Raw genomic sequence first — 72089 nt, 5'->3', positions numbered from 1 at the left:
CTCCAATACTTTGGCCACCAGATGCGAAGAACTGACTCATTTGAAAAGACCCTGATGCTGGGGAAGGTTGAAGAAGGGAGGAGAAGGGGACGACAGAGGATGAGATGATTGGATGCCATCACTGACTCAATGGACATGCGTTTGAATAAGCTCCGGGAACTGTTGATGGATAGGGAAGCCTGGTGTGCTGCAGTCCATTGGGTCGCAAAGAGTGGGACATGACTGAGCTACTGAACTGAACTGAACTGAACCCATTCGTGCTGTGCCCACCAAAGATCTCTAGGGGGCAGTGTTGTCCAATGCTGCAGCTCTCAGGGATGTTACACATTCAAAACCTCAGGATGATTTTTATGGATTGGTTTCTCTCAATTTGGCTAATGAACCGTTTCTAGGGAAAAGGTCACCAGAGGAGAAAGCAAGTTGTGTCATTTTATCATTCCCTCTTTGTCCCGCTTTTCTGGCAGATGATAAATGGAAAGAGAGACTTCGGGACACAGAGTTCTACTTACTTTGGGGAGTGGAGGGAGAGGAGCATTTAGGACTGATGGCAGAGTATTGAATTCAGAGATTTTTTTTTCTTTTTTCTTTTTTTTTGCTGTTGTTGTCAAGTCTCCTTGGGGATGCCAGAGGAGGAGGGTCAGCATTTCTGATGTTGGTTGAGAGAATGGCTGGCTTCTCTTTCCTAGTTTTTAGGGTGAGTTTAGAGCATTTCTTGACTTAGAAAGGTGCTTAGGTGTCTGTGTTTCCCATGAGGTATCCGTGAGTCCACTCTGAGGAAAAGGGACCAGTAAGAGGGAATGAGGGTCCTGAGCAGAACCATACCAGGTTCACTGCTGAGACCCTGCACAGAAAAACCTGACCCCTGTGGTGATCTCTGTGGCAATTCAAACACAATGGGGCATCATCAGACCATTATTATAATATGGATGTTGTAGATGACAAAACCTTGGTTGATACTGTATTATTTAAGAACTCCTAGAAGTTTTTGGAAACTTAAAGTATGGGCAACTTATGGACTCATAAGTCAAGAGTTTTCATTCAGTTTATTTAACTAAATAAATACTGGATTGTGTTGGCATTTGCGTGCTAAGTGGCTTCAGATGATTCCACTCTTTGCGATCCTGTGGACTCTTTGTGATCCAGCCTCCTTTGTCCATGGGATTCTCCAAGCAAGAATACTGGAGTGAGTTGCCATTTCCTAGTCCGGGGCATCTTCCTGGTCCAGGGATTGAACCTGGGTCTGCTTCATTGCAGGCAGATTCTTTACTGTCTGAGCCACCAGGGAAGCCCATGTTGGCTTAAAATAGCTGTGCAAGTATAAGGATAGATTGTGTATATGATGAAGTTATCTCAAAGAGAATGGCCATTTAGAACACACAGAAAACCTGCTGGTTAGCAAAGAAGGTGATTTCCAAAGTGAATGTGGAAGTTTCTAAAATAACTGTAATGCTTAATATGTAGAATTTTTTGAGGGTGAAATTAAATGAAATAATGTATGAAGATATCCTTTGCTAATTATAAAGCACTATTAGAAATACAAGGAGCTCATTGCTATTTTTAAGTACTATTCTAACTTTTTAAATTGGTGTATAGTTGATTTACACTATTGTTTTAGCTTCAGATGTACAGCACAGTGATTCAGCCATACATTTACATATATGTGCATATATATGTACATATATATATATTCTTTTCCAGATTCTTTTCCATTATAGTTTATTACAGGATATTTGAGCAGAGTTTCCTGTGCTATGCAGTAGATTTTTTTGTGCATCTATTTTATACATAGTAGTGTATACAGATATTCATTCCAAGCTCCTAATTTATTCCTCTCCCCTCCTAAAATTTTCTTTATGAACTCCTAACCTAAACAGCACATAGTGGCTGTTCAAAAATGTATTTATTTGAATACGTCTATGTAACTTGAGATTTTTGTTTGCAGCAATAGCCTCTAATAATTATAACCATCAATGGAAAATATGATTTGATATATATTTACTTTACATTTGACTTTACATAAAGGAGCAAGTACTTAATAGTAGAACAAATTCATGACTGAAAGCTATGTTTACTCTTGAGGTGTAAAGTACTTCATGTCTCTCAAGTCCTTTTTTCCCCTTTAAAACTTTTCATTAAAATCAGACAATCAAGGATTTCCCTGGTGGTCCAGTAGCTAAGTCTCCATGTTCCCAGTTCAAGGAACCTGGGTTCAATCCCTGTAGCCACTAAAGATCCTCCACATGGCAGCTAAGACCTGGTGCAGCCAAATAAACATTACAAAAAGAAAAAAATCAGAGAATCAGTTTTACAAATTATTCTGGTTATCATTTTCACTGGTGCAAATTTTCTACTAGATAAAAATAATCCTTAAATGTGTTTATTACTATAGTTTGGAAGAATGTTAAAAAAACATAAAAAATGGGCAACAACTTGAAATTTTAAATAATAAATCATCAGATATTCAAGGCAGCAGATACAAGAAGCAGCTTAATAAATTAAAAAATTGTACTAAGAATTATATATAAATAGAATCTAACAGTATGCTATATTATATATATATTATATATATATTATATATATAATATATATATATATATATTAAGAGGCTTTGGTTATATATGTCAATCACAAGTTATTTGTTGGTTAAGTTGCTAATATATGATCATTGTCATTTATGCTTGATTAATAACCCCTGAACCTCTTTCTTTTTAGCTGATTTTATCTGTAGCTTCAGATTCTCTTCTGCAAAATACAAATATTAACTCAAAAGCAGTGGTTGCTTTATTTTTGAGGGGAAGGGCTCAGGAAATTTATTAGGTAAATTACCACATGGATTTTTCAAGTGCTCAGATACGTTAGGAAGCTATGTGTGTTATTCTAATCTTATCTTGAAAATACCAGATCTGTTTTTTAAAATTTTAATTTATTACTTATTTTTGGCTGAGCTGGCGTTTTGTTGTTGCACACAGGCTTTTCTCTGGTTGTGGCAAGCCGGGGCTGTTCGTTGCGGTACATGGACTTGTCACTGTGGGGCTTCTCTTGTGGAGCATGGACTCTAGGGCTGGTGGGCTGCAGTAGTTGTGGTGCACCAGCTTAGTTGCCCCGTGGCATGTGGTATCTTCCTGGACTAGACATTGAAACCTCACCCCCTGCATTGAAGTATATTTACAGCATAGTTCAGAAACTACTGCATCATTTATATGAAAGTAAATAGGGGTTTAAGGAAGTATTTTTAAGAGATAAAAACTGACATGAAAGATTGCAAAAGCAAATTCTCTACGAGGTCAAGGAGGTGGTGGGAAAGTCATTAAATAACAAAAGTCGCTAGAAATAAGATATGTAATAAAGGACAAAATGATAAGTGCAAATAAAGCTGCTACACAAACAGCGAGAAACCAGTTTGGGATGTGGTGGCTGAGGGTGGGCTTGTGCTGGCTTTGACACACAAGTACAGAGAAGAGGGACACAAAGATTATGCATTAAGGCTCAAAAAAGGAAAAGAAATGCTAAAAAACAGGCACTCATTATTTTTAAGAGTAAGTGAAAGATTCCTCTTCTGTGAAGCAGTGAAAAGTGTGTGGTATGTAAACTGAATCAGGCTTGCATGCCTGACAGAACAAAAATTCCTATTCCTTAAAACATATGAAGCTGCACTTCTTCTAGAGGGATGAAGTAAACATGTTTTTCCTGATTTCTCCCATTAAGTAAAACTAAACCCTGTTCATTTATATGTAAGACAAACCTCAGAAGACTTTGAAAGGTGGAGAGAGGAAGGTAGCCCAGCTAAGAACCTCAGGATGCCGGAACAGCATGGCCATAAGTGGCTCGTGCTTGCTTTTTGCCTCATTAACCCAGACTGGTCATAGCAAACACCCTAGCAAACACTGTCTTCCAACAACACAAGAGAAGACGGTACACATGGACATCACCAGATGGTCAACAATGAAATCAAATTGATTATATTCTTTGCAGCCAAAGATGGAGAAGCTCTATACAGTCAGCAAAAACAAGACCAGGAGCTGACTGTGACTCAGATCATGAATTCCTTATTGCCAAATTCAGACTGAAATTGAAGAAAGTAGGGAAAACCACTAGACCACTCAGGTATGACCTAAATCAAATCCCTTATGATTATACAGTGGAAGTGAGAAATAGATTTAAGGGACTAGATCTGATAGAGTGCCTGATGAACTATGGAATGAGGTTTGTGACATTGTACAGGACACAGGGATCAAGACCATCCCCATGGAAAAGAAATGCCAAAAAGCAAAATGGCTGTCTGAGGAGGCCTTACAAATAGCTGTGGAAAGGAGAGAAATGAAAAGCAAAGGAGAAAAGGAAAGATATAAGCATCTGAATGCAGAGTTCCAAAGAAGAGCAAGGAGACATAAGAAAGCCTTCCTCAGTGATCAATGCAAAGAAATAGAGGAAAACAACAGAATGGGAAAGACTAGAGATCTCTTCAAGAAAATTAGAGATACCGAGGGAACATGCAAAGATGGGCTCGATAAAGGACAGAAATGGTATGGACCTAACAGAAGCAGAAGATATTAAGAAGAAGTGGCAAGAATACACAGAAGAACAGTACAAAAAAGAGCTTCACGACCCAGATAATCATGATGGTGTGATCACTCACCTAGAGCCAGACATCCTGGAATGTGAAGTCAAGTGGGCCTTAGAAAGCATCACTACGAACAAAGCTAGTGGACGTGATGGAATTCCAGTTGAGGTCTTTCAAATCCTGAAAGATGATGCTGTGAAAGTGCTGCACTCAATTGGCAGCAAATTTGGAAAACTCAGCAGTGGCCACAGGACTGGAAAAGGTCAGTTTTCATTTTAATCCCAAAGAAGGACAATGCCAGAGAATGTTCAAACTACACACAATTGCACTAATTTCACATGCTAGCAAGGTAATGCTCAAAATTCTCCAAGCCAGGCTTCAGCAATACGTGAACTGTGAACTTCCAGATGTTCAAGCTGGTTTTAGAAAAGGCAGAGGAACCAGAGATCAAATTGTCAACATCCACTGGATCATCAAAAAAGCAAGAGAGTTCCAGAAAAACCTCTATTTCTGCTTTATTGACTATGCCAAAACCTTGACTGTGTGGATCACAATAAACTGGAAAATTCTGAAAGAGATGGGAATACCAGACCACCTGACCTGCCTTTTGAGAAATTTGTATGCAGGTCAAGAAGCAGCAGTTAGAACTGGACCTGGAACAACAGACTGGTTCCAAATAGGAAAAGGAGTACGTCAAGGCTGTATATTGTCACCCTGCTTATTTAACTTCTATGCAGAGTACATCATGAGAAACGCTGGACTGGAAGAAGCTCAAGCTGGAATCAAGATTGCCAGGAGAAATTTCAATAACCTCAGATATGCAGATGACACCACCCTTATGGCAGAAAGTAAAGAGGAACTAAAAAGCCTTTGATGAAAGTGAAAGAGGAGAGTGAAAAAGTTGGCTTAAAGCTCAACATTCAGAAAACTAAGATCATGGCATCTGGTCTCATCACTTCATGGGAAATAGATGGGGAAACAGTGTCAGACTTTATTTTTTTGGGCTCCAAAATCACTGCAGATGGTGACTGCAGCCATGAAATTAAAAGACGCTTACTCCTTGGAAGGAAAGTTATGACCAACCTAGATAGCATATTGAAAAGCAGAGACATTACTTTGCCAAGAAAGGTCCATCTAGTCAAGGCTATGGTTTTTCCAGTGGTTATGTATGGATGTGAGAGTTGGACTGTGAAGAAAGCTGAGCGCCGAAGAATTGATGGTTTTGAACTGTGGTGTTGGAGAAGACTCTTGAGAGTCCCTTGGACTGCAAGGAGATCCAACCAGTCATTGGAAAAGAGCCTGATGCTGGGAGGGATTGGGGGCAGGAGGAAAAGGGGATGACAGAGGATGAGATGGCTGGATGGCATCACCGACTCGATGGATGTGAGTCTGAGCGAATTCCAGGAGTTGATGATGGACAAGGAGGCCTGGCGTGCTGCAATTCATGGGGTCCAAAGAATCTGACACGACTGAGCGACTGAACTGAACTGAACTGAACTGAACCCAGACTCAGAGCTGAGTAAACCAGCCCCAGAAACACCAAAAGACAAATGAATAAATAGATGAACCTCCAAAGAGAAGCTTGCTCTCTCCAGCCAAAAGACCAGGAAAGGAGAAATTTTGAAGACAGAATTCGTTGTCAGTCACACACAGGAAAGGTATGACTCCACCCTCATTCACACCCATAAAGGCCAAGTGGGAAGCCCAACTGTCCACCCCAGCCAGACCGTGAGGAAGCGCCCATCTACCTCCCAGGGTAACGTCAGAGAGCTTTCGAGGGACCTGGGGCTTTGATCTCACTGGGTGGTAAGGGGTCCACATGGTGCTGGCAGTGTTGATGTTAGTGCTGCTAGTGGAGTTGTTAGCAGAGGGCAAACAGGAGCCATAGTAGAGCCCTCTTATCAGTCCCATTTGAGTCGCACTGGAAACCCAGTGAGTGGGAAGCAGGCCCTCAACCCTGCCTTGCAGTCTAGGACCCTTCTCCAACTTGACAGCCAATGGGGCCTGCAGGAAAACCTGGATTCTGGACCATTTATCCCAGAGCAGTGAAGATACGTAGTCACCCCAAAACCTTTACACAAATATTTCTAGTGGCTTTATTTAAAGTAGCTAATAAACTGGAAACAATCCAGGTGAGTGGCTAAACAAAGTAGTACATCCATATGTTAGAATATTATCCTGCAGTAAAAACCAAAGAACTGTTGATACATGGAGCAGCCTGGATGAATCTCCAGAGGTTTACTCTGAGTGAAAAATAGCAAATCCCAAAAGGACTGGTTGTATTCTCATTTAAATCTCACACTTGTCACCTGTATTCTCATTTAAATCTCACTCTTGAAATGACAAAACTACATAAATGGAGAACAAATGAGTGGTTATCAGATGTTAGGGAGAGTGTATTTTGCTACTAAGGGCAACATGAGAGATCCCCCTGGTGAGTACCTTGACTGAATCAACAGCAATATGCTGTTAGTGATATGGCTTTGCTTTGTATTTTTGCATTACCATAGTTTTCCTGTTAGTGGACATTTGATGAAGGCCACATGGGATTTCTCTGAATTATTTCTTGCAATTCCATGTGAGTCTACAACTACTTCAAAATTAACATAGTTTTAAAAATGTGTGAGATTAACAGATACAAACTGTTATATATAGAATGGATAAACAAGAAAGTCCTATGTGTAGCACAGGAAACTATATTCAATATCCTGGGATAAACCATAATGGAAAAGAATATGAATATATATATATATATTTTTTTTCACCTTACTGTACAGCAGAAATTAACACAGCATTGTAAATAAACTATATTTCAATAAAATCTTTTAAAAAACAGGGACTTCCCTGACTGTCCAGTGGTTGAGACTTCCAATGCAGGGGGTGCAAGTATGATCCCTGGTTGGGGAACTTAAGATCCCACATGCCTCATGGCTGAAAAACAAAAACATGAAAAACAGAAGCAATATTGTAACAAATTCAACAAAGATTTTAAAATGGTCCATATTAAAAAAATCTTTAAAAAAAATGTGGAGCTAATTAGGTGATTTTTCTGTTTTTCAAAAAGTGAAATAAAGTTGCTCAGTCGTGTCTGACTCTTTGTGACCCCATGGACTTTACAGTCCATGGAATTCTCCAGGCCAGAATACTGGAGTGGATAGCCTTTCCCTTCTACAGGGGATCTTCCCAACCCAGGGATCGAACCCAGGTCTCCCGCATTGCAGGAGGATTATTTACCAGCTGAGCCACAAAAAGTAGCAACATAAAAATGGATTAGAAGCAAAAACCTGAAGGAAGAGGACCAAATAGGAGACCAAAATTAATTTATCAACAATTAGTCCCTTCTCCTGGAGGAAAACAACTCATTATACATATTTCAGTATTGATGGCATCACCATCATAGTGTTTCATAAGAAGAGTTGATGGTGTTAGTGACACAGGGTTGCAGCTACTACATCCCAAGCTACCTCTGTCCTTTACCAAAAACAGCTCAATCTCCTAAATAGTCTTGTGCTCTGTGATGCTCAAAGGCCAGAGGAATGGGAACACTGGTTAAAACACACAGACCATATTTAGCTGTAGGTGCTTTTATTTATTGTAGCAAGGGCAGATATGGAATAGTCATTAGATTTTACCATAAATATATCCTTTTTAACCAATAGGAAGTATATATGAAGTATCAGTATGTCCAGTGACACAAAAGTACTTTAAGCATTATAGTCTTCATCTAATCTTAAAATGTGCCAAGATGGTTGATGTTTGGCTAGTTATCTGTGAATTAAAGGAAGAGATAGGGAAGATGTGAGAAAGGTTTGTGATACTTCTGTTACATAGTATATTTCAGGTATACATGTATAATTTATATTTGAAAGACAAGTTGGTTTGCTGTTTGCCTGTGTTAGCAACATTCTTATAGTGTGTGACATGTGAGTCATTGACCCAAAGGATTGGCATACATGAAGGTTTAATAATACCAGGTTACATATATTTTATTTGGACATAATACCTGCACATGAGAATAATGTAGTTTTCAATTTTACTTAATGGTACTGAGTGGAACATGCAGCATCGAATGCAGGAGATGCGCCATTTCATCGCTGATGTTCAGAAGTTCTCAAGGAGACCAAGTAGAGAATAGAGAAACAAAAATAAAATAAAGTACTGTTAGCCCTGGTAACTTAAGAAAAACACTATCAAACTTCTGCATTCTTCCTTCTCCAATCCCTTTTCAAGTGCAAATATTTTTGGTTTATTTTAAAAATCTATTTTTATTTGCATTAAAAATTGATGACACATTTCGTACAGCATTGAATTTTTTTTTCATATGACATTTTGTGGCATATCCAATCCCATCTTCCTTATCCATGCTCATGTTATTTCTGTACAGAGAGCTGACTGTGGAGTCCAGTTGTGCTTGTTGAGATGTGAGGAGAGGTTACTGGAGACTGTGGGGAAGACATACTCTGATTCTGTGCTCAGAGTCAAGTACAAAGGAAGAAAATCTTTTGCCAAACTTACTGTCTTCCCTTCTGCATTGGCACTTGATTTTGATGCCTATAGCATATTCAAAAGCAGAGACATTACTTTGCCAACAAAGGTTCGTCTAGTCAAGGCTATGGTTTTTCCTGTGGTCATGTATGGATATGAGAGTTGGACTGTGAAGAAGGCTGAGCGCCGAAGAATTGATGCCTTTGAACTGTGGTGTTGGAGAAGACTCTTGAGAGTCCCTTGGACTGCAAGGAGATCCAATCAGTCCATTCTGAAGGAGATCAGCCCTGGGATTTCTTTGGAAGGAATGCTAAAGCTGAAACTCCAGTACTTTGGCCACATCATGCGAAGAGTTGACTCGTTGGAAAAGACTCTGATGCTGGGAGGGATTGAGGGCAGGAGGAGAAGGGGATGACAGAGGATGAGATGGCTGGATGGCATCACTGACTCGATGGACGTGAGTCTGGGTGAACTCCGGGAGTTGGTGATGGACAGGGAGACCTGGCGTGCTGCGATTCATGGGGTTGCAAAGAGTCTGACATGACTGAGCGACTGAACTGAACTGAACTGTAGAAGCCAAATTGGGATCATAAGGTGATAAGTCAGAAAACAAACAGTCAATGGGATGTATGTAACAGAGCATAAAAACGGAGAGCCTGGCTTCTGGATGTCTTTGCTGAGCAGCTGAACCAGAGCCAGCCAGCAGCCACCTACCTTGGACAACTCATTACATGGCAAAAGTAAATCACAATCTGTTGAAGTCACTAGTAATAAGGTATCCGTTATGTATTAGGTATCTACACACTTGAAGCAAGTGTGACCTGAGTATGATTATCCACATTACTGGATAATTTTCACATAGGTAAGCTTAAATGGTATGGAATATTTCAGAGCAGATTCACCACAGCTTTTTTGTTGTTGTTGTTTTTGGTTTATCTGCTTTTAGTTTACTGGAGGTCTTTATATTTTATAGAAAAGAGGGAACACCTCTGTGCATTACTGGTTTCCTGGCCTTAAATCTTTAGGTAACATCACTGACCGCACAATTGCACTCATCTCACACGCTAGTAAAGTAATGCTCAAAATTCTCCAAGCCAGGCTTCAGCAATATGTGAACCGTGAACTTCCTGATGTTCAAGCTGGTTTTAGAAAAGGCAGAGGAACCAGAGATCAAATTGCCAACATCCTCTGGATCATGGAAAAAGCAAGAGAGTTCCAGAAAAACATCTATTTCTGCTTTATTGACTATGCCAAAGCCTTTGACTATGTGGATCATAATAAACTGTGGAAAATTCTGAAAGAGATGGGAATACCAGACCATCTGACCTGCCTCTTGAGAAATTTGTATGCAAGTCAGGAAGCAACAGTTAGAACTGGACATGGAACAACAGACTGGTTGCAAACAGAAAAAGGAGTATGTCAAGGCTGTATATTGTCACCCTGCTTATTTAACTTCTATGCAGAGTATATCATGAGAAACGCTGGGCTGGAAGAAGCTCAAGCTGGAATCAAGATTGCCGGGAGAAATATCAATAACCTCAGATATGCAGATGACACCACCCTTATGGCAGAAACTGAAGAGGAACTAAAAAGCCTCTTGATGAAGTGAAAGAGGAGAGTGAAAAAGTTGGCTTAAAGCTCAACATTCAGAAAACGAAGATCATGGCATCTGGTCCCATCACTTCATGGGAAATAGATGGGGAAACAGTGGAAACAGTGTCAGACTTTATTTTTCTGGGCTCCAAAATCACTGCAGATGGTGACTGCAGCCATGGAAGTAAAAGACACTTACTCCTTGGAAGGAAAGTTATGACCGACCTAGATAGCATATTGAAAGAGACATTACTTTGCCAACAAAGGTTCGTCTAGTCAAGGCTATGGTTTTTCCTGTGGTCATGTATGGATGTGAGAGTTGGACTGTGAAGAAAGCTGAACTCTGAAGAACTGATGGTTTTGAATGGTGGTGTTGGAGAAGACTCTTGAGAGTCCCTTGGACTGCAAGGAGATCCAACCAGTCCATTCTGAAGGAGATCAGTCCTGGGATTTCTTTGGAAGGAATGATGCTAAAGCTGAAACTTCAGTACTTTGAACACCTCATGTGAAGAGTTGACTCATTGGAAAAGACTCTGATGCTGGGAGGGATTGGGGGCAGGAGGAGAAGGGGACGACAGAGGATGAGATGGCTGGATGGCATCACTGACTTGATGAACGTGAGTCTAAGTGAGCTTTGGGAGATGGTGATGGACAGGGAGGCCTGGCATGCTGTGATTCATGGGGTCACAAAGAGTCGGACATGACTGAACAACTGAACTGAACTGACTGAACATCACTGAATTTGCTAGTGTAAGAATTTGTAGTGTAATTTGCTAGTGTAGGGCTTTCCATACATTTAAGGTAGATAGTTTTATTCAGTATTACTGAAGAAAAAATAAACACTTTCAGGGTTATTAAATAATTTGCTTAAGTCCACAAAGAATATCCAGGACTTAAAGCCAAGCTTTCAGGTTCTGATTGTTTCATCTTTCCATAACATGTACCCCTCTACAGTAAGTCCTAGGGAGTAGCTCATGGAGACACTCAGCTACAGGAGATGTTGAACATGAAATGCTCTTAAAACTTTCCACTTTTCTGTAACTGTGTTTCTCTTTTGCTTATCTCTTAGCCTCCATCTGTCAAACATTTTCTGCTAAGGTCTCCAGGGGGTCCAGCCAAGACCTCACTGCTCAGGGTCATCTGATAGATTGCATCTCTCAGAGTATTCATCTTTGGCAGTAGTTAAACTCTGACCACAGAACTCTAGACCACAGGTCTCTGAAATCATTTGAAGGGATCCATGAGATCAAAACTATTTCTATAGCTTATTTGCCTTTTTCACTATGGTTTATCTACAGTGATGGTGTAAAAGCAGTGATAGGTAAGCTACTGACATCTTAGTACAAAGCAAAGCATTGACACCAACATATATTAGTATTCACTGTACATTTTAGTGCCACAAGTTAACTGTTTTTTTTAGAAAAGGTCGGCTTCATTTAAGAGTGTCCTTGATGAAGCAATAAACATTTGATTAAATTTCAATCCTCGAGGGCAAGTTTTTTTTTTTTTTTTTTCCCTAATATTCTGGATGACAAAATGGCAAGGTCCCATAAAAAACTGCCTGCATACCAAAGTAGAATGATTTTCTTTAGAAAAAGCCCTTGTGTGATTAAGTTGTAAGCTGAACTAGCTGCTTCTTTATTAGTAACACATTTTTACCTGGCAGAATACCTGTCAGAATAACTGACAAACTCTGGCTATTCACACTTGGGTGTTTGACAGATATTTTTGTGAAAATGAGTCAAGTGAACTAAACAGTATTGTTGTCAATGATAAAATTAAAGATTTTAAGCGAAAACTAGAGTTTTTGAAAACTCAGAACCTGAGAGCTTGGCATCCTCTTAATTGTTAAAGACTTTTCTGATGAGATTGATGATGATATTAGTGACCATGATGTTCTGATATTGTATATTGAATTTGGAAGATCCTTATAAGTTAGCAACCAGTGTTTTTCAAATGATCAGTATATATATTGAATTATGAAATAAAGCAAAAGAGAAGATCCATTCAAATTACAACGTAAAACAATGGATTTTAATGGATCAGAATACAAAAGTTACTAATATGACAAACTCCATATTGCAGTGGCCTTTAAAAAAATGCAGGTTGCTAAGTTTTGGCATAGTATCAAAAAGAATATCCACAATTATCTGAAAGGACTATTAAAATACTCTGTTTCTTTCCAACTAAACCTGAGAGAGGTCAGATTCTCTTCAAGTGCTTCAACTAAACAGCACATTAAAATAGATGGAGTACAGAAGTAAATATGAGAACACGGCTATAATCAGATCAGTCAGACACTGAAGACATTTATGAAATGTAAAGCAATTCCACACTTCTCAGCAATGTTTTGTTTGGAAAATGTATTTTTCATAAAATATGTTATTTGTCAATACTTATCATGTTTGTTATTATTTAAAACACATTAAGAAATATTTTTCATGGCTGGCTGCATGAAATTAAAAGATGCTTGCTCCTTGGAAGAAAAGTTATGATCAACCTAGACAGCATATTAAAAGGCAGAGACATTACTTTGCCAACAAAGGTCCGCCTAATCAACGCTATGTTTTTTCCAGTAGTCATGTATGGATGTGAGAGTTGGACTATAAAGAAAGCTGAGCACTGAAGAATTGATGTTTTTGAACTGTGGTGTTAGGGAAGACTCTTGAGAGTCCCTGGACTGCAAGGAGATCCAACCAGTCCATCCCAAAGGAAATCAGTCCTGAATATTCATTGGAAGGACTGATGCTGAAGTTGAAACTCCAGTACTTTGGCCACCTGATGCGAAGTACTGACTCATTTGAAAAGACCCTGATGCTGAAAAAGATTGATTGCAGGAGGAGAAGGGGATGACAGGATGAGATGGTTGGATGGCATCACTGACTCAATGGACATGAGTTTGAGTAAACTCTGGGAGTTGGCAATGGACAGGGAGGCCTGGCATGCTGCAGTCCATGGGATCTCAAAGAGTCAGACACGGCTGAGCGACTAAACTGAACTAAACTGAAGAAATATTTTTAAATAACCTCATTTTTAATTTCTAACATTGTCTCTGTGTATACCCTACATAAACAAAAGTCTTTGGGTTTCTCAAAATTTTTTAAGAGTATAAAAGATTTCTGAGATCAAAATCTTAAAAAACTTGGTCTAGTATATTTGTTCTCCAGGTAACTTGTGTTTTTACTGCCTCCTTTTACTTTTTTTAATCCAAAGTAGAGAATTTTAGCAGTCTTTCAAATATGACTATGAACACAAGGGAAGTAGTTTTTATTAAAGAATGTTTTAATGCCTCACTGAAGCATCTTTTTCTGCAGAAGCATAAAATCATCCTTTGGAACAGGGCCTTCCTCATCCTCCACTTTTGAACTAAACCTCAGATGAGTAAAGAATCTGACAGGATTGGCCTGTTTCTCTTATAACTTCCAAAAAAGAGATGATAGAAAAGCTAGAGCTGGACTTATATCTACAAATAGAAAGAGACTTAGAGAACTCAGTCCCATTCATTTGCTTTGTAAATACAGTATTCGAAGCCCAAAAGTGCTGTGTGACTCCTACAAAGATACACGACAGTTTGGCACATCGCAAACTAGAGCCCAGGTTCCTTGACACTGTGTCTCTTTCTATTGTAATTCATATTTGCAAAATGACTTTTAAAAAATTGTATTTTTGCTTTTCTACATTATGATGGGGTTGACCTTAATCTCATCTCAATTTGATGATTTCACCCTTCACATGATTTCTTGTGGGTAGGATACGACACAATTACTGGTAGTACAGCATACATTCCAGAGCTATTGTTAACTTGAAGTGATGAGTAAGTACAGGATGACCTTTGCTAATCAAATATAGAAACAGAAGACGCTCCTAGATTGTGGGAGTATTTACGCACATCTACATGCCTACAGGTCTGCACAAGCTTTGGGAGTCCCCATGAGTCCACATCAGTGCTTAACTCAAGGAACTTGTGGCTTGACTTAACTTTTCTGTGTCCTTCCTTATTTCTGCCCCATGACGTGGTTGAGACTAAAACGTATTTTCTCTACAGAAGCTATGTCACATGCAGAAAGCTATGTTCCATATTACATGTTTGGAAGTCATACAATCTTTATCACTGAGAATATTTCAGGTGCTGAAGAGCAAACTAATTTAATTAAAATAAGAATAATCACACCAACTGGATTTCTTCATAAATAGGTTTATTTTTGCTGTCTTGTGACCATATATTAAGCCCATAACTTGGAACAAATTCTCACAGAAGCATGTAATTGATCATAAAGTAAATAAACAAGAAAGTATGAACAGAAATAAAGTATATATAAAGCCACAAATGAGGAAAAACAACTCAGAAGTGTATGTTCCAGTATTTATGAGGCCCTAGCAGCAGCCACGGAGAAGGCGATGGCACCCCACTCCAGTACTCTTGCCTGGAAAATCCCACAGATGGAGGAGCCTAGTAGGCTGCAGTCCATGGGGTCACTAAGAGTCAGACATGACTGAGTGACTTCCCTTTCACTTTTCACTTTCATGCATTGGAGAAGGAAATGGCAACCCACTCCAGTGTTCTTGCCTGGAGAATCCCAGAGACAGGGGAGCCTGGTGGGCTTCCATCTATGGGGTCACACAGAGTTGGACACGACTGAAGCGATTTAGCAGCAGCAGCAGCCATGCACACATGCAGCTGAATATAACCACCAAGGAATGGAGTATGCAGCACTATGTGATGTGAAGTTTAGACAACCACCTTTTTAGTTTTATTGGTCTGGACTATCCAATAGTTTAATTCAGAGACAGATTTGCTTTGAAAATCAAAAATACCAGTATCTGGTGTGTGTGTGGGTGAGGTGGTAGTGGGGTGTGTGGTATGTACACTAGAAAATAGCCAGCATGTCACCATATGGTCTCACAACTCAGTTATTTTGAAGAGTTGGGAAAAAAAATCTTGGAACATTCAGGTAGTCAAATGATCTTCTTACACTGCATCTGATAAATTACTTGATGCTATTGTGGGCTTAACCATATAAAAATAACTGGTGCCCCTCCTGCCTTTACTTGCCAACACACAAATACCCATAGAAACTCAATATTATCCTAGGATGAAAACCAACACATTTTCTCTAAGATTATTTGTATTACTTATATGGCCAAATTTTTTTTTTTTGATAAATATCCTTGGTTATTTTTAGTGATCGGCAAGCTCATTCTGTTCTCTGAAAGAATATTTTCTTCAGAGCTCTGCTATCTCTGTTCGATGGATTCCTCATACATTGGAAAGAGGCAATAACATTTTTTCCCCAAAGTAGAGTTTAATAAAGTTAGTATGTCTGGACTCTATTGTAAAGGTATCAATTATCCAAAAGATGAATGAGATTTTTTTTATAAGGCAGTCTCCTCTACAGCTAAAGATAGAATTATAGAAAGGCTTTGAGTATAAGTTGTTAATGTTTCTTTTAAAAATAAAAATTTTAAAGCCATGAGAATCTTTTTTTTTAAATTCAATTTAATTTTTTTACTTTACAATATTGTATTGGTTTTGCCATACATCAACATGCATCCACCACGGGTGTACACGTGTTCCCAATCCTGAACCCCCCTCCCACCTCCCTCCGCATACCATCCCTCTGGGTCATCCCAGTGCACCAGCCCCAAGCTTCCTGTATCCTGCATCGAACCTGGACTGGCTATCTTAATGAACACATTTTTTAATTATTTAGGACAAAGATGATAAATAGAAAAGCCTACTCTGATGATATGTTCTTTCCATGCTCATTTATCCGAACACCTCAGCAGAACTGCCAATAATTATATATGTCTATATTTAATATTAATTAAGATGTCTGACCTTTGGGCCAGAAAATGAAAAGAGCTGCTCCATTAGGCTGCTGCTTCAAAGGCTATGTTCTTTCAACCTATGATAGCATTGTTTTGGGTCTTTAAAACTCTCCAACACTTCAATAAACTTGAAGGTAAAAACAATGTTAAAATGAACTATAAAATTTTTATCCTTTGTCACTCACTCATTTGAGCATTTATTGTCCACTTACAGTGTGATAATTACTCTTTTAAGCATTGACATTGATATTTATTTATTGGCTGAGCTGCTAAGCAGGTGGGATCTTGGTTCCACAACCAGGGATCAAACCCAGATCCTGGCAGTGAAAGCCCTGAGTCCTAACCACTGGACCACCAGGGAATTCCCTGATACCTATATATGTATTTTTAAAAAGGTATGGCCTCTGCCTTTGAGAGGCTTACAGTCCATTAAAATTCAGAAGCCTCAGTGGCTAGGGAATTAGCTCCTCAGATGGCTTTGTCAGTGTCTGTGTGTGTGGTATTGTGAATTCTGCCTGGAATGTGTCTAGGGTCAGTTGGGAAGAGCAGGTTGAAGGAAGGTAAAGAGGACTGAACGCAATGCATTTATTTCAGTTTTACAAGGTCTGGCCCTCACAATGGTCTCCCCACTGTCTTTGCCCTAAAGTTGGTTAGAAGAAACCAAAAAGCAGGGAATAAAAGTACATTAAAAAAATAGCTACAAGAAAGAAATGCATAGCATAATTGCAGGAAGAGGCATTGTCAGGGCACAATTTGAGAAAATATAATTTCAGTCCTGAAGTGATTGCCTTCAGAAGAGCAAGACAACCTACCCATTAAAGATCTTTGACATGAGAAAAACTGAAGTCCTCTGAGGAGAGTTGAATGGTATCTGATATTTTGATTTACTGTTTGAAAGCCATTTTAACCATAGGAAACAGGTCCCAGAGTAGGCCTACCAAGGACTGGAGTATGACGATTACTAAATGGGAGAGTTGTGTGAATACTGGTCACTGATGTCATCTTGCTCTGAGCCCCTGCTGCATGGTAGCTTCCAGAACCTGGTGTATGTTTCTTCCTCCCAGCCCCCACCCTGGCCACCCCTTCCTTTGTCTTGTCAGTCATCCTTTATGCAATTGTTTAGGTAAAATGAGCTGCTTGGACACTCTCTCAAAGGATTCTGGATGTGGTAAGAACTCTGCTTGGATGATCGATCCTTATATGCTAAAATCCATATATGATTCATATATGATCAATCACATATATGCTAAAATCTTCGTGCAGTGACATCATAGGGCAAGAAACAGATAAACATGAAGATCCCCACTAAACTTCCAGTCCTTGCCTAAAATTAAGAGGATAGTGATAGCAGTGGTGGTGGCCAAGAAGAGAAAATGGGAAACAATGTTTTAAAAAGAAGAAAACATTTCTTGGAGAACACATGTTTATTCAAGGGAAGCTCAGTTTTCAGTTTGGATTCCAAGCAAAAAATTTCTCATTCCCCTGATGATTATGGAATAATCCTCAACACTCTGCCCTCATACAGCATTGCAACACAGAAGCCGTGTTCTTAGGGGCCTGGGGAGTCTGTGATCTGGGATCCCCATCTGCTGGGCTTTGGGGAATACAGAACTCTTTGAAATGTGAATTTTGTGTGTGTAATGTATATTTTGTACTGAAAAGGTTTATAGCTTTTATTAACAGCTCAAGAGACTCTCTGACTCCAAAAAGTTTAAAGTCGCTGTTGCTTATGAAGCACTCTTCATCAAAAAATACAGATACAAAGCAAAGATTCATTACAGCTAAAGACTGTGGCAATACCCCCCAACTAGACATTTTCAGAATACAATTTCTACAGAAATGTCTGGATTAAGAGAAGCTGCTCACAAGGTGACTTTTAAACAATACATGAGCAACTCCTTAGATTCATGAGCTCCTAAGCAGGAATTATTCATAGTTACCCACCAGCAACACACATGAGGGGCTTCCCAGGTGGCGCAGTGGTAAAGAATCCACCTGCCAGTGCAGGAGGTGCAAGAGATGTGCGCTTGATCCCTGGGTTGGGAAGATCCCCTGGAGAAGGACATGGCAGCCCACTCCAGTATTCTTGCCTGGAAAATTCCATGGACAGGGAAGCCTGGCGGGCTACAGTCCATGTGGTCACAAAGAGTTGGACACAACTTCTATCTGGGTGCTATTTCTCATTTATGTAAGGGACAAGAAAACCAGGTAAAATTCTACAAAATTCTTGCCCTAAATAATTATACCTAGAAAATATTTCTGTCATTTTAACCGAAAATATCATCCTTTGTATGCATGGCTGTTTTGCGGGAAATTACTTTCAATGAACTGGTTTAAAAATTAAAATATTAATGTGATATATTAAGGGAAAATATGTCAATATTTTAGTTGTGGATAGTATTATAGAAGTATAGTTTGTCACAGAAACTATCCACTTCCATCAAAATAGTCTAAGGAAACAGGTGTAGAATAGATTATATTCCATTTAAAACATTGCTTGCTTTATTGTTTTTAAATAGGCTTATGTGAAACTGTGCCTGCTGGGAAAAAATGAAATCCGAATGATTCATACACCCAAAGGTCATTGATCTAAAAATATAGGTCCTGTGAAATGGATAAACATATTCTACTTAGTGGAAGTCATCGAGTGAGAGGATTTTAGAATCCTTCCAAACCATTTAAGTCTCTGAGGTTGTTAATTAATTTATTAGGAACGGAGAAGACAGCCACTGTCTAGGGCAGTGTGTCCATGGGGAGCAGAGCAGATGAAAAGTGATCCTACTGAGGGGGGACAGAGATCAAGGGGCTTCCCTTCTCACAGAAGGAAGGGAGAAGCATCTGTGCTAAGGCACGGGAGAGCCAAGCCTTGCTACCTGGGGTTCTCTGTGAAGGTGGACTTGGCAGGTGATCAGGAAATGCTGTGGATGATGTGCTGGGAGGATGCACTTTTGGAGCAGAAAACCAACTGGTGGAAGTAGGCCAGCATGTGTTGCCATCAGGACAGCAAACATGGTCTCTAATGGGAATGAGAGAGTTGAGTGTTCCTCCTGTAGATGCTTCTACAGTTATTATGGACAAGGATGCTGCTGCTGAAGGAATGGGGGCTTCTTGTGCGGAGGGAGGTAACAAGAATGTGCCAGTTTGTCTTTTAAAAATTTTTACTTTGTAACTGAGCCCTAAGCAGGAGATGTTCTCTGATAAATATCAGAGCAAATACTAGGTATGTATTTCAGAGTTTGGATGGCTGCCTTGCTGTGGACGCTAGCAGGGTAAATCTCTTTTACAGGGATGCTTCATTGTGAGAAAACTGTCTTTGGATAATACCGCTTATTGGTGAATAAGTACACATAATAACATGGAGTTACTTCCTCAGGATTGGTTCCAAAACTCCTGTGGATACCAGAATACAAGACCTTTATGTAAAATGACCCCTGATATCCGGGGTTCCATATATGCGGATTCAACCAACCAAGGACTGTGAAAATGGAGGGCCGATAGTATATGTGTGGGTTTGCACACACACACTCGCGTACAAAGACCCACATGGAGATCTCACTTCACTGAGAAGTTTATTCACATTAAAATTGGGAAAATGACCTTCTCAAGTTCAAGCATGACCTGGTCCAGGGCTCAACACTAGTCTGACAAAAAATCCTATCATGTCATTGAAAAGATAACTGTGAAATATATATTTAAAATGTTATTATTTCTTTTGTAATAGAGTCTTTCCACAGGGTTGATATCTTAAGTCTATGAGGTAAATCTCCAATTAGTAGATGAGAATGTTGTGTATTATAGTAACTAATTTTCCCAATGTCATACAGTTAGTAAACTGCAGGGTAGGAAATTTAATTCAAGTCTTCTGAATCTAATAGTTTACTATGAGTATAACAAAATATTGATTTAGTAAAGTTTTATTTTTATAAATTCAGCAATTTTTAAGTAAAATTTTATCATCTCAAGTTAATATAAGTAAACTTGTATTTAGGTATTTAAACTTATATATAGGTATTTAAAATTCACCTCATTTTCTTAGGCACATAGAACAAAGGAAAACAACTATTTTAAAATTGATTTTATTTAAATTCTAGCCAAAGTTTTCTTTGCAAGACATGTGAGGTCTATGAAATTGCAGATGCCCAAAATAGCTTTTCATTTATGAAGACATAAATATAAAATATTTACAGTCACAAGTGTATATGTTCTCGCAGGTGTAATTGTGTTTATGAGTGTATGTTTCTGCTCCCTATGATACACTTAATCAGTCAATAGCACATCATCTCTGAGTTGTTAATATTACAGAACTTGTAATGAGTAGAATTCAAGAAATGCATTCTAACTGAGACTACCAGAGGATAATATCTGAAATACCTAATTAACAAATACAAATCTCTAAAATGCTCAGTAATAGGAAATTTGTCTTCAATGTTGAATTCTTTTAGTCTAAAAATGAGTCTAATTTAATTAGTTTTAGAATAAGCATCAGATCAGATCAGATCAGTCGCTCAGTCGTGTCCGACTCTTTGCGACCCCATGAATCGCAGCACGCCAGGCCTCCCTGTCTATCACCAACTCCCGGAGTTCACTGAGACTCACGTCCATCGAGTCAGTGATGCCATCCAGCCATCTCATCCTCTGTCGTCCCCTTCTCCTCCTGCCCCCAATCCCCTCCAGCATCAGAGTCTTTTCCAATGAGTCAACTCTTCGCATGAGGTGGCCAAAGTACTGGAGTTTCAGCTTTAGCATCATTCCTTCCAAAGAAATCCCAGGGCTGATCTCCTTCACAATGGACTGGTTGGATCTCCTTGCAGTCCAAGGGACTCTCAAGAGTCTTCTCCAACACCACAGTTTAAAAGCATCAATTCTTCAGTGCTCAGCCTTCTTCACAGTCCAACTCTCACATCCATACATGACCACAGGAAAAACCATAGCCTTGACTAGACGAACCTTTGTTGGCAAAGTAATGTCTCTGTTTTTCAATATGCTATCTAGGTTGATCATAACTTTCCTTCCAAGGAGTAAGTGTATTTTAATTTCATGGCTGCAGTCACCATCTGTAGTGATTTTTGAGCCCAGAAAAATAAAGTCTGACACTGTTTCCACTGTTTCCCCATCTATTTCCCATGAAGTGATGGGACCGGATGCCATGATCTTCGTTTTCTGAACGTTGAGCTTTAAGCCAACATTTTCACTCTCCTCTTTCACTTTCATCAAGAGGCTTTTGAGTTCCTCTTCACTTTCTGCCATAAGGGTGGTGTCATCTGCATATCTGAGGTTATTGATATTTCTCCCGGCAATCTTGATTCCAGCTTGTGTTTCTTCCAGTCCAGCGTTTCTCATGATGTACTCTGCATATAAAAATAAGCATAGAGATAACTTTGAATGTATTAAAGGAAACATTGCTTACATAATCATTGCTGTGAGTGGACTCCTTCAAGGTATACAGTCAATGGGAAAAGTGGACAAGTAAACCTGAATCTACTTATCTTTTGGTTCAGTGCTCTGTAAAGAGCCTTGGCAGCATGGGGGAAAGACATTCACACCCAATCATCTGTCATGAAAAGTTGTCTGATCTGGGTTGTGAAGTTGAGGGTTTCCTTCCTAGAGGAAAGAAGAAGGAGGGAAAAAGCTGTGACTGAGGCAGAGGGAAATATCATAGCTATCATGAAGGCATCATGGAGCCTGGTGAGTCTGGGGAAAACAAGTTGGTTATGGTCATATCATCGGTTGATCAATGAGGAGGAGCAGATGCTAGGTGATGTGGAAAGTAGACAGATCTAGTGTGCTAGGAGAAGGAATTTGAATTTATTTTCTATTTATGGGGAAGTAGGACAAAAGCTGATAATTCTCATCCAAATCTCTTTCTTTTGGGGTCATTCCCTCTCTCAGAACAGAGTGAGGCCATGTGACTGAGTTCTAGTGAATGGAAAGAGCAGAGATGGATGTCTGTCCTCTGGATGTGTCCAATCTCTCTTCTCGTAGAAGTGTTGGACATTATGTGTTGAAGGTGTGAAGACCTCTGTCAGCCTAATTGCTATCATTAGCACTTGATCTAAGCTATTATGTTACCAGTGCTTGGTCACTACAACGAGTTCTAGATATTACAGAAGTTTGGACAACCCTAAATAAACTGAGTACACTGGAATATTTCAATTTTGGAACTATAACTTTGGCCGCAAGGGGAGGGAATCATTTAGGAGACTACTATAATAGACTTGAGAACCTGGACTCAAAAAGACAAAGTGTTTATCTGATGGACAAAAAGTTTCCCACCCCAGCTGCTATCTCTTCCACCTGTCCCTTCCTCCTTCACTTCTTTTTAAATCTGGGAGATATGATGATATATAAATGCCACACAAAAAGTCAATGGCAGTTAAGATAAATGGAAAACTTACAAACTCAAGATCTTTAGCAGGTAAATTTGTAAGAGCTTGTGATCGATTTGATATGGTAGATGAATTACACAAAGACAGCTAGAATGAGGGTTTCCCTGGTGGTCCAGTGGTTAAAAATCTGTCTGCCAATGCAGGGGACATGGGTTTGATCCCTGGTCTGGGAAGATCTCACATGCCTCAGGGCAACTAAATTCATGCTCTGCAACAAGAGAAGCTACTGCAATGAGAAGCCTGTGCACCACAATGAAGAGTAGCCCCTGTTCACTGTGGGTAGAGAAAGCCCAAGTGAAGCAATGAAGACCCAGAGTAGTCAAAAATAAATACATGAAAGAAATAAAGAAAGAAATCTATATGACCCACAAGTATGGCTCATGTAAGTGATTAGATACCATGTAGGAAATTTAGAAAAGGAACATGACTAAGGAACAGTAAATAAATATTAAGCACATTGACTTTGATTTGGCTGTAAACCACTGAATAACTGAGGAAGACATGTCTAAAAGGTAAGTCAGTTTGGAGTTTAGCCAAGAGGTCTGGGCTGTTGATAACTTTGCATGGTCACGTTTGTGTGAAGCAATGAAAACTGGGTGAGGGAATGGCACAAGCCCTCGAGCTGGTGATGGAAAAATTTTGATTTAAAGATGGACAGAAGGAAAACAGATGCCCTCAGGGAGTAAAAGGAGTGGCCAGAGGGATGGGATAAAAAACAAAATAGCAGGGGATGAATCACCAAATCTAAAGCAAAAGAGCATTTCAAGTTCCAAAATTCCAAAAGCAATTCGGATAAGGACAAAAAATAATTCATTAGATAATGCATCAAGAAGGTCATTGTTGACTTTACAAAGAGCAGTTGGCAAGAAATGCTGGTGACAGAAGTCTGATCCCAGTAGACTAGGCCATGGCTGGATGAAGGACAGCACAGGACAGACAGCGCTCCCCTCCCCCCGAAAAGCTGATGACTGGATGATAACCATAGAGGGAGGTCAAGTCAAGACAGAGATTAGTGTTTTTTCGCTTTGAATGGAGAAGCCTTTATCATATTTACACTGCAAAAGATAAGAACAGTTCTGCAGATCTGGAAGGAGAGATGACACATGATTGAAGTCTCTAAGGCCAGGCCGGAGAAAGTATGTAGCTTTGACTTGGGCGGAAGTGTTCCTTCTCCATCTACTGAGGGGAGGGAAAGTAAGAACTGAAGTTTATGCACATTATGTAGCAAGACTTTCAAGAGGAGCCTCCTTTGAAGGTATCTCTGGGATAAAATAAAATGAATAAAGTGAAAATTAAATGATACAGAAAAGGAAACTGTGAGAGAGAAGTGATGGGGTGGTAGGTCTGGACATTCTGGTCATAATTTGAGAGAACATTCTGGTCATAATTTGAAAGAAAGCACACTGGCAAGGGCATAATGGAGTTTGCTGGGTTGCCCTGAGGACTCTGATGCAGCTGGACACCATGGCTTTGTAAGGGCACCTACTCTTGTGTGATTTTCTCCAGGCAGCAGGATAGCTGGAGACATACTACTGAACACCCAAGGTAATAGTTTCAATCCAGAGTGAGGTTTCCAGGGCTTTTTAGATGAATAAACAAGGCAGCAGAAGAGGCAAGTAATGGTGAGTGGAATCTCTGCTAAAATGTTGTGTCCAACTCTTTGCCACCCCACTGACTATAGCCTGCAAGCCCCCTCTGTTCAAGGGATTTCTCAGGCAAGAATACTGGAATGGGCTGCCATTTCTTTCTCTAGGGGACTTTCCTAACCCAGGGACCGAATCTGCATCTTCTGTGTCTCCTGCATTGGCAGACAAATTCTTTACCACTGGAAAGCCTTGTAGTTTATAATGTTGGCTAGTAATTTGCTTTAGATTGTGTTACACATAGTGTGGACATAATGGGTTGGCACACAGTGTGGAAATGCAGTACCAGAGGGGACAAAATAAAAGCTTGTTTTAATCACTGACTTTTAGTCCATAAAATTTTATTTGAAGCATAAAGGATTTGCCAATGTATTTTATTGCAGCAGTCTTTAAGTGGGCATTTGGTACTGCCCTAAACTCAGAGTTATGTGTCTAACAACTTCTCCAAAGATGACAGTAATTCCATCCTGATGTGCTGGTTTGCCTTCCTATAAAAACAGCCTAAGTTCCTGAACTTGAAATGGTGATAACATATTTTTGCTTTTCACATGTCATGGGTTTTATTTAGCTTCATCTTGCTCTCAGGAAAGGACAGAGTACCCAAGGGAATACATATCTTTTTGAAAAATTTTCTCTTGGCTTTCTTAGCTGACCTACTGCTCATGATGCAAAATCATCCTATCTGATATAAAATTGTCAGAGTGTAAAATGTCATGATAGAAAGGAGCATGGTGCTAAATTTAAACTGGAAAAGGACTTTATCATCGAAGAGAGATTCTATTTTGTGCTCTTAGTAATAACGGGGAGTGACACGTCTTTGCCACTAGCTGGCTTTTCTGTGTTGCTTCTGTTGCCAATAGCCACACTGCTCTATGGTGATCTTAATGGATGGTGACACATATTGTTGATTATGTTGACATAAATTCTTCTAACGCCCCTTCTTTATGAATAGAAGATGGGGTGGGGATGTTTCTTGTTGTTTTAACTATGTGCCAAACCAAATATCACTTATATTCTTAATGATTTATGTTAGAGTCTATTCACTTGCATGGTATGACTGTTTAGTGTTTCGTGTGTTTATAAATCTCTTAGTTGGATATACCTATGTGTATATGCACATCGGTTTGTGTTCTTTGCAGCTAAAGTCCTAACATTAACTAATTATTTACCACAGTCAATAAAAATAACTGAGCAGTTATTGAGCACTGCTGGACCAGTTGCATCACTAAGTCAGATGCATACGATAGAAACACATTTCAACTTTATTGACATGGAAGCTAAGGCTCGGTCACCTCTCAAAGTAGGTATATTAGGTTCAGAGCTGACCCTAAAATCCACGTTTTAAACATGTACTCAATTATTCTTCTTAAATTGTTCTCAAACTAGCTGGTAGGATTGACTGCAGATAATTGAGCAAAGAAAATGACTCCCTTTCCCCAAGTTGTATATATTTGAATTTTGTAATCTGTGATATTAGGTAACAAAACTTGGTTAACACTTGCCTGCACCAAATTATACAGTTAACCTTGCCTTGGGGAAAATAGCTGTAAGTGCAAGTATAATTTAAAGCTATGTTCTTCTCATTTTTATTTATTTATTATTTCTTGTTGGCTGCCCTGGGTCTTGGTTGCTGCGTGAGGACTTTCTTTATTGCAGCGAGCGGGGTCCGCTCCCTAGTTGTGGTATGTGGTCTTCTCACCGTGGGGCTTCCTTGTTGCAGAGCCCAGCCTCCGTAGCCATGGTGCCTGGCCTTAGTCGCCCTGTTGCATGTGGAGTCTTCCAGATCAGGAATCGAAACTATGTTCTCTGCATTGGCAGGTGGATTCTTTACTACTGGACCGCCAAGGAAGTCCTCTCATTTTTAAATAGATTATTTAATTTAGTTATATGCATCATCTTCATTTGCCTTTTATTTATGATGCATGGTCAAAGATTAAAGAATTTACATGAGAATCAAAAGTCAACAATAATTTAATATTGTCTAGTCAGTTTAACTGTTATGTTGAAGGCTATTGTGTGGGGTTTTAAGATCTTCAAGAGAAGTTACTTTCTAAAAGGGAAATAACGGTAAGAAATAATGCCTACGCTATCAGGTTGATAAAGGGAAATGTTCCCCAGTATACTATGATTTTAAACTATATACTAATTAAGATTTGGAAATGTAGAAAAATAAGGTGATTTAGTTTATAGCCTTCTGACTGGAATGTCTAGGGACATCAGTCAGAAACAATGTTCTGCAAAAAAGAAGAAAAACACTTTTTTCATATGAGGCACTGGACATGTTTGGGTTTTGTTGTTGATTTCATTATCTCAAAGTTCTGTGAACACGATATTATTGCTCCCATTTTAGGTGAGGAAATTGAGGTTTGAAAAGATTTTGTTCAAATTACAGAGCAATAACATAATTTGACTCTAAGGTCATGTTTTCAATCCCATGTCCGTGCTACCTTCCATGGATTATATAAAAATTAAAAAAAAACATTTATTGAAATATAGTTGATTTACAATGTTATGTTAGTTTCCAGTGCATAGCAAAGTGATTCCATTATACATATATATATATATTTATTATTTTTCAGTCTTTTCTTCCATGTAAGTTATTATAGAATATTGAATAGAGTTTCCTGTGCTATTCAATAGGTCCCTGTCATTTATTTATTTTACATACAGTAGTTAGTGTATGTATGTTACTCCCAAGCTCCTAATTTTATCCTAAAATTTACCTTGTTATCATGGATTTGAGAAGTCATGACAGAGCTTTGATTACCAAGCTCATCAAAATCTATATCAGTAAGGATTTTTATTGTGCTTTCAGAGCTTTCCTATCAAAAAGTGTTTTAGTTTGTTTAGTAGTCGTACCCTTGTCACCTTAAAAGTGTTTGCATATATTTTGATGAACCTGATAAAAATTGCTCTTTCATAATTCCATGGTAACAAAGTAATTTTTGATAATTTCATTATCTACTCTCCTTATTAGATGAAGGATGCATGAATCATTTATAAGAGTAAGAATTGGGATTGGATTTATCTAACAATGTTTTATGAATGTGGATCAAACACGGTGGTTTTTCTTTGCCTATTGCCCCTTTGTTAGACGACAATATGTTTCTTTACCACAAAGCTAAACACCACCTTCTAAACCACTGTGACCATCAAGGATCGCACTGCCCTGTAAGGCTAACTTGCACTGGTCCTTTGACCTTTAACTTCTCTGTCTTTTTAACTCAACGGGTCACATAAATAAATATTGAAAATAGGTTATCATTCATTTTTGTTGGTCAAAAACCAGCTCGAAGGTGTGTGAGAAAGAAGAGTGTGGAGAATTATGCTTGAAGTCAGAGGAACAGGAATCAAACTGTGCCGGACGTGGGTCTCTTCAGATTCAGTTATTTTAGTCATCAGCTCCTCTGAACCAGAATGTCCCAGGACACTGTGAGAAGTTCTTGCTTCTCCACCTAAACGTGTTATTATAGGAACTGAGTATCCTTTAAAAATTGTCATTGAATTTCCTGTTGAAAGTTGACAAATTCCATAAAAAGTATTAAATGCTCTTGCTTATCAAAGTGCCCATTCCTCTGCTAGACAAAATAAGTCTCCAACTCAAATAAAGTTTGAGATGACATTGAAGAGAACTTTTCTAAAATGACCTTAATGATGTGTGGCATTGATTTACTTTCATTCTCCAATTATAAATAAATTGCAAATTTTTTCTCGATAATGGAAGGAAAATAGTAAAGAAAAACAACTGAGTTATACATGCTGGTCCATTTTTATTTCATTTAAGCTGCTGCTGCTAAGTCACTTTAGTTGTGTCTGACTCTGTGCGACCCCATAGATGGCAGCCCACCAAGCTTCCCCGTCCCTGGGATTCTCCAGGCAAGAATACTGGAGTGGGTCGCCATTTCCTTTTCCAATGCATGAAAGTGAAAAGTGAAAGTGAAGTCGCTCAGTCGTGTCCGACTCTTATCTACCCCATGGACTGCAGCCCAACATGCTCCTCCATCCATGGGATTTTCCAGGCAAAAGTACTGGAGTGGGGTGCCATTGCCTTCTCCATTTAATGAAGGGCAAATTGGATGGAAAGCAGAGTAAGTTTCTTAAGAATTATCATCCCTAAAGTGACAAGACAGAGTATTTTCACTCTGATCATCATTATGGTCTCTGCTGCAGGGAAGGCTGCAGTGCATCCTGGTGAGAACTCACCAGCTCCTGCACATGCTCACTGTATCATCCTGGCTACGTTTCTTTTAACATCTCTATGCCTCACTCTCCTTGTCTGTCAGCAAGAAAAATACCAGAGATGCGATTTTTATATGAATAAACGTTACGGGTTAAATGTTTGCGTTATTGATGTATTGGACCCCATCCCCCTAAGTGAATGTCTTAGGGTATGGGGCTGTTGGGAGGTGATTAGGGTTAGGTGAGGTCTTGAGGATGAAGCTCTCAGGAATGGCATCAGTGCCTTTCTGTTAGGACAGACGAAGAGAGTTGAATTCTTCACTTTCTGCCGTGGGAGGTTAGGAGGAGTCCATCTGTGATCTGGAAGAGGGCCCTCACACAACTCAACCACACTGGCTCTGTGACTGCGGTTTATAAGGCACACAGCTATGCACTTTGTTACAGCGAGCCAAAACTTAACTAAGACAAATGTTTTAGTGTCCTGAATGTGCTCAGGACAGCGCTTGGTGCAGAAGGACTGTGCACTGAGTGTGAGATTTTAGCAGCTTTGTTGTTGTTGTTTTTTTCTTAGTAGCTAAGTTGTGTCTGACTCCTTCTGCGATCTCACGGACTGTAGCCCACCAAGTTCCTCTGTCCAGGAAATTCTCCAGGCAAGAATACTGGAATGGGTAGCCATTCCCTTCTTCAGGGGATCTTCCCAGCCAGGGCTCGAACCAGAGTCTCCTGCACTGGCAGATGGATTCTTTACCACCGAGCCACCAGGAAAGTCCATTAATAACTTTTTATCAATAGCAGCTTTACTTCACTGGGAAAAGTACAGAATTTGCCTTTCATTTCCACTTGTCTAGTCATACCATTTTCCTGGAATCAAGTGAGATAAGATGAGTTTTTGTTGTGGTTCCATTTTGCTCAAATCATCTCCTCTGCTGGCCACACCCTCTCTAGCCTCAACGGCCCCCCTCCCCTCTACTTCCCTGTGAGGCTGTTACCTCACTTTTCCAAAGACCACTTCAAACACACCTCCTCTGTGTCATTCTCACTATTGCTTATTGCAAGGTTGTGTTAGTTTCTGTGTTGCTGTAACAAATTGCTAGGAAGTTGGTGGCTTAAGACAACAGAAATTTACCTTCTTACAGTTCTGCAGGCCAGAAGTTCAAAATCAAGGTGTCAGGAAAACTGTGCTCCTTCCAGAAGCTCCAGGGAGAATAAGTCCCTGGTTCAAGAGCTTCTGGTGGTCCTGGTGTTCTGAGGGTCATAGCAGCATGTCTCCAGTCTTCAAGACCAGTATCTTCAAGTCTCTCTCTGTTGGTCATCACATTAGCTCTCTCTTCCTCTGTGTAATCTCCCTCTGGTTCTCACTTGTGATGGTTGAAGACCCACTCACTTAGTTCAAGATAATCTCCCCAAATCGAGATTGTTGGCTTAATCACTTCTGCAAGGCCCTTCTTCCTGGTAAGGCAAGGTTTACACATTCCATTGATCAGTATCTGGTATTTTTATTTTGGGTGGCCATTTTTTGGACTACTGCATAGTGATCCCTTCTTTGAATATGCAAATGTGTTGATATTTTTCTAATAGCACTAATATCATTAAGAAATAATTATATGTCTCACATGTGTAGTTACCTGTTGCCTTGTTTTTGATGTATTCTAAATCTGCTTTTATTATATTCAAGTGCTAGGCCTTAGGTTTGCCAAACCAAGAAGACCAGATTCTTACATGCAAAGAGCTTGTAGCCTAGTTGGAGAGATGGACAAGTGAAGAAATAATTGCAAACAAATGTGAGGGTGCTAAATACGCAGAAAAATCAGAGAGCGGCAGTCCCCTGGGGTCATGTACCTGTTCAGAGCATGTGGGCCTAAAATTGCTTCGAATATAGAGGTTATATCCAATTCATATATTTCTGAACACTAATTATTAGAATCTTGATTGAGGACTTTCAATATTACTAACCTGAAATGTGCACGATATGTAATTAAAAACCTTTTAGTGACTGTGACCCTAATTCTTTGAGGTATTATGCAGAATAAAGGCCTCTACACTGTCTCCTTTTCTTTAAAAACATAATTCCATTTGACTACAATTTCTTGTTCTTTGCTAAGATGATAGGGAAGCATCTTATATCTTGGTCTATTGACTTATTTATCTCCCTCCATTTTGAAATAATTGCATCCTCAAAGGAAAGTAGGATTGTCTTACAATCTCTGCTCAACCTTCTGAACTAACCCTTAAGTTAATATCTAAGTGGCATGAAAGAGCTTTGATCTCTTCATTCTGATCCTCTGGTGATTGGCCCTCTGATGTGGAGGAATAAGTGTAGTTGCTCCTCTCATGATCCACCTTTTAGGATTTTTTTCCTCCAAGGGCCTCAAGGACATTGACTTTAGGTCAGAAGTGTTGCAGAGTTATGAAAGTTACAGTCTGGTTACAACTACATGTTCACTTATGACAATTTTTTCTTCCAATAATTTATTCCCACCTGTGTAAACAACAAGGATGATCTTTTTATTTGTGTGGTTTAGTCTTAATAGAATTATTACATCCTGATTTTTATTACATTTTATAATACTTCTACTCCCTTCACTCAAAAGCATCTTCTGTTCTGTGTGTCTCCCTGATAAAAAATTCTCACTTTAGCCTAGATAACCATAACTACAGTAAACTGGCTTGTTTGAACATACAGAAAAATTTTCTATGACATTTAGTAAAGAGAGTAAAGAAGACTTTATTCAAGAGGGGCTCCTGAACTAGACAGCAGGCTCAGCTTCTGAATAAAGAAAAGTAGGAATTCATAGCCAGGAAACAGGGTGAGGGGTAATGAGCAGAAAATCACTAAAGGGAAGCAGGAAATTCTGGGGGGATGAACCAGCCTGAAAGGATTCCTGCTGAAGGTGGGTTAGAGTGATCAGCTGTCCAAGGTGGGGATGAGGAATTTGATCTGACATGTAGGGTGGTCAGATATCAACAGTGGATGATTCTGGCTGAACTGACCTAGTGGGATCCTTGCTAAAATTGGACCCTACAAGGATGGAGACAGGAGCCCCAGGGAGACTTTGGGTGAGCAGACATCTCAGAGGGGTAAGATGAGAATTTGATCCAAAAGAGACTGTCTTTTCTGAACATTCATGAGGACATTAAAAATATATGAGAAAATCTTTCACCATCCCATCCTGGAAGGTAACTTATGCCTGCAGATACTATGTGTTTCATGCACTGCAGGCAGCAGTTATTGCCATTCTTGAGTTAGATATAAGGACACTGAGGTTCATATTTGTAATTTATAAATATATGACATCATTAGGGCTTCCCCAGTGGCTCAACAGTAAAGAATCCACCTGCAATGCTGGAGATGCAGGAGACATGGGTTCAATGTCCGGGTGGGGAAGATTCCCTGGAGGAGGGCATGGCAACCCACTCCAGTATTTCTGCCTGAAGAATCCCATGGACAGAGGAGCCTAGTGGGCTACAGTCCACAGGATCATGAAGAGTTGGACACGATAGAAGTGACTGAGTACAGCATGTGACATCATTACTTTCTGGTAAATATATGTAAAGTAACATTTAAGTGAAACAACAACAACAAAAAAGAACACTGGGGCTCAGAAAAGCTAGGTAGACTTTCCAAGACCCAACAGCTAGGCAGTGCTGAAATGAACTAGTTTAGGATGACCTGGGATCACAGTGCATAATTACAATGGAGAAACTGGGAGTTGGAGAAGGTAACCACATGGAGCAGGTCATCTGCTGTGATGGAAGGGACCTGGGGCTACAGTGGTCTGGCTCCACCCTCTTCCTGCCCCCAGCTTCCTACAACAACTTCCACTGGCCTAATCCATCAGGAAGGTAGGGGACAAGGGAGCTTTTCGATGCAGTCCACATGGGACATGGCCCAGAGTGGAGAAGAGGGAGCTGATATAGGGGAGCAAACAGGAGTTATCCATTTGAGGGGTGACAAAGTTAGGGTAACCTGTGTTCTGGGTTCAGTGTTTGTATGTTAAAGCCCTCATATCAGTAGCTCAGGATGTGGCCATATTGGGAGACAGATGTTTAAAGAGGCAAACTATTTTTAAGAATGTGGCGATTAGGTTGGACCTAATCTAATTTGACTGGTATCCTCAGAAGAACTTTGAACACAGATAAGAATAAAGGGATTATGACATGAAGATTCAGGGGGAAGATAGCCATTTGCACACTGTGGAGAGAGGCCTGGAGCAGGTCTTTCCCTGATGGCCCAAGGTAGGAGCCAACTGCGATGCCTCAATCTCAGACTCCAGGCTGTGATAAAGGGAAGTTATTCTGTTTACTTCACTCAGGCTGTGGTACTTTGCTGTATCAGTCCTCAGTTCAGTTCAATTCAGTTCAGTCACTCAGTCACGTCCAACTCTTTGCGACCCCATGATTCACAGCACGCCAGGCCTCCCTGTCCATCACCAACTCCCAGAGTTCACACAGACTCATGTTCATCAAGTCAGTGATGCCATCAAGCCATCTCATCCTCTGCCATCCCCTTCTGCCCTTGCCCCCAATCTCTCCCAGCATCAGAGTCTGTTCCAATGAGTCAACTATTTGCATGAGGTGGCCAAAGTCCTGGAGTTTCAGCTTTAGCATCATTCCTTCCAAAGAAATCCCAGGGCTGATCTCCTTCAGAATGGACTGGTTGGATCTCCTTGCAGTCCAAGGGACTCTCAAGAGTCTTCTCCAACACCACAGTTCAAAAGCATCAATTCTTGGCACTCAGCCTTCTTCACAGTCCAACTCTCACATCCATACATGACCACTGGAAAAACCATAGCCTTGACTAGACGGACCTTTGTTGGCAAAGTAATGTCTCTGCTTTTGAATATGCTATCCAGGTTGGCCATAACTTTCCTTCCAAGGAGTAAGCGTCTTTTAATTTCATGGCTGCAGTCACCATCTGCAGTGATTTTGGAGCCCCCCAAAATAAAGTCTGACACTGTTTCTACTGTTTCCCCATCTATTTCCCATGAAGTGATGGGACCGGATGCCATGATCTTCATTTTCTAAATGTTGAGTTTTAAGCCAACTTTTTCACTCTCCTCTTTCACTTTCACCAAGAGGCTTTTTAGTTCCTCTTCACTTTCTGCCATAAGGGTGGTGTCATCTGCATATCTGAGGTTATTGATATTTCTCCTGGCAATCTTGATTCAAGCTTGTGCTTCTTCCAGCCCAGCGTTTCTCATAAGTACTCTGCATAGAAGTTAAATAAGCAGGGTGATAATATACAGCCTTGATGTACTCCTTTTCCTATTTGGAACCAGTCTGTTGTTCCATGTCCAGTTCTAACTATTGGTTCCTGACCTGCATATAGGTTTCTCAAGAGGCAGGTCAGGTGGTCTGGTATTCCCATCTCTTTCAGAATTTTCCACAGTTTATTGTGGTCCACACAGTCAGTCAACAACACAAGAGAAGACTCTACACATGGACATCACCAGATGGTCAACACCGAAATCAGATTGATTATATTCTTTGCAGCCAAAGATGGAGAAGCTCTATACAGTCAGCAAAAACAAGACCAGGAGCTAACTGTGGCTCAGATTGTGAACTCCTTATTGCCAAATTCAGACTTAAATTGAAGAAAGTAGGGAAAACCACTAGACCATTCAGGTATGACCTAAATCAAATCCCTTATGATAACACAGTGGAAGTGAGAAATAGATTTATGGGACTAGATCTGATAGATAGAGTGCCTGATGAACTATGGATGGAGGTTCATGACATTGTACAGGAGACAGGGATCAAGACCATCCCCATGGAAAAGAAATGCAAAAAAAGCAAAATGGCTGTTTGGGGAGGCCTTACAAATAGCTGTGAAAAGAAGAGAAGTGAAAAGCAAAGGAGAAAAGGAAAGATATAAGCATCTGAATGCAGAGTTCCAAAGAATAGCAAGAAGAGATTAGAAAGCCTTTTTAAGCAATCAATGCAAAGAAATAGAGGAAAACAACAGAATGGGAAAGACTAGAGAGCTCTTCAAGGAAATTAGAGATACCAAGGGAACATTTCATGCAAGGATGGGCTCGATAAAGGACAGAAATGGTATGGACCTAACAGAAGCAGAAGATATTAAGAAGAGATGGCAAGAATACACAGAAGAACTGTACAAAAAAGATCTTCATGGCCCAGATAATCACGATGATGTGATCACTCACCTAGAGCCAGACATCCTGGAATATGAAGTCAAGTGGGCCTTAGAAAGCATCCCTATGAACAAAGCTAGTGGAGGTGATGGAATTCCAGTTGAGCCCTTTCAAATCCTGAAAGAGGATGCTGTGAAAGTGCTGCACTCAATATGGCAGCAAATTTAGAAAACTCAGCAGTGGCCACAGGACTGGAAAAGGTCAGTTTTCATTCCAATCCTAAAGAAAGGCAAATGCCAAAGAATGCTCAAACTACTGCACAATTGCACTCATCTCACACGCCAGTAAAGTAATGCTCAAAATTCTCCAAGGCAGGCTTCAGCAATACATGAACTGTGAACTTCCAGATGTACATGCTGGTTTTAGAAAAGGCAGAGGAACCAGAGATCAAATTGACAACATCCACTGGATCATCAAAAAAGCAAGAGAGTTCCCGAAAAACACCTATTTCTGCTTTATTGACTATGCCAATCAGAATGGCCACCATTAAAAAAATCTACAAACAGTAAATGCTGGGGAGGATGTGGAGAAATGGGAACCTTCTTTCACAGTTGGTGGGAATATAAATTGATACAGGTGCTATGGAGAATAGAAAGGATATTCCTTAAAAAAATAGGACTAGAACTACCATATGACACAGCAATCCTACTACTGGGCATATACCCTGAGAAAACCATAATTGAAAAAGACACATGTACCCCAAGTTTCATAGCAGCACTATTTACAATAGCTAGGACATGGAAGCAACTTAGATGTCCACCAATAGATAAATGGATAAAGAAGATGTGGTACATATATACAATGGAATACTGCGTGTGTGCTAAGTTACTTCAGTTGTGTTTGACTCTTTATCATCCTTATGGATTGTAGCCTGCTATGCTCCTCTGTCCATGGGATTCTCCAGGTAAGAATAATGGAGTGGGTTGCTATGCCCTCCTCTAGGGGATCTTCCCAACTCAGGGTTTGAACCTTCTCTTCTTATGTCTCCTGCATTGGCAGGCAGGTTCTTTATTGCTTGTCCCACCTGGGAAATCCACAATGGAATATTACTCTGCCATAAAAAAGAACAAATCTGAGTCAGTTCTACTGAAGTGGATGAACCTAGAGCCTATACAAGCTGAAGAAACCTATACAGAGTGAAGTAAGTCAGAAAAACAAATAATGTATATTAATGCATATATATGGAATCTAGAAAACTGTTATTGATGAACCTATTTGCAGGGAAGGATGGAGACTCAGATGTACAGAATTGACCTGTGGATGCAGTGGGGAAGGAGAGAGGGGGATGAGTGGAGAAAGCAGCATCGGCATATATACACTACCATATGTAAAATAGATAGCTTGTGAGAAGTTGCTGTATAACACAGAGAGCCCAGCCTAACACTCTGCGATGCTCTAGAGGGGTGGGAGTGGGGAAAGGAAGGGAGACTCCACAGGGAGGTGATATATGTTTAACTATGGCTGATTTCCATTGTGGTACATCAGAAATCAACACAACATTGTAACGCAATTTTCCCCAATTAAAAGTAAATTAAAAAAATAAGTGAAAGTTGCCCAGTCATGTCCACCCATTTGCGACCCTATGGACTATACAGTCAGTAGAATTCTTCAGTCCAGAACACTGGAGTGGGTAGCCTTTCCCTTCTCTAGGGGATCTTCCCAACCCAGGGATTGAACCCAGGTCTCCTGCATTGCAGGTGGGTTCTTTACCAGCTGAGCCACAAGGGAAGCCTAAAATTAAGAATTAAAAAAAAAAAAAGGAAAGAAAAAGAAAAATGCTAAATCCCTTAACTTGGGATATCTGTTTTTTTTTTTTTAATTTACAATAATTTTTTGATATTCAGACTACCTGCCTTTTGTTGCAAAACTTCTATATAACCTGGCTCCTCCCCTCCCCTCCTCAGAGCAGTTCTCTCAGGGTTGCTTGAGGTGCTGTCTCCTGGACTTGAAGTCTCAAACATTCCCATTGAATAAAATGTAACCCTCAACTTTAAGATTGTGAGTATTTTTAAGTCCACATCTCTTTGCCTTCAAACAATGATTTATTAGCTCTAGAAACACCACTGTCATCACTCTCCTGTCTCTCACCATGCTTATTGATAGTCCTTAGTGAAAGCTCTAATCAGCTTTTGTATGCACCTCCTACAGGTAAAGGTAAACTTTCAAAGGCAAGTGGTCTATTCAAATATGTTACTATAATTAATTTCTTCCACCATGAACTGGCCACCTGAACCATAGTTTATTAAACACTAACTAGTTCAACACAATATAATTGAATATTTTTAATATAGGAATAATAAAAATGATGTATCCCTCTTACTGGCAAATCCTTGGTTTAATAAACATAAAGACAAAGTAGAGCACAATTTTGAGAGCTTGTATCTAGCATTTAATATTTTGTTTATATGAATGAACTTCTTTATAAATTTGTCTTTCCTTGAAGTTCAGCTCCATATTTAGAGTTAAGGAAGTAAACTGAGATAGGTGTTATGACTGGAAACTAGATGACTTACAATTTTACTATTTAGAAATGCTCTCTGTTCTAAACTAATTTTTAATATGATGCTTTATGAAGATGAAAATAAGAGTGGTACTCAGGTAGATATGCCCCAAAGCAGAGCTGTGTAAACATTTCCCTGATGTTGGCTCTGGGAGCATTGACTTTATTCTAAACATTCAAGTTTGGCATTACTGAGGATGGCTGGAAAGGCTAGAAGTTCTCAGAATGTGGTTTCAGATTTCACTTCTCATTTATCTCAAAGTGAAACCAAACATTGCAGAACATGCTCTCACAAATAGACCTTTTAACATTTTGAATTAAAAACGTGCAACCTGAGGCTAGAAACTGGTTTTGAAATACTTGTCCCAGAAAAATCAATTGCTTATTTTCAGTTAAAATCTAGAAACAGTTTAAAGTGGAAAAGTTTAAGCTCCATTACAAGAATCAGAGTTTTCTATGTAATTAATTGTCAATCTTTACTGTTACATTAATGAAATCATTTCCCTAAAGTATAAGGAAGTATAAAGACTTCTATCTATGGATGCCAAGAATAGACCTGTATGGTCCAAAATAAAAAATAAATACAATTATCATTTAATGCATCAGTCCCTTTCAAACTTGTCATTTTCATTTGTGGTATCAAAGATAGAATACTCATAGTTTTTTTTTTTTTTAATCTACCTATGTAACAATCACAATGGAATCAGCCTGGTAATTCAGAAATTGCTATCAATGTTACAATAGCTTTTTCAACATTTAATCATGCCTTTGAACTTTACACAGGTGACTTCAAATTGTTTTAAAAATTAAAACCTTTTTTTGTTTGTTTGTTTGTTTAAAAGAAAAATTCAGGAGGCAAATGGTAGACATACAATACAAATGACCTTTTGGGAAGTTTTAGCTCAAATGGAGAAATAGTAAAATGAGTGGTGGTTGGTGGAGAAAGTGGGATCAAAATAAGATTTTACTTTTTTTTTTTTTGAAGATGAGAGAAGTAATACGTGCTTGTATGCTCTTGGAAATACTTCAATAGAGGGAGAAAATTTGGGGAAGCAGAAAATAGCAGGAAGATTGCTGGTGAATAAACTTAGTACACACATGGAGGAATGAAATTTAGATAAAAACACTGGTAGTTCAGTGAAGGCAAAGCTTATAGGACAGTGCTGGTGAGTGGAAGATATGAAAAGGGACTCTGGAGATTCTTTTCTGATGGCTTCGGTTTTGTCAGTAACAGAGAATGAAGGTTCCGGACTGGGAGTGATGAAGAAGGAAGTGTGGGAAGTCTGAAGAAAGGAAGTAGGGAGGGTCCTTAAGGGAGCAGCAGAGGGAATACCTCCAGCTTACTCTCCCGTGGGGTCCATGGGCACATGATTTCCTGTTTTCCATCAACCACATTCAAATGCTTTGCTGTAGGTGTGTAATGGGTGGAGAGTTGGATTAACTGCTGTTGTGATTTGCCAAGTGAGAGAAAGAGAGCTGAGGATGATTTCATGGGAGTGATTAATGACAGTGGAATTTAAGCTGAATAAGGAGCTTTAAAAAGGAAATGAAGAAGATGAAAGTTAGTGAAAAAAGGTAGGATCATGGGATTAGACATTGCAGCAGGTTTTTAAATCAGAGAACTACTGAGAATGTGCGGGAAGAAAAGGAAAGGAGATGGTGGTAAAAAGAGTTGAGTGAGGGGAACAGAGATCACAGGAGGGCTGTGTTTATTAGTGTTGACAAGGCCAGGGTGGTTGAGAAATGTGGAAGAGGAGAGCTACAGAGGAGAGAAGTTTAGGAATTGGGAGCCCAGGGACTTGGAAGAATCTATGTGTAAGTTGATAACCAAGAACTCAGACAAGATACAGAATCAGGAGCAAATATTGGAGATACGTGGGCTTGAGAAACCATTTCTACAGATGACAGCCTCAGTGAGGAATGAGATTTTTGAGAAAAAACCATTTCTACAGATGACAGCCTCAGTAGGAATGAGAATTTAACAATTTTGCTGAAAAGAGATGCAGAGAAATAGGTTTGTGATTGAAGGAGGATATAGAGTAACTCAATGATTTTTTCAAGATGAGAAATACTGGTATATATTATATGCTGATAGAAATTAAAGAGTCTATAGATAGAGCCTATTGATTCTGATGAAAAATACTGAAAATTATAAAGGAGCACAGACTTTTAAAAGAAGGCAGTTAAAGCTTGGGAAACATAGAAAATGGGGTTTCAAGTTAATTGAAAAGGGTTATTTCTTTCATTTGACAGGATTGTGAAGAGCTGACTCATTTGAAAAGACCCTGAGGCTGGGAAAGATTGAGGGCATGAGAAGGGGATGACAGAGGATGAGATGGTTGGATGGCATCACCAACTCAATGGATGTGGTTTTGGGTAGACTCTGGAAGTTGGCGAAGGATAGGGAGGCCTGGCATGCTGCGGTTTTTGGGGTCGCAAAGAGTTGGACACAACTGAGCGACTGAACTGAACTGAACTGAACACAGAAAACAAGTAAATATAGAGGTGGGATTTGACTATTGGAGATGAGCAACATCACCTCTGATAGCTGGAAGTCATACAAGTTAGAATGAGGAAATTCTTAATAAGCAAAGATACTTTCTTTAAAGGAGTAAATTGGGGTTGACTAGAGAATGAGATTGTAGTAGTGATAAAATAACAAGGAAAGTGAATGGCTCAGCAAAGCATAAAATACTTTAACTGGCCTCATTACTTCATTTTTGGTATTTGTCAAAAGGGGCAGCTCTAAAGATAATGTGAAGAAGAACTAGAAACATTTTAAGGACAGCAGAAACATAAAGACCCTGGGCTCCTTTTGAAAAGTCTAAAATTTTAATTTGTTATGATGCACTAACTCAATTTTCTTTTTGGTTTAACTGAGAAAGCAACTTGCCTCAAAATCTGTAAAATCCACTTCATCAAATTTAAAATTCAACCTACCAACAAAATTCTTTATTGTAAGTGTTCCCTTCTGCTTGAAGAATGCAGGATTGTCCACAGAAGGGAGGAGGTTTGATCTGAGAGCCACATCAGGAACAAGTAGAACACCTGTTCCAGTTCCAAGAAGATGATGGTTAGGGGGCTGCAACGGGTAAACAAAACACAAGCCGTCATGCTTGGGGAGGGCTGTAAGGACATGGTTTCTCAAGGGATAACACTGAAGAGCAAAAATAAAGTTATGATCTTTAATGAAACTGTTAACTCATTAATTTTGACAAGGTTCATAGCATGTAGCACGGTGCATTGTGCCTAGTAGGAAGTCTTTGTTGAAAGTTTTATCTTTGTCTTTAATTTTTGTCATTTTTATCCCTATGCATCTTATGTCTCGGTGTGTTCCTCCTAGGGTTTATCCTCCCTGGGATCCTCTGTGCTTCCTGGACTTAGTTAGCTATTTTTTCCCCCCATGTTAGGGAAGTTTTCAGCTATTACCTCTTCAAATATTTTCTCAGGTCCTTTTTCTTGCTCTTCTCCTTCTGGGAGCCCTATAATGTGAATGTTGGTGCATTTAATGTTGTCCCAAAAGTCTCTTAGGCTGTTTTCATTTCCTTTCATTCTTTTTTCTATACTCTATTTTGAGGCAGTGATTTCCACCATTCTGTCCTCCAGGTTATTTATCTGTTCTTCCACCTCAGTTATTCTGCTATTGATTCATTCTAATGTATTATTCCTCTCTGTTTGTTTGTTTTTTAGTTCTTCAGGGTCTTTGGTAAACATTTTTTGCATTCCTCCATTGTTTTCCTGAGATCCTGAATCATCTTCACTGCTATTATTCTGAATTCTTTTTCTGGAATATTGCCTATCTCCACTTCATTTAATGTTTCTCCATGATTTTAGGAACCTGGAATGTTAGGTCCATGAATCAAGGCAAATTGGAAGTGGTAAAACAGGAGATGGAAAGAGTGACATTTTAAGAATGTTGACATTTTAGGAATCAGCGAACTAAAATGGACTGGAATGGGTGAATTTAACTCAGATGACCATTATATCCACTACTGTGGGCAAGAATTCCTTAGAAGAAATGGAGTAGCCATCATAGTCAGCAAAAGAGTCTGAAATGCAGTACTTGGATGCAGTCTCAAAAACCACAGAATGATCTCTGTTCATTTCCAAGGCAAGTCATTCAATATCACAGTAATCCAAGTCTATGCCCCAACCAGTAACACTGAAGAAGCTAAAGTTGAACGGTTCTGTGAAGACCTACAAGACCTTTTAGAACTAACACCCCAAAAAAGATGTCCTTTTCATTATAGGGGACTGGAATGCAAAAGTAGGAAGTCAAGAAACACCTGGAGTAACAGGCAAATTTGGCCTTGTAGTACAGAATGAAGCAGGGCAAAGGCTAATAGAGTTTTGCCAAGAGAACGCACTGGTCATAGCAAACACCCTCTTCCAACAACACAAGAGAAGACTCTACACATGGACATCACCAGATGGTCAACACCGAAATCAGATTGATTATATTCTTTGCAGCCAAAGATGGAGAAGCTCTATACAGTCAGCAAAAACAAGACCGGGAGTTGACTATGGCTCAGATCATGAACTCCTTATTGCCAAATTCAGACTTAAATTGAAGAAAGTAGGGAAAACCATTAGACCATTCAGGTATGACCTAAATCAAATCCCTTATGATAACACAGTGGAAGTGAGAAATAGATTTAAGGGACTAGATCTGATAGACAGAGTGCCTGATGAACTATGGATGGAGGTTCTTGACATTGTACAGGAGACAGGGATCAAGACCACCCCCAAGAAAAACACGCAAAATGGCTGTCTGAGGAGGCCTTACAAATAGCTGTGAAAAGAAGAGAAGCCAAAAACAAAGGAGAAAAGGAAATTTATACCCATTTGAATGAGAGTTCCAAAGAATAGCAAGGAGAGATTTTAAAATGCCTTCCTCAGCGATCAGTGAAAAGAAACAGAGGAAAATAATAGAATGGGAAAGACTAGGGATTTCTTCAAGAAAATTAGAGATATCAAGGGAACATTTCATGTGAAGATGGGCTTGATAAAGGACAGAAATGGTATGGACCTAACAAAAGAAGAAGATATTAAGGAGAGGTGGCAAGAATACACAGAACTGTACAAAAAAGATCTTTACAACCCAGGTAATCACAGTGGTGTGATCATTCACCTAGAGCCAGACATCCTGGAATGTGAAGTCAAGTGGGCCTTAGGAAGCATCACTATGAACATAGCTAGTGTAGGTGATGGAATTCAAGTTGAGCTCTTTCAAATCCTGAAAGATGATGCTGTGAAAGTGCTGCACTCAGTATGCCAGCAAATTTGGAAAACTCAGCAGTGGCCACAGGACTGGAAAAGGTCAGTTTTCATTCCAATGCCAAAGAATGGCAATGCCAAAGAATGCTCAAACTACCACACAATTGTTCGCATCTCACACGCTAGTGAAGTGATGTTCAGAGTTCTCTAAGCCAGGTTTCAGCAATACATGAACTGTGAACTTCCTGATGTTCAAGCTGGTTTTAGAAAAGGCAGAGGAACCAGAGATCAAATTGCCAACATCCGCTGGATCATGGAAAAAGCAAGAGAGTTCCAGAAAAACATCTATTTCTGCTTTATTGACTATGCCAAAGCCTTTGATGGTGTGGAGCACAATAAACTGTGGAAAATTCTGAAAGAGATGGGAATACCAGACCACCTGATCTGCCTCTTGAGAAATTTGTATGCAGGTCAGGAAGCAACAGTTAGAACTGGGCATGGAACAACAGACTGGTTCCAAATAGGAAAAGGAGTACGTCAAGGCTGTATATTGTCACCCTGCTTATTTAACTTCTATGCAGTGTACATCATGAGAAACGCTGGACTGGAAGAAACACAAGGTGGAATCAAGATTGCCGGGAGAAATATCAATAACCACAGATATGCAGATGATACCACCCTTATGGCAGAAAGTGAAGAGGAACTAAAAAGCCTCTTGATGAAAGTGAAAGAGGAGAGTGAAAAAGTTGGCTTAAAGCTCAACATTCAGAAAACGAAGATCATGGCATCTGGTCCCATCACTTCATGGGAAATAGATGGGGAAACAGTGGAAACAGTGTCAGACTTTATTTTGGGGGGCTCCAAAACCACTGCAGATGGTAACTGCAGCCATGAAATTAAAAGACGCTTACTCCTTGGAAGGAAAGTTATGACCAACCTGGATAGCATATTCAAAAGCAGAGACATTACTTTGCCAACAAAGGTCCATCTAGTCAAGGCTATGGTTTTTCCTGTGGTCATGTATGGATGTGAGAGTTGGACTGTGAAAAAGGCTGAGCGCCGAAGAATTGATGGTTTTGAACTGTGGTGTTGGAGAAGACTCTTGAGAGTCCCTTGGACTGCAAGGAGATCCAACCAGTCCATTCTGAAGGAGATCAGCCCTGGGATTTCTTTGGAAGGAATGATACTAAAGCTGAAACTCCAGGACTTTGGCCACCTCATGCGAAGAGTTGACTCATTGGAAAAGACTCTGATGCTGGGAGGGATTGGGGGCAGGAGGAGAAGGGGACGACAGAGAATGAGATGGCTGGATGGCATCACTGACTCGATGGACGTGAGTCTGGGTGAACTCCGGGTTTTGGTGATGGACAGGGAGGCCTGGCGTGCTGTGATTCATGAGGTTGCAAAGAGTCGGACACGACTGAGTGACTGAACTGAACTGAACTGAGTTGGTATAGCACTGCTTAGAAATCAACATTATAATATTAACAGCAATAAAAAAGACATACTTGACATAGCAATATCATTTCTGGAAATCTTTTCTAGGAAAATAATTACAAATAAGGAAAGTTAGGTCCACAAAATGCTCATTTTGCATCCTTGACCTACTGTAAAGTGTACATGTGCGCATGCACTTATGTGTATGTGTATGTATATGTGTGCCTGTGTGCACAAAAAAGACAGTGTGTAATAGAAAAAGAAGAGGGATAAATGAAAGGTATTCAAAAGACAAATTTGCTCTTTACCTAATGGGCTAAATTAGGTAAAATATGTATTCTATGAAAAAATCTATATGATTTGTTATATTTAAGTGGAAATAAAGAATGATAATTTAAGTGTTTTGCCAGAATACAAAATTATATATTAAAATTGGAAATCCCAAATGTCAGATTCCTTATTTGGATAATTATGTAAATTATGATAAAGCACAGAATAGAAATGTAACTTTTAAGTATTATAAGTAACATATTTGTGAATGAAATATGAAAAAATTGATAAGATAAAAGGCTTATATGGATAGTATAGTGAATATATATTTTGTAGAATCAGAACCAATGGAATCAAGGGGATTAATAAGTTTTATATTTTTTATTTATTTTAAAAATTAATTAATTAAACTTTTTTTTTTTTTCTATGCTGGGTCTTCATTGCTGCATGCGGGCTTTCTCAGCATGGTCGGCTGTCAGTCTGTGGCGCACGGGCTCCCACTGCAGTGGCCTCTCTTATTACAGAGCATGGTCTTCCACAGTTGTGGCATGTGGGCTCCGTGGTGGTGGCGTGGGCCTAGTTGCCCTGCAGCATGTGGGATCTTTTTGGACCAGGGATGTAACAGGTGTCCCCTGCATTGCAAGGCGGATTCTTAATCACTGGACCACCAGTTGAGAAGCACTAATCAGATTTTCAAGTGGTATAAGAAGGCAGAGGCTGTCAGTATTTTTTTTAAGTGTTTGTATATTAAGGACTAAAAAATGTGACCAAATCCAGATTTGGTAAAACAGAATAGAATGAAAGATATATAAAGCTCCATTGGTTGGAGTGTGGTGAAACTAGGACTCTTCTGCTGGTAACAGTAACTTTGGGGGCAATGTGCCAAAACTATATTAAAATCTACATACTCTTCAATGTAACAAGTTCAGTTTTAGAAGTTCATTCTAGTGTTATATGCCAACCAATGTATAGAATTTATAAATAAAGATACTGTTTTTTGGTGCATTGTGAATAGTTTAATTTCAAAATCTGGTGCATCTATTACCTTAAATATTTTACATTATTTTAAAAATTCATAGAACCGTAGAAAATAGTGTATCCATGTGTATGTCGGTGGGTTTTATTTTTTCATTTTATAGCTTTATGGATAAACAGTTCATGCACCATGCATGTGTGCTCAGTCCATAAATCCACTTATTTAAAGTTCACAGCTCTGTACGTTTTGGTATCTTTACACAGTTGTTCATCCATCACCATGGTCTAATTTTAGAACATTTCCAGCACTCACCTAAAACATCCTGTACACATTAACTGTCTTTCCCCAGGCTCCCAACATCCCTCCCCCAGGCCAGAGCCCAAGCAATCACCAAATTCTATCTCTGTGGATTCACCTATTCTGATTATTTCATATAATTGAAATCATAGACTACATGGCCCTTTATCACTGGCTTCTTTCATTTAGCATAATATTTGTAAGATTTATTCATGCTCTAGCATGTATCATGACTTCATTCTTTTTTATTGATACATAGTATTCATTATATGCATTTCCCTGGAGGCTCAGACAGTAAAGAATCCACCTGTAATGCAGGATACATGGGTTGGATCCCTGGGTTGGGAAGATCCGAGGGCATGGTAACCCATTCCAGTATTCTTGCCTGGAGAATCCCTATGGACAGAGGAGCCTGGAGGGCTACAGTCAATGGGATCACAAAGAGCTGGATACGACTAAGTGAGTAAGCACAGCACAGCACATTCATTATACAGATATACTGTATTCTGTTTATTAGTTTTGCTGAATTTTAGCATGTGGTGATAGTCATTCAGTCATGTCCGACTCTTTGCACCCCAATGAACTGTAGCCTGCCAGGCTCCTTTGTTCATGGTATTCTCCAGGCAAGAATACTGGAGTGGGTTGCCATTTCCTTCTCCATTTAGCATGTAATAACATACATAATAGGTTGTTTTCTGCTAATTTAAATAAGATCATTTTTATCTATCCTACTTACATGTGAAAAGAGCATATTTTAGAAAAATGCTTTAAAATAAACAGTTCCCAGAATTTTCTAAAGCTGTGAGCTTTTATGAAATCAATGAGAATAATTCATGATGACTGGGAAGAAGAAAAACTAAGGGATATGTTGGTAAGAAAAAGAAACAAAGAAATTATTTGCTCTTATATTCTGTGAAATTTTCCTTTAAATTAATTCTGGGGTTTATTGTGTTAGAAGTTTACATTTTAATGAAACTAGGGAGCTTTCCTGTCTCCATTATTTCTTTAAGATAACAAAGGAAAAATTGAACATAAATGACATTTTCCTAATAATCCCTAAATGTCTTGGGACACATTTTAATTTCCTTCACTGTGGCCAAAAAGTTAATTTCTAGTCTCCTCCCCAGCTTACTTTTTAGAAGAGAGTTTTATGAACAGTGTAAAAGTCAAATTATAGTGGAGCTTATGTGCAAAATGTAAGGAACATTCATTTCAAAAGGAATCATGTACTTGAATATATTCCTCTTTCAAGTCTCATTTAATTTTGGTAATCTAGTGAATAAATCTAGAGTATACCATATTATCGACAACTAATTTTTAGTTGGAAACAATATACTGCATTGTACTTATATTTAGGTAGTAGTATCTGAAGTTCTGTACCCAGTGGGGAGAGTTTTTCCCACATCACCAAGCAATCCTCTGACACCAGTCCCACAGGACTCCCCCCATCCCTCTTCAGATGCCAATCACAAGCCCAGGTTGTCACATGTGCTTCTGACCAGCTGGCTATAGACTGGAGATTTGATTTACTAAAGCAGCTCACAGAACTCAGAGAAACATTTTACTTTCAAAATGACTGATTTCCTATTTAAAAAAAAATATGACTCAGGAATAGCTGGATGGAAGAGAGAGATACACAGGGCAGGTGTGGGGAAAAGGTGTGGATGGAGTGTCTTGCTCCCTCTTCTAGCATACTACCATTCCCAAATCAGCATGTGCTCACCTGCCTCACACTTTATTACAAAGGGAAATTGATTAAGTTATTGTCCATTAGCAATCAATTCAATCTGTAGCTCCTCTCCCACCCCTGAAGTCAGGGGATGGGGCTGCAAGTTTCCATTCTCTGATCATATGGTTGGTGTTCTTGGTAACCAGCCCCCATCCATAGGTGAGGTCCAAACCACCCCACTAACAAAGCAGGACACTTTTGTCAATTTCACCGCTTAGTAAAAATTCCAATGGTTTTAGGCGTTCTGTTTCAGAATCAAAAAGACAATATATTTCTTAGTATAAATGACATTATTACAGTACTTCATTTTAAAGTACTTCATTTAAAAGTCTCTCATAATAGTTCTACTATGTTTACTTTTCAATGAGAATATATCAGAGCAATACCAAGACATGTAAAAATCATTCTATAAATTAATTCATAATTAGAGTATTAATCTATCATAGGTTAATAAATAAGATAAAAGAGAAACAAATAATTATGAAAGATAAAGGAAACAATGCGGATGAATAATTTGTAGTCAAAAGTGTCCAGAACCACAGAACACTTACTTTTAAAAAATTTTGAAACATCATCATCAACAACAACAAAACTATCAGGTCATGGACCATGTTTATAGACTTGCTCAGTATTTGCCAGTTCTCAAATGCTGTGTCTAATGTGGTAGAATTTATATTATTCTTCCTTTATGACACACACTACTTCATATGCATTGGACAATCTCTTCATATGGCTTCCTCTTCCTATTATATATGTCTATGACCAACCTAGACAGAATATTAAAAAGCAAAGACATTACTTTGTCAACAAAGGTCCATCTAGTCAAGGCTATGGTTTTTCCAGTGGTCAGGTATAGATGTGAGAGTTGGACTATAAAGAAAGCTGAGTGCTGAAGAATTGATGGTTTTGAACTGTGGTGCTGAGAAAACTCTTGAGAGTCCCTTGGACTGCAAGGACATCCAACCAGTCCATCCCAAAGGAGATCAGTCCTGGGTGTTCATTGGTAGGACTGATTTTGAAGCTGAAACTCCAATGCTTTGGCCACCTGATGCGAAGAGCTGACTCATTTGAAAAGACTCTGATGCTGGGAAAGATTGAGGGCAGGAGGAGAAGGGGACAACAGAGGATGAGATGGTTGGATGGCATCACTGACTCAATGGACATGGGTTTGGGTGAACTCCAGGAGTTGGTGATGGATAGGGAGGCCTGGCGTGCTGTGGCTCATGTGGTTGCAAAGAGTTGGACACGACTGAGTGACTGAACTGATGGGTGAAGATTCATCTTTAGAGCCCTAGCCATCAACATGCCACCCATATTTTAGGCAGTCAATAAGGGATTACAGAATAGAATGTTGTGTGGGAAGAACTCTGAATAAGTCCTCAAGAGATTCAAGTTTCAGTGTGAAATTTTGAATTTGTGTCTGTGTTTCTTCACATCATTTATTTCATTCCATATCTGAAAAATAGAAGAATGCACTGAAGAATTTAAAGATACCTTCAGGTTCTAAATTTGAAGCCCTTTTTCTACACTGTTTACATTCTTTTGGAAGCCTTTCTGGACAGACTGTTTCTCTTGCTAGCTTTACTATTGCTTTGAGTACACATATCTTTAAACAAAGAGATGGATTCTGTGTATATATTTTTTATCATTTGTAATTGTCTGTGTTTAGTCTCTCGTGTGGGGACCTGGTACCAAAATTATAAGCTTTCATTCTCAGCCTAGTATTTATGCAACCTGTAAGTATGAGTAAATGTCAGTTGCCTTGAAAATCTAGTTTGTTAGTTACCTCTTTATTTTTTTCCACTAAGGGAAGGTTTCTCTAACTTGTTCCCAGGAGAATTTAGTATTTCAGATGGCAACTTTCTGAGAGCAGCTCCTCTTCTTTATCACAGACTTCACTTTGGAAAACCAACATTTTCAGAGCCTGTTCTAATACTCAAATTGATAGGGAGAAGCCTGATGCTCCCTGATCTAGTGTTTCTATCTGGCATTGTGATGATCTGTGTAGTGGACCTGTATAACCAGAGTATGCTAAGAGCTGGAAACTGCCAGTGGGGTTTTTTTTCCACTGATGAAAAAATAAACAATGTTCTCCTCGGTGAAAGCAAAAATTTTTTGCACACACAGTATTCTCTAACTAATTTTCATTCCACTTTCAGTTATAAAGTGTGTCAAACCATTAGCTTACATCTTAAAAATATAATCACTTAGAATTATACAAAGGATTATATATATATATAATATATACACACATACATACACATATATATTATATGTGTATACACACAACACACAAACACACACATGCGTATTTTTTTTGTCTTCTCCAGGACTTTTGAATGTATTGGGGAGAAAAAATTTCCTCTACTCTTCTAGGTCCTTCTGGATGATTATTAAATTGACATGAAACAGATTAATGGGAGAAAATAGAATTTTAATTTCATAAGTACTAGAGTTTACAGAAATATGAGACTCAAAGGAGTGACCAAAGCACACTGCTTTTAGACCTTTTAGATAAAGGAATAATAAATTTGAGAAGAACTGAGAAGACAGACAAACTTAAGCTTGGGTATTAATTAGTGAAGAACTAAGCAGAGTTTGTTTATGTAGCCTTCTTGGCCCTGAATTCCTGATCTCCAGCAATAAGGCTGCTTGTTTACCTCCTGGTGGGAGGAGGATATCTTTCACTGGAAGATGTATTTCATACTTCCAGGGGGAACAGACAAGATGGTCAGAATATCCTTCTTGCTTTTGCTTAAGTAATTTTATTCAAAATAATGAATCTGCCAAGAGGCACGTTTTGAGCTGGGCTTTTCATTTTCTTTTTTAAAATTTATTTTTAATTGGAGGATGATTGCTTTACAATGTTGTGTTGGTTTCTGTCATACATCAACATGAATCAGCCATAGGTATATATATGCCCTCTCCCTCTTGAACCTCCCTCCTACCCCATCTGATCCCTCTAGGTTGTCACAGAGTGCTGGGTTGAGCTCCTTGTGTCATACAGTAAATTCCTACTGGGGAGTATACATTAAATATGTAACATTGTATAGAAGGAAGTGACCAAACCATCCCAAAGAAAAAGAAAGGCAAGAAGGCAAAGTAGTTGTCTGAGGAGGCTTTACAAATAGCCAAGGAAAGAACAGAAGCAAAAGTCAAGGTAGAAAGGGAAAGACATACTCAACTGAGTGTTGAGTTTCAGAGAACAGCAAGGAGAGATAAGAAGGTCTTCCTAAGTGAACAATGAGAAGAAATAGAGGAAAACAGGAAATAGAATGGGAAAGACTACAGATTTTTTTTTCAAGAAAATTAGAGATACCAAGGAAACAGTTCATGTAGAATTGGCATGATAAAGGACAGAAATGGTAAGGACCTAGCAGAAGTAAAAGATATTAAGAAAAAGTGGCAAGAATACACAGAAGAACTATACAAAAAAGGTCTTAATGACCCAGACAACCATGATGGTGTGATCAGTTACCTAGAGCCAGACATCCTGGAGTGTGAAGTCAAGTAGGTCTTAGGAAGTATTACTGTGAACAGTGGAGGTGACAGAGTTCCAGCTGAGCTATTTGAAACCCTAAAAGCTGATGTGATTAAAGTGTTTGATTCAATATGTCAGCAAATTTGAAAAACTCAGCAATGGCCACTGGACTGGAAAGAGTCCAGTATTCATTCCAATCCCAAAGAAGGGCAATGCCAAAAAATGTTCAACTACTGTACTATTGCACTCACTTCACATACTAGCAAGGTAATGCTCAAAATCCTTCAAGCCAGACTTTAGCAGCAAGTGAACCGAGAACTTCCAGATGTATGAACTGGGTTTAGAAAAGGCAGAGGAACCAGAGATCAAATTGTCAACATTAGTTGGCTCATAGAGAAAGCAAAGGAATTCCAGAAAAACATCTACTTCCACTTCATTGACTATGTAAAGCTTTTGACTGTATGGATCACAACAAACTGGAAAATTCTGAAAGAGATGGGAATATCAGACCACCTTGCCTGCCCCCTGAGAAACCTATATGCAGGTCAAGAAGCAACAGTTAGAATCAGACATGGAACAACTGACTGGTTCCAAATTAGGAAAGGAGTATGACAAGGCTGTATATTGCCACTCTGCTTATTTAACTTATATGCAGAGTACATCATGTGAAATGTCAGGCTGGATGAATCACAAGCTGGTATCAATGTTGTTGGGAGACATATCAACAACCTCAGATACGCAGATGATACTACTCTAATGGCAGAAAGTGAAGAGGAACTAAAGAGCCTTTTGATGAGGGTGAAGAGGAGAGTGAAAAAGCTGACTTAAAACTCAACATTCAAAAAACTAAGATCATGGTATCTGGTCCCTTCACTTTATGGAAAATAGAAGGGGAAAAAGTGGAAGCAGTGGCAGATTTCTTAATCTCCAAAATCACTTTGGATGATGAATGTAGCCATGAAATTAAGATGCTTGCTCCTTGGAAGGAAAGCTATGACAAGTCTAGATAGTATATTAAAAAGCAGAGACATCACTTTGCCTTCAAAGGTCTGTATAATCAAAGCTATGACTTTTCCAGTAGTCATGTATGAATGTGAGAGTTGGACCACAGAGAAGCCTGAGTGCCAAAGAATTGACACTTTTGAATTGTGCCAGAGGAGACTCTTGGGAGTCTTTTGGACTGCAAGGAGATCAAACCAGTCAATCCTAAAGGAAATCAACCCTGAATATTCATTGGGAGGACTGATGCTGAAGCTGAAGTTCCAATACTTCGGCCACCTGATGCAAAGAGCTGACTCATTAAAAAAGATCCTGATGCTGGGAAAGATTGAAGGCAAAAAGAGAAGGGGACAGCAGAGGATGAGATGGTTAGAGAGCATCACTGACTCAATATTGGGATAAGAATTTGAGCAAACTCTGGGAAATGGTGGAGGACAGGGAAACCTGGTGTGTTGCAGTTCACGGGGTTGCAAAGAGTTTGGACATGACTTAGCGAGCAAAAAACAACAATAAATGTTGTATATGTTTCAATGCTGATTTTCCAGTTCATCCCACCCTTTGTCCACAGGAGATCCCTGCCTTTGTCCACAAGTCTGTTCTCTATTGCTGCCCTGCAAATAAGTTTGAGCTAGCCTCTTCTGAACCTCATCAGTTTCCTCTTCTGAAACTTCCCTGAAAGTTTCATACTTACAAGTTGAGCTGGTAGCTGTGAAGCAAGAATTAGGCTAGTAGCTGAGTTATTGATTGTTCCATGCTTCTTTTTTCCATAGATTGTTCCATGGTTCCATGCTTTAAACCAAAAATTCAGTCCTGAGAATAGATTAGTTCAGTTAAACAGTTGTGATTCATAACACGGGGCACATTTTAAGACAGTATTATATAACACCAATAACCCAATCTCACTGCCATGTTTGAGGACCTCAAGAGCCAAAATTGCAGCAAAAATAATCTTAAGGGACAAGAGATTCAACTTTAAATTTGTACTTGATATAAATTTACCAACTGCTTAGATGGAAGTTGAGGCAACTGAGTGAAAAGAGCAGATCAGTCCAAATAAAATTTTTTTTTTTTTAGCAAATGAAAAAAAAAATTAAGGTACAGTTTTATGTAAAAATACTATTGACATTAAAGCTTATTTTCAAAAGCCTTATAATAAATTTATTCAATTGTATTCACCTTGAACATGCGTAAAATTACTTTCCCAAGATTTCTTTTTCACAAACCTATAAATTTTCATGTCCACTTTGGTTTGTCCTTGATTTTTTCAGCCTCTTCAGAAATAATAAGCTTTACTTTAAGAAAAATTACTTTCTGTTTCCTCAGAAAAATGTATCTGCATTCTTCATACCCTTTCTTAACAAAAAACATATGGTCTACTTTTTTTTTCCAAACACACATTTGTTTCCTTCATTAGTTCTAGTAATTATAATCAGATAACTCATTAGAATTTTTTAATCTTAAATACATGAACTTCCAGTGATATCTAAGAAGTAAGCAAATGTGAACTGTCAATTTTTTCTATACCAGCAGTCTTTATATTGGCAGATTTATGTGTTTATGTGCTTCCTGTAAGTACAGTTTTTCAGTGTGGCATAAGTTATGTTTCCTAAGAAACCCAAGCATCTTTAGTCTCTCTAATAAGAGGTCAAAAGTTGTTAAACTTAGATGTGTTTAGCATTTAAGATTTCATTATCTTATCTTACTTAAAATAATCTGGACTTTCAATGAATCTCCATCATTTAATTAACTTAGCAAACGTCTAAGGTTGGAAGTGACCAAAGAGATTTGGGAAACTATGTAAGGAGATAGATCATAAAACAGTCATTGCTAAAAATCTACCTTAAAACTCTCATCTTGCTTTTATCTATTTAATTCATCTGTTTTTAACAATTATGCTCATGAACACTTGATAAGATATTAAAGCAGTTAGCCATCCTTTTATATTATTTTTCTTGCTGACAAATTTTGTAACAGAATTAGCATGAGCTTATTTGACTTTTAGTGAACCTATGGTAGGATAAAAGTATTATTCTTCATGTTGATTACTCTAAAGCCATATCTGTATTACTTAAACCAACAAACTACTTTCTATTTACTGAAAATTATTCTACAAAACATGAACTTCGAAAACATTTAAGTTGATTTCTATTATATCTCTGAAATTTAGAAATACTTAATTCATAAGCATTTATTTTTAAGCCAAATAGAGCCCTTTCTCAAATTAATATTGGTAATACCGTCCAGAGGTAGAGAAGTACCATAACTCTAATGTGTATACATAGATGTACATACAAACACAAAGCTCTTATAGCTTTTGTTGTAAAATTTTAGCCATGAACCAAGTATAACAATATAAAACTCATGAGTCTGTAAATAACAGTTGAAATAAGTTGTTTATCTATTCATCTGATTGAAGCTTTCCTCTATTTGCGGAGGATGTTTTTAAGAATCATATTTGTCTTTGATATCAATCATATTGGTAATTACCAGTCATACTGGTAATATTAAGGAAGCTGTGAACTGGATTTTGAAAAAAGACCTTTCCAGCAGTTTGTATTTTAAAAGGCTAGATTTCCTCTTCTTCTTTTCTTTTTTCCCTTCAGACTTTACTGACTGAGCTAGCCAGACTCAGTTGCAGGCAACTGTGAGAAGGAGTGTTTATATTTAAAAACATGGTACAAGTTATAATTTTAAGGGACAGTGAAAGAATCAATTTTTCTGAGCTCCCTAAATCTGGTAAAAATCCCCTGAAGTGAAGGTAAAAGGGTTTTATAATTTAAAGAGTCTGCTGCTGTCCAGGGATGTAAATTCTTTGGGGGTCTAAGACTTATTCACAAAAGATACTGCATAGGAAAGTCTGAAGCTGGCAGGACCTGATTATAGAATCCAGGAAAACAGATCTTATGGTTGAGACTTAATGCTTGTTCTGAATGTTTCTGTTAAATTTATTTCCTGACTGGTAATATTTACATGAATGACCTGTATATCCCAGGTCTAGACATTAGGCTGTTGTGTTCTCTGTAAATACTGTAGTGAAGCGAAGTTAAAATAGCAGCTGGGTGTTTATTGTTTTTTTCTAGGGAAAATTTAGGAGTTTGGGGAGTTAAGGGAATTTGCTAATGAGATGTGTTCAGATTTCAACAAAAGGAATTTATATTGAATGGGGACTTTAATTTTGTTCCAAGTTTTATTTTCTGTTTTTGTTTTTGTTTTTTTTCCACGTTGTTAAGAGAGTTCCTAAGGCTAGCTTTTACATTTCTTTGTGTCCTCTTTCTAATTTGGCCATCCCATTTGTACCAATAAGACAATTTTTGAGAACAAGAGCTTTCCTTTTCAAAAAATATTTATTTATTTGACATCTTAGTGTCAGCATGCAGGGTCTTTAGTTGCGGCATGAGAACTCTTAGTTGTGGCATGTGGGATCTTGTCTCTGACTAGGAATGGAACCCGGGTCCCCTTGCATTGGGAACATGGAGTCTTAGCCATTGGACCACCAGGGAAATCCCAAGTGTGTGTGTGTGTGTGTGTGTGTGTGTGTGTGAGTCACTCAGTCGTGTCCAACGTTTGCGACCCCATTGACGACAGCTCGCCAGGCTCCTCTGGATGAGAGCTTTCTAAAAATGTTTTCTTTCTTTCTTAAATATAATCAATTCAAAGAATCTATCATCTGGCCATTGACAAGTCAGATCTTTTAATCTCAATAGTGACTCAAACTGATAAGACTTTTTATGGCTTAACTAAGGGCGCAAGACAGAGAAGGCAATGGCACCCCACTCCAGTACTCTTGCCTGGAAAATCCCATGGATGGAGGAGCCTGGTAGGCTGTAGTCCATGGGTTCGCTAAGAGTCAGGCTTGACTGAGCGACTTCCCTTTCACTTTTCACTTTCATGCATTGAAGAAGGAAATGGCAACCCACTCCAGTATTCTTGCCTGGAGAATCCCAGGGACGGGGGAGCCTGGTGGGCTGCCGTCTATGGGGTCGCACAGAGTCGGACACGACTGAAGCGACTCAGCAGCAGCAGCAGCAGCAGCAGCAGCAAGGGTTCAAGAGGAGTCTGGGCTTCCCAGGTGGCTCAGTGGTAAAGAATCTGCTTACATTGCAGGAGACACGGGTTCGATTTCTGGGTCAGGAAGATCCTCTGGAGAAGGAAATGGCACCCACTCCAATATTCTTGCCTGGGAAACCCCATGGACAGAGGAGCCTATTGGGTTACAGTCCATGGGCCTCACAAGGGTCGGACACATATTAGTGACTAAACCACCACCACCCAAGAGGGGTCCACTATAAACTGCAAGAGCTATACCCTTCACAAGATCCATTCATTTCACTCTCAAAGATAGCCTAAGAAATCACAGGCTTTGTCATACAGGTGGTAAGGATGCTGTAGAGAAAACAATGTCTTCAGCCCCACATAGGAAGTTGTAAAGCCTCCAGTTACAGGCCTGCTAATCTCTAACTGGGGCAGATGCTACTGGAGTGGGGATTTTTCTAGCCTCAGGAAATGAAGGTTGAGACTATAAAGGTCTCTTATGGACCTGATGTTCTCACAGGTCACAAAGCCAAACTCTTAAGACAAAAAACAAAGCAAAAGAAAAACTTCATCTTATAGTTTTCCTCCTTATGACAAATGACACAGCAGACAACAAAACGCATGGAAAATGGTCAATAGAAAACAAAAATTCTCAATTTTTTACCAGAAGCCAAATAAGCTAGTTGGACAAATATTTTCTCCTGCTAATCTAAATTTAGCAAAAGGAAAGAAAAGAAATCTCACCATTCTCATTTCCATGGGGCCCTGCAGGCAGAGATTTAGGAGACCGACAGGTGTGAATCCTTACCTTCAGCCTGGGCTCCTCAGAAGTCCCAGGTTTCTCAGCTGCAGTAGCCTCAGGGCAAACAGCATTCAGCTAGTGAAGTTTATCCTGCTGACTGTTTATCCAGCTGTTGGGGAAGAAAATTTTTTCTCTACATTTCCGAGTTCTTCTGGCTGGTCTAACAAATTCACATGAGACAGATTACAGAGGAAAATCAAATTTTAATTTTGTACTCTCAGTTGTTTATAGAAATATGGGACTCAGAGAAATGATCAAATCAAGCAGCTTGCATACAGTTGACCCTTGAACAACACACATGTTTTAACTATATGGGTCCACTTACACACCAATTTGTTTCAATAAAAATTTGAAACAAATTTTTTGTTGGCCCTCTTTTTTCAAATTCATGGGTTTTGCATACATAGATTCAACCAACCACAGACCAAAATTTCAAGCCATGGTTGGAAGAATTCATGGGTGAGAAATCTACAGATATGGAAGGCTGTCCCATTTTATATAAGAGACTTGAGCACTCATGGATTTTGGTACACACAGTGACTCCTGGAACCAATTCCAATGGGAATATCAAGAGACTACTGTAACCTTTTAGACAAAGTAGAAATTAAATTTCGAAGAACTGACAAGACGAAGAAATTCAGGCCTGAGTACTAGTTAGTAAAAAAGCTGAGCAGAGTTTGTTCATGTAGTCTTCTTGGCCCTGAACTTCTGATCTCTGGCAGTAACGATGTCTATTTCTGGTGTGAGGAGAGTACCTTTCACATGAGAGAATTTTCCTTCTCTCAGGAGGATGGAGGCGGGTCAGAGCATCCTCCTGTCACTAGCTGTTTTTTAAGTAACTTCAATTCAAAATGATCAATATGCCAAAGTGGCATATTTGGGGTGGCCTGCTCTGACCCCCATAAAATGTCTCTCATTTTCTAGAGATGAATGGATCTAACTCTCTCTCTCTCTCTTTTTTTTACATAGAATGCCTAAAGAGAAACCAACGAAATTGCCCTTGATTGCCCTTGAGGGAAATGGTGATAAAGGAAGTACAGGAAGGGAGCAAAAGAGAGGCAAAAAAGTGAGGAAGGAAGGAAAAGATTTATAACTATTTATAAATATATGGTAAAGGTGATGTAAGGAAGACCTAACCCTGGGGAAATAACTGAAGTTTGGAAGTCTCAATAATGAGTAGTTACATTCTTCAATCCTAGGGAAATGATAATTGCCAAAAACGACTACTTTCTAAAAATCTCTTACATTCTTATGTATAAATGTAGCATTCGTATATATGTTTTTTAACTGATGATGTTTATAATCATGCTTTTCATTAATACACTTCCAACTCCAATTCTGACACTGCTCAAAATAAAAATTTGTTATTATTTTAAGCTCACAAAGTGGATATCCACAGTAAGCTTTTAGGTAATATAGAGTTCCATGATTTAATTTAGAAGTACATTTAACTCTCCTCCTCCCCCCAGAGGCCATTTTGATGGCATCACATTGATGCCATTTAGCCTTTTGGAGGTGAGAAAAAGACATCCTTAATCTCTAACCCTAGAAAGTCAGCTCAGTGACCTAGGCTGATGGAGGTTTGGGAAGGGTGGCTTGTAGATAACATACAATTTTTTAAATCAGATATAAAAATCCTGAGTGATTTGGGATTGTTCAGTTATAAAGTGTTTGGTGTCTTTTTGTGGGTTGAAAGAGAAATCATGGTTGTTCAATGAACCCTAACCTCAAAATGAAGACACTTAACAAGCAAAAAAATGAATGAACAGAAGCTTCGCTTTGTTGTTTCAGAACTTTTATATTCAAGAAATACATTAAAAATATAAAGGAACAAATATGGAACCAAAGAGAATTTTCAATATACCTTGAAGATTTGTGTCATATTTGCATTATGGTTAAGAACTCTTCCTAGATTCTTTTTTTTAAGTTTCATTTGTAAATTAGTATCATCTTCTCCCTTTAGTTTATGCCTCTAAGATACCTGGCTCAGCCCTTCCATAGTCTAGAACACAGAGGCCATGTAGAAGTACATCCCTTTTCAGATATACGTATCTTTTCTTACCATATCTCCTCCTTCAGCACCAGAAATCTAAGATAATACTCTAGGGGAAATCTGGCAAATTTGTCTCTTTGTATGCCGTGGCTGCGTGGGCACAGGAGGGCCTAGAGGAGCTATCCCACGTTGAAGGTCAGGAAGGGTGGCGGTGAGGAGATACCCCTCGTCCAACGTAAGGAGCAATGACTGCGTTTTGCTGGAGCAGCCGTGAAGAGATACCCCACGCCCAAGGTAAGAGAAACCCAAGTAAGACGGTAGCTGTTGCAAGAGGGCATCAGAGGGCAGACACACTGAAACCATACTCACAGAAAACCAGTCAATCTAATCACACTAGGACCACAGCCTTGTCTAACTCAATGAAACTAAGCCATGTCTGTGGGACAACCCAAGATGGGCAGGTCATGGTGGAGAGATCTGACAGAATGTGGTCCACTGGAGAAGGGAATGGCAAACCACTTCAGTATTCTTGCCTTGAGAACCCCATGAACCGTACGAAAAGGCAAAATGATAGGATACTGAAAGAGGAACTCCCCAGGTCAGTAGGTGCCCAATATGCTATTGGAGATCAGTGGAGAAATAACTCCAGAAAGAATGAAGGGATGGAGCCAAAGCAAAAAGAATACCCAGCTGTGCATGTGACTGGTGATAGAAGCAAGGTCCAATGCTGTAAAGAGCAATATTGCATAGGAACCTGGAATGTCAGGTCCATGAATCAAGGCAAATTGGAAGTGGTCAAACAAGAGATGGCAAGAGTGAATGTCGACATTCTAGGAATCAGCGAATTGAAATGGACTGGAATGGGTGAATTTAACTCAGATGACCATTATATCCACTACTGTGGGCAGGAATCCCTCAGAAGAAATGGTGGCCATCATGGTCAACAAAAGAGTCTGAAATGCAGTACTTGGATGCAATCTCAAAAACGACAAAATGACCTATGTTCATTTCCAAGGGAAACCATTCAATATCACAGTAATCCAAGTCTATGCCCCAACCAGTAATGCTGAAGAAGCTGAAGTTGAATGGTTCTATGAAGACCTACAAGACCTTTTAGAACTAACACCCAAAAAAGATGTCTTTTTCATTATAGGGGACTGGAATGCAAAAGTAGGAAGTCAAGAAACACCTGGAGTAACAGGCAAATTTGGCCTTGGAATACAGAATGAAGCAGGGCAAAGACTAATAGAGTCTTGCCAAGAAAATGCACTGTCATAACAAACACCCTCTTCCAACAACACAAGAGAAGACTGTACACATGGACATCACCAGATGGTCAACACTGAAATCAGATTGATTATATTCTTTGCAGCCAAAGATGGAGAAGCTCTATACAGTCAGCAAAAACAAGACCAGGAGCTGACTGTGGCTCAGACCATGAACTCCTTATTGCCAAATTCAGACTTAAATTGAAGAAAGTAGGGAAAACCACTAGACCATTCAGGTATGACCTAAATCAAATCCCTTATGATTATACAGTGGAAGTGAGAAATAGATTTAAGGGCCTAGATCTGATAGATAGAGTGCCTGATGAACTATGGAATGAGGTTCGTGACACTGTACAGGAGACAGGGATCAAGACCATCCCCATGGAAAAGAAATGCAAAAAAGCAAAATGGCTGTCTGGGGAGGCCTTACAAATAGCTGTGAAAAGAAGAGAAGTGAAAAGCAAAGGAGAAAAAGAAAGATATAAGCATCTGAATGCAGAGTTCCAAAGAATAGCAAGGAGAGATAAGAAAGCCTTCTTCAGTGATCAATGCAAAGAAATAGAGGAAAACAACAGAATGGGAAAGACTAGGGATATCTTCAAGAAAATCAGAGATACCAAAGGAACATTTCATGCAAAGATGGGCTCAATAAAGGACAGAAATGGTATGGACCTAACAGAAGCAGAAGCTATTAAGAAGATGGCAAGAATACACAGAAGAACTATACAAAAAAGATCTTCATGACTCAGATAATCACAATGGTGTGATCACTGACCTAGAGCCAGACATCCTGGAATGTGAAGTCAAGTGGGCCTTAGAAAGCATCACTATGAACAAAGCTAGTGGAGGTGATGGAATTCCAGTTGAGGTCTTTCAAATCCTGAAAGATGATGCTGTAAAGTGCTGCACTCAATATGCCAGCAAATTTGGAAAACTCAGCAGTGGCCACAGGACTGGAAAAGGTCAGTTTTCTTTCCAATCCCAAAGAAAGGCAATGCCAAAGAATGCTCAAGCTACCACACAATTGCACTCATCTCACACGCTAGTGAAGTAATGCTCAAAATTCTCCAAGCCAGGCTTCACCAATATGTGAACCGTGAACTTCCTGATGTTCAAGCTGGTTTTAGAAAAGGCAGAGGAACCAGAGATCAATTGCCAACATCCACTGGATCATGGAAAAAGCAAGAGAGTTCCAGAAAAGCATCTATTTCTGCTTTATTGACTATGCCAAAGCTTTTGACTGTGTGGATCACAAGAAACTGTGGAAAATTCTGAAAGAGATGGGAATACCAGACCACCTGATCTGCCTCTTGAGAAATTTGTATGTAGGTCAGGAAGCAACAGTTAGAACTGGACATGGAACAACAGACTGTTTCCAAATACGAAAAGGAGTACGTCAAGGCTGTATATTGTCACCCTGCTTATTTAACTTCTATGCAGAGTACATCATGAGAAACGCTGGACTGGAAGAAACACAAGCTGGAATCAAGATTGCCAGGAGAAATATCAATAACCTCAGATATGCAGATGACACCACCCTTATGGCAGAAAGTGAAGAGGAACTCAAAAGCCTCTTGGTGAAAGTGAAAGTGGAGAGTGAAGAAGCTGGCTTAAAGCTCAACATTCAGAAAATGAAGATCATGGCATCTGGTCCCATCACTTCATGGGAAATAGATGGGGAAACAGTGGAAACAGTGTCAGATTTTATTTTTCAGGGCTCCAAAACCACTGCAGATGGTGACTGCAGCCATGAAATTAAAAGGCGCTTACTCCTTGGAAGGAAAGTTATGACCAACCTAGATAGCATATTCAAAAGCAGAGACATTACTTTGCCAACAAAGGTCCGTCTAGTCAAGGCTATGGTTTTTCCTGTGGTCATGTATGGATGTGAGAGTTGGACTGTGAAGAAAGCTGAGTGCCAAAGAATTGATGCTTTTGAACTGTGGTGCTGGAGAAGACTCTTGAGAGTCCCTTGGACTGCAAGGAGATCCAACCAGTCCATTCTGAAAGAGATCAGCCCTGGGATTTCTTTGGAAGGAATGATGCTGAAGCTGAAACTCCAGTACTTTGGCCACCTCATGCGAAGAGTTGACTCATTGGAAAAGACTCTGATGCTGGGAGGATTGGGGGCAAGAGGAGAAGGGGACGACAGAGGATGAGATGGCTTGATGGCATCACTGACTCGATGGACGTGAATCTCAGTTAAGTCCAGGAGTTGGTGATGGACAGGGAGGCCTGGTGTGCTGCGATTCATGGGGTTGCAAAGAGTCGGACACGACTGAGCGACTGATATGATCTGATGACTAGTATTAGAGATATTTCTATATTTTAAGTCGAAGTGAGCTTTGTTATAATTTCCACCCTTAGGTTTTGCCAAAATCATGGGAAATGATTTTAATCTTTCATCTAGACTACTAATCTTCAAATATTTGAGGGCAATAGGCTTCTATTTTTATGTTATATACAGTCATATAGATTAGAGTAACCCCAATTTCCTTTGACCATTCTCCATAAGAAAATTTTCAAATTGTTACTGTTTACATCCAGAAAACAGCCTCTTGAGCAGGTGGTGCTCTCAACATGGATGGAATGTCAGTTACTCTCAGCCTATGTTTATCAATAAAGCCTGAAACAGCATTTGCTTTCTGGAGAGCTTCTTCATTACAGTAATTTATTTTAAGCCTAAAATAAAATGTCTCTAATTCTTTGTCACAAGTTGTACTCTTAGATAACTTTTCCTCACTCTGTATTTATCCAGAAGATTTTGTGACCTAAGTGTAGGGTTCTGCGTTCATCCATGCATTTCTCCCTGATTTCATTTTCTTTGTTTCAGCTACCATCTCAAGCTGTTTGTTCAGTGGTGGTGAACCTACAATTGACTTCCTACAATGTATTACAGTAAAAATTGCAAACCTCCCTGTGGATTAGTGGCAGGAGGTGGTTACCCGTGATTTCTTTGGTTCTTTGGAGATTAGTGCACAGTTGGTGCCAACAGCTATTAGGCAGCATGAAATAACATGATTTAATTATTGAAAATGTTTGGATACAGACTAAAAGTTTCTTGTCTAGTGTTGTAATTGAATTCATCAATGCCTAAAAATAAAATAACAGTTTGTGAGCTTTCAAGTTTTGTCTTTTCATGAGATTTTATAAGAATTACTTTTTCCCATTACTTTCATGAATTTATTTTACTGGTCTGATACTCAAAGCTGAATTGTATATTGTAGAATTATGGGATGGCTCTGCTGACTCCTGACTCATGCCCTAAATTAAGGGATGGCTCCGAATATTTTCTCAAGGGTAACCTCTGCTTCTGCATTTGAACTACAAATTAAGACAGGCTTTGAAGAAAGATGCTAGGGCTTGAAGAACGTTTTCAAGGACGAAAGTGTAAAAAGACAAGCTGTTGTTGATAGATTCAAAATGAGATGCAAATACTGGCCTGCAGAGAATTTGTCCCTCATAGGGAAAAAGTTCAGGAAAAAATCCTCTGTATTCAAGCAGACTCTAGGGAAAGTTGCAGGATTTTTCTCTTTTTCTATCTCACTTTCAGCATTTTTAAAATGCCTTATGGTCCTGACTTCAGTCATATTAATTAAAGCATCTCACCTGTAGTCTTGACTTAGTTTCCTTTGCTTTGATCTGAGAATTCAAAAGGGATTGTGTGAAAGCGGAGGTTTGGCACATTTTTTTAATTTTATTTTATTTTTAAACTTTACATAATTGTATTAGTTTTGCCAAATATCAAAATGAATCCGCCACAGGTATACATGTGTTCCCCATCCTGAACCCTCCTCCCTCCTCCCTCCCCATACCATCCCTCTGGGTCGTCCCAGTGCACTAGCCCCAAGTATCCAGTATCGTGCATCGAACCTGGACTGGCAACTCGTTTCTTACATGATATTTTACATGTTTCAATGTCATTCTCCCAAATCTTCCCACCCTCTCCCTCTCCCACAGAGTCCATAAGACTGTTCTATACATCAGTGTCTCTTTTGCTGTTAAGCATCTCTTGTGTTTAAATCCTTCCTTCAAAACCCACCAATGGAGAAGTTGGGCAGGTTGTGAAATTTACTTCTGAAAATTTAGTTTTCTCCATGTAACATGGGTTTTTCTGTGAGTAGAAAATAACATAACACATTTAAGTCACCTGATAGAGTGTCTTGTATATTGCAATCATTTGCAAATTTTTGTCCTTTTCTTCTAGGTTCAAGCATTCTTACAACACTCTTCTATTTTACCCCCATACATGAATATAAGAGTTTTGTTTAAGAGAGCTTGTTATAAAATATTAACAAGCTTACTATAATATCAGTGAAGATTCTGTTTAAAGTAGCACTAGTATTCCAGTCCATATTTCTTAGATGTTTTAATTTGTTTTGTTATCATTGTTTTTATTGCATAATTTTGTTTCTCAATAACAGGAAGAAAATTAATCTGCCCCCTTTGAAAACTAAAAGAATATTTTGTCTGACTAGAACTAGAAGTCTACTTACATTGAAATGATTTAGATGCTGTTTTAGAATATTTGATAAAAGGAAAATACCTTCTCTTTGGAAGGAGGAAAACAATAGGGTTAATAACAAGGATAATGGCTGTTCATTGATGATAGAGGATATTTATTGATGTGACTCTACTTGGGAAATAGAAATGACCACGGATTTCTGATACCTTTTAGTGGAATAAGGAAGAGAGAAGAGCTGCCTACCAGGGTTTTTATTATTGTTAGGTTGAAGTCCAGAAAAGGCGGACTCAGTATTTGCCTTCCCAGTGAGGTATCTACAAAAAAGTTTTAAATATGCTAAAATTCACTTCTTTCTGAGTTTTGAAATATAAATTAAAGATAAAATTAGACACACTGGTGACAAGTGACATTCTGTAAAAGCTACTTAATTATAACTCTGTAAGTTCTAAGACTAATTTTTAAGATAACACTATTCTAATATTTTTCATCACCAAAATAAATTCCTTCTTCCCTTGCTATATTTTCTGTCCATATTCCAAAACCAAGACCAGGCAGCATTGTATATGCTCTGATCTCAATCTGTACACACTTGCCCTGTCTAGTTTCCCAGAAGAAAGGTTCTGTCCTTGACTAAGAAGTAAAGGAAGCTCTTTACATGCCCTCAAAACCTGAACAAAAATAAACACAGAATGGCTTAAAGACTTAAATATAAGACAAGACACCATAAAACTCCTAGAAGAAAGCATAGGCAAAACATTCTCTGACATAAATCATAGCGATGTTTTCTTAGATCAGTCTCCCAAGGCAAGAGAAATAAAAACAAAAATAAACAAATGAGACCTAATCAAACTTACAAACTTTTGCACAAGAAAGGAAACCATAAAAATGAAAAGACAGCTTACAGAATGGGAGAAAATATTTGCAAACGATGCAACGAACTAAGAGTTAATCTCCAAAACGTAAAAACAGCTCATACAACTCAACAACCAAAAAACCAACCCCATGGAAAAATGTACAGAAGACCTTAATAAACATTTCTCTAAAGAAGACCTACAGATAGCCAACAAGCACATGAAAAGATGCTCAGCATCACTAACTACTATAGAAATGCAAATCAAAACTACAATGAGGTACCACCTCACACCGGTCAGACTGAATAACATAAAGAGTCTATAGATAACAATTGCTGGAGAGGTTGTGGGAAAAAGGGAAGCCTCCTATGCTGTTGGTGGGAATATAAGTTGGAGCAGCCACTATGGAGAACAGTATGGAGGTTCCTTAAGAAATTAAAAATAGAGCTACCATGAGATCCTTCAATCCCACTCCTGGGTATATAATCCCAAGAAAACCATAATTTGAAAAGATACATACACCCCCATGTTCATTGAAACAGGAATGCTTCCAGGTTGCTTCCAGGACATGGAAGCAAGCTAAATGGGGGAGAGGAGGGAGGGAGAGGGCTGTTTCAGGAGATTGGGATTGGCAGTTGTGAACTATTGTACAGAGAATGGATAAACAGCAAATCCTACTGTTTGGCACAAGAAACTATATCCAATTTCCTGAGATAAACCATAGTGGAAAAGAATATTTAAAAAAGAATGTATGTATGTATGTATGTATATAACTGGGGCTTCCCTGGGGTTCTAGGTAAAGAATCTGCCTGCAATGCAGGAGACCTGGATTTGATTCCTGCATTGAGAAGATCCCCCAGAGAAAGAAATGGCAATCCACTCCAGTATTCTTGCATGGAAAATCCCATGGACAGAGGAGCCTGGCAGGCTACAGTCCATGGGGTTGCAAGAGTCGGATATGACTTAGTGACTAAACCACCACACATATATAATTGAGTCATTCTGTTGTACAGCAGTGATTGGCACAATACTGCAAATCAACTATAATTCAATAAATAAAATAAAAATATTTTAAAAAGAAGTAAATGAAATTCTTTAAAGAATTTCAAGGTTTTCCTTTCTCAAGATATGATTAATAAAAGACACAGAAGGACTGATGCTTGCACATGATTGAAATCAGTATGATCTTAATCACTGTTCAGATTCTCTACGGAACAGAAACAACAATAGTTATACAATTAGAGGATTCCGGCCCTTTTGCGTCCTTTACTTCTCTGTGATGGTCTTCAGTGCCCATTGCTCTGGTCACCCTGCTCCAGTACAAATCTCTCAGGACCAACTTGACAAATTTATTTTCAATGGATAATAAAGCACTGGTGTGGGGAAGAGATTTGCATTTATATATCACCAAATGTCTATTAAATTTAACTCATTGTGAAGCATTAACAGGAGGGCATATTTTTTAGGTTAACAATGGATCTGCCTCTCACTAGGGAAAGTAGTGGAAAAGCAGTGCTCCAAGAATGTCAGGGTCAGTCCCACAAATTTACCTGCTCCCCTTGGTTCTGAAATGCCCCTCAGCTACATCAATTCTGTAAACTGTTAAAGAACTTGCAAGGGCTCTGTTTACTCTGAGTGAAGTTTACTCTGCCTCCTAGTATTTAGTAGGATGCTTTTTTTTTTTTTATCAGCTTAACCCAAATAAGCAGTGCTTCTTAACTTTTCTGAGCGACGGACTCCTTTTTAAAGGATACAGAAATTATAGAACTTTTCTTCAGAAAAATACTCACACGCTCATACATGATATTGTTCTGAATTTCACATTATCAATGGACTATTTAGAGTATGGCAAAGAGACTTGAAAGAAATGATGCCTCAAATATTTCGGAGTCCTGGAGAGCCTGGGTCTAGGACAAAAGGTTTAACCAGCTTCCCTCGGGGAAGATGGCGGCTGATGAGCAGACGTGGGGCAGGGTGGGCTGTTCACCTTCAATGTCTGTTTTGATTGCCGGGCATCTGTTCTGATAGAGCCTGATTCTCACAGTGCCTTGCCTTTCTATTTTGGGGTGTGTTAATTTTGCCCCTTTATAAGAGAAACATCTTTGGATGAAGGAGGTCAGGGAGAAAGGCCAAAGATGAGAGAGTGTGGTGGGTACCATGGAGGATGAAGAGGAATTAGAGAGGGTATCACAGCTCTCAGTCCACTGGGAATTGCCCCAAAACCCAGCTTGGGTCCAGTGACTTACCGTTCAGGAGGAGTGAGCATTACATGCTGGGCTGCAAGTCCCAGGTGGGCTCTACTGACTTTGAAAATACCCTTCCTCCCACTTCACCCCCACTCTCTGCCACATTTATACTCTTTGCAATATGATTTTTCTGCTTTTTCAATCATGAAGTAGAATCTATTTTTAATACTCTGAAACTGGCGTGAGTTTATGACTTGCTTTGGCCAAGGGCATGTGGTAGAAATGCGCATGTGCCAGTTTTGAGGCTAAACTTCAAGCTCTGTCTCCATCTCCTCCTCTCTCCATCCACCCCCCCTCTCTCTCACTCTTCTCTTTCCTCTATCCCTGCCAAGAAAATATCCTCAGATGAGCCTGCTGGAGGAGGCACACTGGTCAGATGTCCCAGAGCCTGTATGGGAAAGAATGTGAAAACCTGCTGCTGAGATGTGAAAACCTGCTGCTGACCATGGACACCAGAACAAGGTTTGTTGAATCGAGTTGGGATCTCTAGCAACACCCAGGCAACTTGTATATACATGACCTGAAGTAAATATTTGTTACAACTCATGCTGGTGAGGCTTTCTGGTCCCATGTTATGCAGCATTACTACAGAATTAAATAACTCATACATCCAGGCTGGTTGGATATAGATCTGAACACTCAAGAGGATCTTCAAATGGACTCATCTTCCTCATAAGGCTTGATGTCGTGATCATGTCATATGGAAAATTGGGATCGTTTTTTTGAGAAGAGCAGTCCAGGCTTGGCACAGTCAAGTAGAGCATCCACTTAACATGATCATGCCAGGAATTGCATTTGGCTTTCAGGACAAGATGGTGGTGCGGGGCATGACTAGTTCTGGTTATCTTTTGGTGGAGCTGGGCTCAGGTTTACTTCAGGGCTTTAGTCCTGCTTTAGGAAAGCCAGTTGTTATTCCTTAGACATTGTGCCTGTTCTATTCCCAACCAGAATTGTACTTCACAGGCATTTCTGGAAGATTCTACTGGCAGTAGTTCTGGGTGGGAACAAAGCTGTATGAGTGTAACCTCTTCGGAAGCTTTACTCTTAACCTGAAAGTGAACTCCAGCAAGAAAATCCCTAAAAGGAAAGAAAAAGCTGCCAACTATTTGATGGTTTGACAAACTTGTGGTTATATTTCTGGGCTATGATTTATTTACATTTTGTTAGCTCTTATCTTCTTTCAGGTTTTAAGCACTTGGATGATGATTCACATGAGGTCAAACACTGTTTCTTCCAAAACACAAAACTCTCGAGTGGAAGATGTGGGAAGACTGAGTGTCGGGTTTTCTGATCTTTGGTCCAGTGCTCTGCCTCTGAGTTGTGTCATTCAAGGCGAATTATTTGACCTCTTTGATCTGGTTTCCTCCTCAGAGACATTTCTTTAATGATGACTTGATTGCCTCATACAAGGAATCATGGAGAAAACAATGCTGTTGAGAACTTTGAGAGTTCTGTCTCACTCTAAAAAATAATGCTACTTTCTCTAATATTAAATTGAGTGTTTTTTTTTTTTTAAATCTGCGGAAATAAATGGCATAGAGACTTCTCTGGTGGTCCAGTGGTTAAGACTTCCCCTTCTTATGCAGGGGCCTCAGGTTAGATCCTTGGGTCAGGGAGCTAAGATCCTATACAACTTGGGGCCAAAAAACCCAAACATAAAACTGGAGCAATATTGTAACAAATTCAGTAAAGACTTTAAATGTGGAACTTGCCTGGTGGTGCAGTGGTTAAGAATCCGCCTTACAGTAAGGGACACCCGTTTTATCCTGGTCCAGGAAGATTCCACATGCCTCAGAGCAACTACTGAGCCCATGCCCTGCAACTACTGAAGCCCCTGTGCCCTAGAGCCTGTGCTTTGTGTCAAGAGAAGCCACTGCAATGAGCAGCCTCACACGACAATGAAGAGTAGCCCCCACTCTTGGCAACTAGAGAAAGTTTTAGTGCTGTGATAAAGACACATCACAGCCAAAAAAAAAAAAAAGACGTTAAAAGTGGTCCACATAAAAAATCTTATAAAATTAATTCAGAAAAAAATAGAAGTTAATGCCACAGACAGCTGGTTTGACTATCCAGCTCTCATTAGGTAGGAATGGCAAACACATAACACACAACACATACACATGTACACACACTTCTGCTCGCCACTAAGCACATCTACATTCATTTAAAAATTACGTTTATTTTCTTTCATTTATATTAATGGAATGGAATTTGTGAATGGAATGTGAGAAGGAATGTGGAGGGCTTGAGTTTCCTGGCATCCTTCAGGATAAGGTAAGTCCACCGGGAGCACATGTGATCATCAGAGCTGCATGCCACACCTTCTGATAACACTTTAAAAAGCAGAAAGTCTTGGTTTATCACCATTCTTAACTTAAATATGTGATGAAGTTCACTTATAGGCTTTGAAATGGCACAGATGAAAAATGAGTATGCTAAAATATTGCTTGTCTGTAGTTATAAATAGGTAACATGCAAACAACAAAAATAGAAAATCTGGTTTATGATATGTGCCAGTCAGGTCCAGAGAAGCAGAATCAAAAGGCTATACAGAGATATTTATACAACAGATTTGTGATAGAAATTTGATCACAAGATTATGGAGGCAACAAAGTCCCAAGATCTGCAGTTTCCAAGCTGGAGGACCCGGAAAGCTGTTCAGTTCAAGTGCAAAGGCATGAAAATAGGGAATCCACATTCAAGGGCAGGAAAATGTGAATATCTGAGCTCAAGCAGAGATAGGATCTGTCTGTCCTTCCCCCACATCTTCCCTCTATTCAAGCCCTCAGTGTATTGGATGGTGCCTGCATGCAAGGTTAAGAGCCATCTTCTTAATCTACTTTTGGAACGCTAATCTTGTCTGGAAACCCCTCATAGCCACACCCAGGAACAATGTTTCACCAGCTCTCTGGGCACCCCTTAGCCCAGTCAAGGTGGCCCTTAAAATTAACCATCACACTATGTTCTGTCTTGATTCTGGGCAATGAAAAACCATTTTTTTGGCCCAAATTTCTTATCTACAATAGGGACTTGGGGCAGGGCATTACTATTTTTTTTTTTTTTTCCCTGCTATGGTTCTTTTTTGAACTAAATAGTCATGCATTGCTAGAAAATGTCAGGCTTTTCGGTCTTCATGTAATTTTTAACTTTTGACATTAATTGAACTTACAGAATGTAATATAAATTTTTCCCCATCTTGGTATTTTGCAGCATTAAGAATGAAGAAGAAAATAAAGGGAAAACAAAAGACTATGAGAAGCTGTTTTAATCTGGATAAACTCAGTGTCACAGCAAATGTCATTTTCATACGACCTTTCTTATTGAACAGAAAGCTAATGAAAAATTTACTAGATGTCACTGACATTTGATTTCATTTTAACTATGAATAATTGGTTTCTGGGTGCTAGATTCTTTAGCACTTAGGTTTCACACTGTGTTTTTCTGATCATGAATCAATTGATTTCACATTATATCCCCAAATACATAGACTCCATGGTCAAATATAAAATTTGTGTCCTCTGAACAGAGCAACATTAGACTAAATTCCACAGCTCTACAAAATGGTTTGTTGCAAATTCGTAGTTTTCAAACTCAGCTGAGCATTTGAACTACTTATCAGATATGGTGACCGGGCAGAACATTTGAAATCCAGACTCTCCTTGAATATCTAGGAAGAAGGTCAAAGTTCAGTGTACGGTGTGAAGATATGACAGCTGTCAAGAATTCTATGTTGAGTGAGGTTGCCAGAGATGAGATCTTTTTTTTTAAAATTAATTTATTTTTATTGCAGGATAATTGCTTTACAGAATTTTGCTGTTTTTTGTTAAACCTCAACATAAATCACCCATAGGTATACATATATTCCCTCCCTTTTGAAACTTCCTCGCATCTCCCACCCCATGCCACCCTTCTAGGTTGATACAGAGCCCCTGTTTGAGTTTCCTGAGCCATACAGCAAATTCCCGTTGGCTATTTATTTGACATATAAAGTTTCCTTGTAACTCTTTCCATACATCTCACTCTCTTCTCCCCTCTCCCCCGTCCCTAAGTCTATTCTCTATGTCTGTTTATCCACTGTTGCCCTGCAAATAAATTCTTCAGTACCACTTTTCTAGATTCCATATATATGTGTTAGAATATCATACTTATCTTTCTGTTTCTGACTCACTTCACTCTGTATAATAGGTTCTCGGTTCATCCACCTCATTAAAACTGACTCAAATGCGTTCCTTTTTATGTCTGAGTAATATTCCATTGTGTATGTGTACCACAACTTCTTTATTCATTCATCTGTTGATAGACATCTAGGTTGCTTCTGTGTTCTAGCTATTGTAAATAGTGCTGCAGTGAACAATGGGATACACGTGTTTTTTTCAATTTTGGTTTCCTGGGGGTATATGCCTAGGAGTGGGATGCTGGATCATATGGTGGTTTTATTCTTAGTTTTTTAAGGAATCTCCATACCGTCTCCCATAGTGGCTGTATCAAATTACATTCCCACCAACAGTGCAAGAGCGTTCCCCTTTCTCCACACCCTCTCCAGCATTTATTGTTTGTAGAATTTTTGATGAGGGCCATTCTGACTGGTGTGAGGTGATATCTCATTGTGGTTTTGATTTGCATTTATCTAATAATGAGCGATGTTGAGCATCTTTTCATGTGTTTGTTGCTGCTGCTGCTGCTGCTAAGTAGCTT

General features: G+C 39.2%; 1 long non-coding RNA gene across 1 annotated transcript; it reads right to left on the bottom strand.

Moving 5' to 3' along the window:
- Positions 1-29808: 29808 nt before the first annotated feature.
- LOC104970268 (uncharacterized) lies at positions 29809-56995 on the bottom strand. The gene is made up of 3 exons (XR_001502191.3): positions 56578-56995; positions 52429-52547; positions 29809-30125 (listed from the first exon to the last, which is right to left on the bottom strand). It is a non-coding gene; the product is annotated as an uncharacterized lncRNA (long non-coding RNA).
- Between the last annotated feature and the right edge of the window lie 15094 nt (positions 56996-72089).

This window comes from Bos taurus, chromosome 17, assembly GCF_002263795.3.
Source record: "Bos taurus isolate L1 Dominette 01449 registration number 42190680 breed Hereford chromosome 17, ARS-UCD2.0, whole genome shotgun sequence".
NCBI lineage: Eukaryota > Metazoa > Chordata > Mammalia > Artiodactyla > Bovidae > Bos > Bos taurus.
The sequence above is the reverse complement of the archived record's forward strand: the minus strand, read 5'-3'. Positions and strand labels throughout refer to the sequence as shown.